The sequence below is a fragment of the Mangifera indica genome, chromosome 13 (assembly GCF_011075055.1).
Source record: "Mangifera indica cultivar Alphonso chromosome 13, CATAS_Mindica_2.1, whole genome shotgun sequence".
NCBI lineage: Eukaryota > Viridiplantae > Streptophyta > Magnoliopsida > Sapindales > Anacardiaceae > Mangifera > Mangifera indica.
This window is the reverse complement of record NC_058149.1, coordinates 9,947,948-10,019,036: the sequence shown is the minus strand read 5'-3', so window position 1 is coordinate 10,019,036 and position 71,089 is coordinate 9,947,948. Positions and strand designations below refer to the sequence as shown.

At 31.4% G+C, this 71,089-nt stretch overlaps 9 protein-coding genes and 1 long non-coding RNA gene across 14 annotated transcripts in view; 6 read left to right on the top strand and 4 right to left on the bottom strand.

Annotated features, from left to right (window-relative positions):
• LOC123195142 (3-oxoacyl-[acyl-carrier-protein] synthase II, chloroplastic-like) overlaps window positions 1-811 on the top strand; it is a 7,182-nt gene extending 6,371 nt beyond the window's left edge. Inside the window, exons 13-14 of one of the 3 annotated variants that reach the window (XM_044608761.1) lie at window positions 10-173; window positions 326-811. In XM_044608761.1, coding sequence (XP_044464696.1) covers window positions 10-126 — 117 coding nt within the window. In that variant the 3' untranslated portion in view covers window positions 127-173; window positions 326-811. Of the gene's footprint in view, window positions 1-9; window positions 174-310 lie in introns of all 3 variants that reach the window. The other 2 variants (XM_044608762.1, XM_044608760.1) reach the window with 2 other exon arrangements.
• Window positions 812-1,443: 632 nt separating this feature from the next.
• On the bottom strand, window positions 1,444-10,841 carry LOC123195141 (RRP12-like protein). Of its 2 annotated transcripts, none has more exons than XM_044608758.1 (18): window positions 10,256-10,841; window positions 9,657-10,176; window positions 9,321-9,578; window positions 8,983-9,074; window positions 7,823-8,032; window positions 7,348-7,752; window positions 6,732-6,910; window positions 6,547-6,640; window positions 6,388-6,444; window positions 5,278-5,412; window positions 5,084-5,155; window positions 4,676-4,789; window positions 4,305-4,466; window positions 4,049-4,177; window positions 3,472-3,573; window positions 3,302-3,381; window positions 2,606-2,755; window positions 1,444-2,282 (listed from the first exon to the last, which is right to left on the bottom strand). In XM_044608758.1, exons 1-18 carry the CDS (start codon window positions 10,760-10,762, stop codon window positions 1,709-1,711), a joined length of 3,840 nt encoding a protein of 1,279 aa, XP_044464693.1. In that variant the 5' UTR covers window positions 10,763-10,841; the 3' UTR covers window positions 1,444-1,708. The 2 variants fall into 2 exon arrangements, with proteins under 2 accessions (XP_044464693.1, XP_044464694.1); XM_044608759.1 differs by having other exon boundaries at window positions 5,356-5,412.
• Window positions 10,842-15,918: 5,077 nt separating this feature from the next.
• On the bottom strand, window positions 15,919-16,756 carry LOC123195140. The gene has a single exon (XM_044608756.1). The coding sequence runs from the start codon at window positions 16,595-16,597 to the stop codon at window positions 16,055-16,057; it is 543 nt and encodes a 180-aa protein (XP_044464691.1). The 5' UTR covers window positions 16,598-16,756; the 3' UTR covers window positions 15,919-16,054.
• Window positions 16,757-30,136: 13,380 nt separating this feature from the next.
• On the top strand, window positions 30,137-34,438 carry LOC123194170 (probable flavin-containing monooxygenase 1). The gene is made up of 5 exons (XM_044607330.1): window positions 30,137-30,586; window positions 31,167-31,407; window positions 33,177-33,355; window positions 33,459-33,808; window positions 34,096-34,438. The coding sequence occupies exons 1-5, from the start codon at window positions 30,137-30,139 to the stop codon at window positions 34,436-34,438; spliced, it is 1,563 nt and encodes a 520-aa protein (XP_044463265.1).
• Window positions 34,439-42,608: 8,170 nt separating this feature from the next.
• Window positions 42,609-46,036, top strand: LOC123195289 (probable flavin-containing monooxygenase 1). The gene is made up of 5 exons (XM_044608957.1): window positions 42,609-43,093; window positions 43,657-43,897; window positions 44,812-44,990; window positions 45,080-45,429; window positions 45,533-46,036. Exons 1-5 carry the CDS (start codon window positions 42,644-42,646, stop codon window positions 45,873-45,875), a joined length of 1,563 nt encoding a protein of 520 aa, XP_044464892.1. The 5' UTR covers window positions 42,609-42,643; the 3' UTR covers window positions 45,876-46,036.
• An 8,711-nt stretch (window positions 46,037-54,747) lies between these two features.
• On the top strand, window positions 54,748-57,865 carry LOC123194169 (probable flavin-containing monooxygenase 1). Its single transcript, XM_044607329.1, has 5 exons — window positions 54,748-55,197; window positions 55,757-55,997; window positions 56,778-56,842; window positions 57,059-57,408; window positions 57,512-57,865. Exons 1-5 carry the CDS (start codon window positions 54,748-54,750, stop codon window positions 57,852-57,854), a joined length of 1,449 nt encoding a protein of 482 aa, XP_044463264.1. The 3' UTR covers window positions 57,855-57,865.
• Window positions 57,866-58,045: 180 nt separating this feature from the next.
• Window positions 58,046-60,551, bottom strand: LOC123194261 (peroxiredoxin Q, chloroplastic-like). Of its 2 annotated transcripts, XM_044607417.1 has the most exons (4): window positions 60,177-60,543; window positions 59,947-60,084; window positions 59,349-59,438; window positions 58,046-58,464 (listed from the first exon to the last, which is right to left on the bottom strand). In XM_044607417.1, the coding sequence occupies exons 1-4, from the start codon at window positions 60,369-60,371 to the stop codon at window positions 58,246-58,248; spliced, it is 642 nt and encodes a 213-aa protein (XP_044463352.1). In that variant the 5' UTR covers window positions 60,372-60,543; the 3' UTR covers window positions 58,046-58,245. The 2 variants fall into 2 exon arrangements, with proteins under 2 accessions (XP_044463352.1, XP_044463353.1); XM_044607418.1 differs by lacking the exon at window positions 59,349-59,438 and having other exon boundaries at window positions 60,177-60,551.
• A 5,568-nt stretch (window positions 60,552-66,119) lies between these two features.
• On the top strand, window positions 66,120-68,204 carry LOC123194009. Its single transcript, XM_044607115.1, has 2 exons — window positions 66,120-66,450; window positions 67,720-68,204. Exons 1-2 carry the CDS (start codon window positions 66,281-66,283, stop codon window positions 67,853-67,855), a joined length of 306 nt encoding a protein of 101 aa, XP_044463050.1. The 5' UTR covers window positions 66,120-66,280; the 3' UTR covers window positions 67,856-68,204.
• Window positions 68,205-68,925: 721 nt separating this feature from the next.
• The window catches only part of LOC123194010 (respiratory burst oxidase homolog protein E), a 5,689-nt gene continuing 3,525 nt past the window's right edge, over window positions 68,926-71,089 (bottom strand). The window contains exons 6-14 of the mRNA XM_044607116.1: window positions 70,987-71,089; window positions 70,786-70,881; window positions 70,585-70,700; window positions 70,341-70,511; window positions 69,935-70,088; window positions 69,643-69,837; window positions 69,437-69,565; window positions 69,272-69,350; window positions 68,926-69,202 (exon numbers count right to left, since the gene is read on the bottom strand). The exon at window positions 70,987-71,089 is cut by the window's right edge and continues 281 nt beyond it. Of these exons, the coding sequence (XP_044463051.1) occupies window positions 69,093-69,202; window positions 69,272-69,350; window positions 69,437-69,565; window positions 69,643-69,837; window positions 69,935-70,088; window positions 70,341-70,511; window positions 70,585-70,700; window positions 70,786-70,881; window positions 70,987-71,089 (1,153 nt within the window). The 3' untranslated portion in view covers window positions 68,926-69,092. The remainder of the gene's footprint in view (window positions 69,203-69,271; window positions 69,351-69,436; window positions 69,566-69,642; window positions 69,838-69,934; window positions 70,089-70,340; window positions 70,512-70,584; window positions 70,701-70,785; window positions 70,882-70,986) is intronic.
• Window positions 69,402-70,191, top strand: LOC123194011. Its single transcript, XR_006497189.1, has 3 exons — window positions 69,402-69,541; window positions 69,702-69,858; window positions 69,965-70,191. It is a non-coding gene; the product is annotated as an uncharacterized LOC123194011 (long non-coding RNA).

Here is a 71,089-nt window from a genome sequence, read left to right as displayed (position 1 = left end):
CCAATCCAGGATATGAGAGTGCTAGTTGGCCCGATGAAAGAGAGATTAGAGGTTAAGGCAGCATTGTCTAACTCATTTGGATTTGGTGGCCACAACTCATCTATCATTTTTGTGCCCTACAAGTGAATTAAATCTTGTGTTGCTACTCCAACTGTAGCTGTATCATGACAAAGGTATGTCATTGCTTCCCTTAGAAATGGGCATTGCGTAGAAAAAAAAAAAATTGTAATATCACATATTCTTAAATCTTTTTTGCACATTTTGTTATTCTTCTATTTCATCATATTTAGGCCACTCACGAGATATACAGCTTAATTTGCATCAGGGAAAGAAGCACAACTTAGATGTAGAGAAATAGAATGGTGCACTTTATGGTTTAGTGTTCTTGTTCAGATGGATACTGATGATAGGGCTTGACTACATGTTGCAGAGTACCCAGGAAGAAATGTGGGTATATGTTTTAGTCAAGCGCATGTGGACTTAAAAACTTATTGCTTGGACAGTGCAGTAGCTTCACAGAAAGACGGATGAATATCTCAAAGATTAAGGACAATGCTCCAAGATCAGGAAGAGGTTATGTGGAATTAGCTTATACTGTTTTCTTTTTCTCATAAATTGCCAAAGTGGGGCCTTTTTTAGTTAATGTGAGCCACTGAACCAAAAAAAACCACTACATGCAGTCAATTTCTTGTTTTTGTGTAGAAGTAGGTGGCTGATCAAATTGTCTTGATACACAGTTGTAACGAATTTTAAGTTAGCAGTTTCTAGGCTAACCGCTCTATTGCATGCCAGCCAGTTTGTTTCTCGTTCACTCGTGTATTTGAAACTGATAATTGAGAGGAAATATATCCCAGTCTCAGCCTACAAATGAGAATGAATCTTTCCTGTCTTCGTTTTATAAAACAATAAATCTACTTTCACATATGATATTTATATTATAATAATCATTAAAAACCGAATTTATAATATTATATATAATATTATACATTACTTTTTTGAAAAACAAAATAATTAAATATTAATAAAATAATAAAAAATTGATTAATAATTCATCATTTAAAAAAAAAAAAACTCTTAAAAATTTTAAAAATTCTAATATACACACTATAATCTCATTTTCTTTAAAAATATATATCTATACATATTAATAATATACATAATATTATATAATACATATCAAATCTTATAATATATTTATTATATTATCTTAATTTATTATATCTTATAATATGCATTAGTTTTTATATATATCATATCATATCATAAAATGATATATATTATATTGTAAAATTTGTACAACCACACTTTATATATAATAATGAAATGACGAACAAGCAAAATGACAATAGCTGCCAAATTTAAAAGAAAAGGCAATTCTCCTAATGCTATGTATTAACTTGGCCCATTTTGACCGCCTAATCTGATGTGTTTGCCAAACAGACATCACCACGATCTTTAACGCTTTATTACATAAACCAGAACATACCATTCCTAGATATTCAAATGAGATCAATTGAACATTAAAACAGCAAAATTTTTTTCAAGAATAGCTTTGCCTCACTTTTTAATTATGTACACAACATCGTACTACCTGATGCATGAACTTAAAAAAGAACCCAACGCCTATAACTTTATATGATTCTTTAACAAAAATTTTCACGGCCGGGATCACTCGTCTCCCAAACAATTCATCAGTGTTTGCAGCCTTCTACCTGCTTTTTTTCTTGCTGCCTTTCTTTCTTGTGGGCTTGGATGAAAGTGCACTTGACACACTCTTCCCTTCAAGTTTTTTGGCCATATTTACAACACTAACCATACCTTTCCTAGCAGCTGCGCGATGCTCTGGTCTACGGCTCATCATTTTGCGATCAAGAGGCCAATAAGCATACGGTTCAAGCTTTCCCTTCCTCTTCACATCCCCGGTTGCCTTTTTGCTAGCATACTCACTCCCAGTGTACGCCCATCCAGACTCAGATGTTTTCCTACGCTTTTGGTTTTTCCTTGTGGAATTCATGGACATAATACTGGCTGTTTCACTCCTTCCATCTGCATCGGGGTCTGAATGCAATACCTTCTTTGGTTTTTCTCCCTCATGAATTACCAGGCGGCCCTCAGAGTCTATCTCCACCTCATCATCTGATTCTGCCTTCCTCTTGGAATGCTCAGATGATCTAAGAGCTGACCTTATTTTCTGCCGATCAAGCAAGTCAAGTGGCTCATCTTCTAACTGGTTAAACAAATCTTCTGGTAAGCTCTTGTCTGCTTTACGTTTTTTATGGACCCTGGATGAATTAAATATAATTGCATATCAGCCACAGTTAATTGGATGAAAATATAAATGCATAGGTACTATGAAGTCAAGCTATACTCTTGATAAAATTGAGTGCACAGAACCCTCAGTTTGGCCAGGACACATAAATGCTCCTATTAAATTTGCTACTCTCTCAACATTAAGCACCATAAAATTACACATCCACCCTTTTTTCTTTTGAACTTTTTGGCCCTTACTAACTGATTTAACTGAACAAATCATGTAGTGGCATTTATGAAGTGCATGCATTCCACCCAATCATGAATACATAAATGAATATGTTAGTTAACTGACCGTAATGATGATGCTTTGGATTTTAGCTGTGAGAAAGCCCTGCTCCGTTGACCACAAACTGTCTCTGTATCCATGTATTCTCCATCACTATTCTCAGAGTCTTCATCACCAAAATCAGAAAATATTTTTGTATGATTCCATCGGCTGAGCCTGATTTCAATCAAACAATAAAAACCGAGAACAATGTGCAGATTATAATAATCTTCACAAAAAAATAAGGTATGTCAACAGGCTTGCATATGAATTTCAATGACATGGGCTCTTGCATAGTGACATCAATAACTAATCACATTTAAAGAACAATTAGTTCAAATAAGTTGCACAGCAGAGAGAGGGCAGTTTCCCACCTTTTATTTTTTTATGATACAAGGCTCAAGCTTTTTAGCTGGCAAATTAACGATCACAAAACCAAGAGAAGAGGTCACTTTTTCTAACACACAGATTACTTGTCATAGCTAAAAAGCATATACCTCCTGGGAACAAACATATTGCTCAAAGCACCATAGTACAGTGGCTGTGCCAGGCACATGACACTATCAAATAAAACTAAAAGCCTAATGCAGTTGGGAATGGCTCTTAGATAGTGATACAACATGAAATTAATATAAGAACTAAAGGCAAATAAAAACACAAATGTATAATTTACAAAGAATTTCTACATGCATATTCCAAAATCCTAATGAGAGAAACTCAAACCTTGAAGTAGTTGCTTTAGAAAAGTGAGATCTGGTTTCCTCAGTGTTAACTGCATTTTTTCTCTCTTTCCGCTCTTTCATCTGTGGCAACAAAATTGAATGACATATATACATAAGAACTGAGGCCATATCAAATTGCATCCTAAAGAAGCACATTTTAATTTGACAAACCTTTCTTATATTAGTAAGGAGTCTCATATGTTCTTCTGGCATTACAGCCTTAACAGCATCAACCCCACATTTCTTCACAAGCATTTCCAGAAGAAGCTTAACCTGGAAACAATTCAATAGTTAGTGACAGATAAGAAAAATAAATTTGGTTCTACTTCAGACAGAGACAGCTATTCAGTAACAAATGTCACAATGTCAGTGAAACACGTGCGTGCTATTCAGTATAAGCTGTATTAAACATCATACTCCAACTATAATTTCCAACAGAAAAAGAGACCCTCATATGCAATTCTACTTAATATGGGTACTGAGACACAATAAACATCCCAGCCGGTGTAATGTCTGCAGTGATGTATCTATACAGATAAAGCCAAAAGCAACTTTGAGGAAACAATATATCACATACATGGCAAAATAGCACTGGTAACAAGAATTTAGCAAGTTGATGAAAGCACATGATCAGATTCAATTGTTAAGTAAATTCAGCACAACATCATATAGAATGCTTCTATGATATGGACTAAACTTTGACACCAAAATCCATGGGTTAAGAAGCAGAAAGAAAGGAGAAACAAACCTTGGCCTTGAAGTGATTTTTGGTGTCATTTTGCCACTTGAGCAAGCCCTCCACCATGCTTCTCAAGTGTATTTGCAGCCCTTCAGCGGGTGATTTAGCCACCAATACTTTCAGAAAACCTAAATTGGCCTGCATTAATAAGTAGCTGACTACAGATAAGAATACTGAAAGAGATAAGAGTAAACATGCATTATGCAGTTCACCCCCAAAAAAAAAAATGAAGACAGTCAACATCTTCAAAGAAGAAGGAACAAACTTTAATGATTTCTCTGTTCTTCCTTTGGAGAAGGAGAAACGTGCTAGGAAGTAACTTATATGCATTAGAAACAAGATCAGAAAACTCATAAGATAAGCGAGCTAAGCCTTTCACGGCGGCACTGATCATGTAAGGAGTTTCTCCGGCCAGCCCCCCAGCTACCTGCAACAATAAATAAACATAAGCTCTGAAATATTAATGATGATAATAAAACATTACCCACATGAAACAAATTCAAAATGACTGGTGGCATTTCGGGCAAGGAAAAAAACAAACACAATTCCCCTCATGACCTGAAGAATTTTGCTAAAATTTACAATTTACAATAGCTAAAGCATAGAGCTTCAAATAAAATATTTTAGACCCATTACCATGTTAAAAAATTGATACAAGTTTTCCTTCCCTCCACCATTCTCTTCATCCCCAAAAGCATGACCAATTTGGACAAGTACATCATAAGCTCTATTTCTTGTTTTCTTATTAGCCTGCAAGAAAATGAATCAAAATGATATATTAGCACAGTGCTTTTGTCCAGTTCATAACGGACAGATACACATAAAAATGAAAGAAAATAAAGTGTGTATTATATTTGTCCCCATCTTTGTTTTCAGTATGATAACCAAAAAGTAAAGCAAGTATAAATCAATTAAATTAACAAGTAACCAAATTAACATAACGATCAATCACAGACCACCAAATAATAAACACATACACAAAAAAAAAAAAAAAAAAAAAATAATACTTGTCTAACCAAGTATTCCAGTAGTTAAGCTTTGTACCTCCTTTAGAGCAAGTATTATTTCAGTCAGAAAAGAACCAAGGATGTCACGTCTCCTCTGCTCAAAATTGTCCTGTAGAGAGAAATTTAAGCTATTCAAGATTTGAAGGTCTGCTCATCAAATAGGAAAATTGACTTCAACCCTTGACCATCATAAGCTTAAAGAAAAAGGAAAAAAGCTTTATCTCAAATGACCTTGGTCACATGAACTATGATATGGTACAAACAGTCAAGTCTCTGTCGCTTGGCAGAAAAATGGCAAGAAGGCAACACCTCAATCATATGTCCAAGCAATTCCTCAAGCTTTGACGAAAGAAAACCATCACATTTCTAGCCACACAAATACCAAAAAAAACACCAATCAGAGCAATGAACAAAAAATAAAGGTACAGTCTCACAATGAGATGCCAAGCAACCATACTCAATTTCTCTTCCATAAAATCAATATGTATTACGAATGGTAACAAGTAGGAATGGACAGATTTTCTTCCCATTCCCCCAGGGGAAAATACTCACCCAACCCGCCACATACCCATATTGGCTAAAAATACATAAACCCATCCCCTGCCCAACACCCCCCAACCAAAAATCCTGCCAAAACCTTTCTGTTCTAGTGGTGAATTCATCAATATCATAGAGATGATACTGAAGATGAGGATGAACTACAATGTACCAGATCACACAGCTGCAGGATTCAACAGTGATAAGCAGGTTACTACAGACAGCATAGGTATCATCAAAGGAGACAATACAATCAGCAATTACATCATGATTATCAAACTGTTGTCTGTGACCTTGATTTTGGTGATTTCTGTGTTTGGTGTCCAAGGAAGCAAGGGGACATAATGGAGAAATGACTAGAATAAAAATCTTAGATATCAAATATGATGGTGGCAGTTTGGAGCTTCCTAGGGCAAGAGTGTTTGTGCCTGTGTCCAGATGTTTTCAAAATAATAACAAAATTTTAGTTAATTTCTGAAGTATTGACCAAGGTCAGGTCAAGGATCCTATAGAACAACTAACACATTGTACCCATGCATTTTCCCAGCACCCACCTTTCCCCTTGAAAATTCCTAATTATCCACCATGTTGCCTACCCTTTCTCTTGAGTGTGTATGTGATAAGACCCACTATCATATCATAATGAATCAACTACTAAAATATTGATATCACATACAGAAAAAAAAGCATGTATTATATAATTTATATTAGTCACCATATATGGACATAAATACACATAATTACGAAGCACTGACATAATTGAAAGATATAATTCATAAACTTCCACAATGATAGAAGATATACCCTAAGAATGACTGAAAGCACTTTGTATGCCTTCTTTTGGATCAAACCTTCATCATCCTGCAGTTCAAGAAGAAGCTCTCTGTAAGTAATAGTCACACATCTACAATGTAAAACAAATATTGGATGTTTTCCAATATGCAACAATGTTGAATCACTGACCTCTAGCGCAGCTTTCACAGCAATGAATAGAACATCAATCTCTTTAGCATTCAGGCCAGGCAAAAGTGAAACTGCCAGGTCAAATAGTCGGGCCCTGCAGTTAAGATCAGGAGTAATGACAGTCAAATGCTGCACAATCCATATATATATACATATATATTGGTTCCAAGGAACCATTATATTACCTCGCATGAGATGGCGAGCTTTTATTTGATGAATCATCAATCTGCATAGAATTAGAATTTCTAGAACTTTTTGCTTTCCCAACCTCTTGGGTGGCCTCCAAAAGCCCCTGCATTGTCCTTTTAAATAACCTTGCAACTACTTGTTTATCTGCTATGGAGGCAAATTCGCCAATCGTGGACTGTTAATGGCATAAAAATCATTATGAACTCATTAGAGCTCACACAAACACAATTGAAACTATTACAGATTTGAATCAGTTGATGACTTTGTTCAGTGTAGATTACTTGAATTATAGTTTGAGTTTTGATGCCCAATCAGCATCTTCAGTACTAATTCTGAGCCTAAGATATAATAACTAATGTGTAGCAGTTTTCAAGGTTCTGGCAAATAGTGGTTTAAAAATATCAAAGAACAATGATAAAGAAGAACATCAGCTCATATAAATCGTAGGTTCACATCCAGTAACTGACTTATGGTTCTAAGATTTTAAGATGTGGATAGTCAACTTCTAAAGAACATTCCCAACAAAAACTTCTCCCAAAATAGAAAAGTAAAGTTATACAAGAAGTATTAAAAAGAATACTAAAAATGGAATCCACTGAGAAAGCAAAGTACCTGCAGACAACCTCCCTCATCTTTTTCAGTTTCCAAAAAGATACGTGACAGAACAGACAACAATTCACGAGCACACAACTTCAGCACATCCAAGTTATCAGCAGCAATCTGGGGGGTATAATGGGCCACTGCTCGCTGTCTGGCATTATTTATTTCAACACCAACAAAATCATTTTTTCCTTTAAGGACGTTCTTATTTTGCTGAACTAGATATTGCAAACTGGAGCATATTATTCCACGAACACCATGTTCATCACGAAGGGCCGTGCATAAAGTTTCCAGCAATTCCTTAAAAGTTTCAGCAGTATCCTGAGGATAGTTGCAAAATGAAGGCAACAAGGACCACACGGAATAGAAAAGAGCATCAGTGCTCCTTGCTGCAAGAACCCGCCCTTCTAATTCAAGCTGCCAAAAGCTACACGTAAGCAAATGCCAGAAACAAGAAGGCAACAAGGACCGCAAGGAATATTCATACCTTTTTCGATTTCTGCCTCATCAATCCAGCCATACGCAACATGTTCTCTTTAAAGTATTTCAAACGAGCACCAATCATATACTGCTTCAATATGGGAAACAGCCAAACATTTACCTCTGAAAGGTCGTTAGCCTCTAACTTGAGAGGAAGAAGGCCTAAAAATGTTTCAGGTCCCATTGCACCAACAGCTGATCCAACACATTCATGCAGCTGAAATTGGGAAATAAATCTACACTTTAGTTAAAAAAATGGAAATGTTGAGAAGATACCAATGAAATACATAATATGCTTTCACATTATAATGAATGTCAACCATACTACAGTACAGGGCACTATTAATACTGTCATGCATAAATGCTGACAATTAGCTCATTCTTATCATAGGATGTACAACCTTATCTAATAGTCTATAAGGACCTAGTATCAATAGAGGGGTTACAGAGTATTTCCCTTTAATGTAGAAACAGTACAAACTCTAAAAAGATAAGTACTTCTAAATAATGGTCAATGCCGAACACAATTGTCAACCACCAACATTGAGAACATATCAATTATGGAAAACAACCAAGTATTAACATTCAACCAACCACACACATATCAACTACTGAGTAACAGTACCAATACACAACAGCAGCATATGTCAATCATACAAATTGTCACCATGTGCCCAATACATCATATGCAAAATAGGTATTGGCTAGAAAATTTCGGCTGGGTGCTTTTCTTTTTTCAAAAGATTTGTTTTCTGTTTAATCACTTTTTATTACTCAATTAATGTATAAAGTAATATACTTTCTTAAGTTTATTTTTTTCCAATTTTCTCCCCCTCAACTCTTGAATATTTGGTATTTAACACTACTACAATTTTTTTAAGGGCAAATCATTCAAACTGAATCCTAGGTCCTATTAAAGTCTTGTTATTGAGGTTTCAATGTTTTAAGGTTTCTTGCATGGAAAAATAATTCTATTCCAAACGATCAGTCGCCAGCCACACCCAAATACCATCAAAATTGAGAACATATATAGGCATAATGATAATGCAACTTATGGTTTGAGGCCACTAATAAGTTGGGGAATAAAATAATTTGACAAAACATCAAATGCCCATAGGCACCATGAAGATTTATATTGAACAATTTTACATACAAGCACATCCATACCTGTTTTCTGTAAGGGAAATCTTCATCTGGCAAATTGTGCATGTCCGACAAGTTCTTAAGGGTTCCCCTCATAAAATAAGAAGAATTGTTGCCTGAACATTAGAAATTCAGTTAACTTCCACAATCAAACTTGAACAAAGCCAAAGACCACTTTACCCAGAAATCATTAAATAAAAACATACTGCAATTTGTCAGTTTTCTACTTTCAATAAAAAAAGACAGTGAAGTCAACATAACTTCTTGAGCATTCTATAATCTTAGTTCCTTGTTCACCAAGCAGAGTAGGAATAAAAACATACAGTGAGAAGAGAAAAAGCATGAATGAGCAAAAACAATACCTAATTTATCAAACATCGTTGAAACTATTTGAAAAGACATGTCCCAGACTGCACTATAGGGATAATCAAGTAGGCTCTCGATAGTTGAACACAATTTCTCAATTATAGTTGGTCCAGATTTCCTCATATCCAAGTTTGCATTCATTATCTGATCTAATCCCTGGTTGACCAAGCTATCATCAATACAAGCATTTATTAGACTTTTAAATGCCTCCGTGGCTGCAAATATAGCCTCCTCATGCTCAGATGCTAAAATATCTGCCAAAAACTTTGAGTTAGCCACATCTTCGTATTTTTAACAAAAACACATAGAAACTCAATTAGACTCATTAAAACCTTTGAGGGCATTGAACACAATGGGAAGTTTAGTCACGCATATTTGCCTATTAAGAGAATAGATCTTTATCATTCCAACATTCAGTAAACGAGCAGTGAATGTCATTCCATCCGCATTCATCTCATTTGTGGTAACAGATATAGCCAATGAACATAACAGCTCCAGAAGAGCTTCAGCCGAAATTTCCAGAGTTGGGTGGATACAAATTACATTAAGATTATCAGTTATACGCCTGGTAACCAGTGGCTGGCGAAGTTCAAGGAGAGTTTTCAAGTACTTGAGGATTGCGGTCATATATTTCATCGACATTAGAGGAAGAAACTCTTTGAAAGCGTCCAGCATAGAAAGAACCTCCTGGGCTCCTTTCGGCTTTTCATTAGCACTTGTGCTTGATCCACCAGCCAGCAGAAGAAACTTCTCAAACATGTTTGTTATCGCTTCACTCGCCGGTGACAATACAGGAGTCCCTTGAAAACTTGCTAGGATTTCCCGGATGGACAGTTGCGACTGCCTTCTCACCTGTTAAAAACACGATTAACATTCGTTGCAGTCGCAACTTTTTAACATAACAGACTAAACTATTATAGCAAAATCTCACCTTAGGGCGTGGATCAGTGATGAAACCCAAAAGAATGCCGTACATCTGGGACACATCAGACCAATTGACCCTCTCTGTACTGATTAACAAACGCGACAAAATTTTCAATCCAGAAGCGGTGGCAACAGGCGTGACAGAGTTCAACCGAATAACCCGGACCACGAGGTCGATTAAGTAATGTCCCTTCTTTTTGATAATTGGCAATGGAAGCTTAGTAACGGCAATAGAGAGAAGGGTGGTGAGAGAGGCGATGCTGTGGGCGGAGGAGTCGGGGTCGGAAGAGGAAAGGATAAGGTCGAGGGAGGAGCAGATGGCACCAAAGTAGGCGACGGGAGTTAAAGGGAGGTTATGGTCCTTGAGTTCTTGGGATATGGCGCCAATTGTGGTGCAGAGATGCTGGTGGTCGTGTTGAGTGGAGCTTGATAAACGGGAGAGGATTGAATCACACAAGTCCTCTTCTTCTGAAAAGAATGTGGAGCCATCTTCTATTTCGAAGGTGTCGTCCATGGCGATTAACTGCCTTGTTGCAGAAAACCCTAGCTTGGGAAGAAGCTTTAGGTAGGGTTTAAACAGAGTATGATTTTGTTGATGTTGATCTGTCTTCTTAACTTTTAAGGGCCCTTAATGATTGAAATTCTGTTTGAGCCAGCCCATAATTATTTAGGGCCGAGCGATTACCTTGGTTGGGCTAGTTTGCATCAACCAAAGGTTTTCAAGCTTTATTTTTTTAATTAAATATTAACTTAAATAAAAGGACAAGTTGAAAGGTTTTTCTTGTGCGGTCGTCAACTTTGTCACTGAAACTCAACACAAACTTCAAACAAAGGCAACAATGGAAGCTATAACAACATTGACAATCCTTGTGTCAATAGGGTCGGATTGGCCCATGACATGACCTAAGCTCCATTTTTTTGACAGAAGCTGTGATAACACAACCCACATAGTTACTGGTCATGTCGGACTTGTAAATCATATAATTTAATAGATATGTCCTAATAAATATCCATTTGTCCGAGAGTAGACAACCCATATGTCTATTTACCTCTCTTTTTCATTGAACAATGAGCAAGAATTGGGTAGGGAAAACTATCCATTTGGCCCCAAGTAGGCATCGGACTCATTTTTGCCCCTTGATTTAATTGAACCCTAAACATTTGTTGGGCTTGTGATGAGTATTAATTTGCCCTTAATAGGTGCCTCACCTATCAGTTATCCCCCCCAATTTTTATAAACAACAATTGGATATGATAAATATTAAGTAGGCACGATCGTGGCCCTAGTTTCATGCCCGATGATAAGAAATTTGTTTAAACACATCATTTCACTTAACAAATGAAACAATAAATTAACCAAAAACATTTTTTCATCATCTAATAATTAATTTAAATTAAAAAGAACTTTTAATATAATAATCAAAATTCAAAAAATTAACCCTAGATTGAAAATTTCTTACCGACGAAAAATTTATCATTTTTCGACAAAATAAACCATTTCTATACACAAATTACACTATAATTTGACTAATCCATTTATAATTAAACAATTTCGGTAAAATACATTTTCTTGGATATATCTATATATCCATATAATGTTGATTAATATCATTTAAATATAATAAAAATAGGTTGCTTTAATTATTTTTTTAATTAAAAATTCAAATAAATTATTAAGGAAAATTTTGTCTATTTTTTAATGTTATTTTCTAAAATTGAATGGATTTTACTAGCAAAACCTGGAAGAAGGTTAGAAAGTCTCATTTGAAAAAAAGGGTTGGAAAATAGGATCCTTTTTCAAAAGGCTAAAGGACTTTTTCCCACCCAATGTTTTCTCTTGTCTCAAATTTTTTCCCTTATCTTTTAAAAATTCAAATATATAACTATTTATTAAATTTTACTGTTTCATAAATTCATTATTTTAAAATTTTATTTAAAAAAATAATTTATTTTTATTTCTTATTTTAATTTTAAAAATTAATAGTTTTTCTCTTTACTTAATTTTAAATAGTTATTCTTTCATTTCCACCATATAAGCTTTGTAGAGTTTTTATATTTTAAAATTAACAGTAACTCTCTTTAAAGTTTAAAATATTATATTTATATCTCCAAAAATTCATTCTTTTTTTTTTTGAAAATTCACTCTAACGTATTATCAACTCTATAGCTGACACCTTCTCTCTCTTTACGATGGTTTACAAATATAAAAATCATCAAAAATAACCGGAGTGAGCGAAAGAGGAAACCTCGGGTGGGAATAAGTCCTTTGGCCTTTTCAAAAGATAAATCACAGTGTGACTCTGAAACTTGGAGTATACTCTCCGAGTCGGAGGCAGCTGGGTTTAAGTTGTTGATTGCCACTTCAGATGTAACCAAGTGGATGTCCGTTTTATTTAATATTTAGGGCTAAAGCCAAGACTTAAGAGTCAATACTTGTCTGCAATTGCAATCTCAAAGTGAGATAAAATGAAAGACAATGCAGTTTGGTTGCTTTTTTCAATTTTCAAACTTAATTCAGCTGCCATTCACTGTATAAATCAACAATTTTACATTACCACTATGACATTCTCATTATTAAAATAATAATAATAATAATAATAATAAAATTACACATTCGATATGAAATTTGGTAGGGTTGTTGTGTATGCCTTAATATATTTATTTTCTAATTGGTAGCTTTCAGAAATGTCACTAATCAGCCCATGATTATGAGGGCTCTCACTTAGCTTATTAATTAGTTGCTTGTGGAAGTTGTTTACAACTCTTTTCATGTATTATGCCAAAATTAATTTCTAATCCTATATTACCATATACCAATCATGTAATTGCTAACTTTGGATATTATTGTAGTGATTTCCGAAACAATAAATTACAAAACTATATGTACATATTTTAAATATATAAATAAATATTTTATATATGTATAAGTGTATATTTCAAATAAGTACGTATACTATTATTTATTCTAAAATCCCATATAATAGTTTTCAATACATATCCACCCTTAGGCCTTATCAATATTAAAATATAAAAATCTATAATCAAATAATCTCAAGTGGGAGAGATTATGTGTATAGAGACAACCTAACATTTGTGGGAGAGATAGTATGTCCAAAGGTAAAGATACTAAGTAAGATCATTGATAACGTCGAGAGGAGATGGCTAGAAAGAAGAGACATGATATAAAGTGAGAGATATCGTCAAAAAACTAAAACCCTAACAACGGTGAAGATGTAGTTTTTCAAAGTTTAATTATGAAAAAAAAAGGTTAATTTTTAAGATTTAAAAAGAAAAATAGAATAATTTTTTTAATGCACTAATTAAATAATAATTTTTATCTTTAAAATTAATAAATTTTATTAATTTTACTAATTTATTGATAAATATTCAAGTTCTTTATATTTAATTAATAAAAATCTGAGAGGGTTCCACCTTTTTTAAGTGATTATCATCAATCGATTTACGAATCGAGGAAAGAGAGTTTCTTTTGTGAGTAACAGCAAACCATAGACGTGTGTGCACATGAGGATTATTCTGGACTTAATTTATATATTAATTACCATTAATTTAAATCAATATTAAATTAATAGTATAATCATCAGAAAAGTAACACCATAGGGCATATTTATTTCAATATATTATATTTTTAATACTGCATAGATTATAGAATGATGTAATGCAAAATAATTTAAAAATTAATACAATGTTTAATTTGTTGGCTAAAAAGATGCAAGTCTAACAAATGCAAATTTCAAATCCCTTTTGTCCAGATTGGGTGTCCCTCACCTCACAATATTAGCCAAAAAATCATGGGATTTGTCTTTTGGGTGTTTTATATAAGTTATCATCAGTCATCTCCAAGCTCTGGATTGTACTCTAGAACAACCCCAGATATGTTTTTTTTGGGTCATAAATAGAGCCACAAGCTTTACTCATTAATCACCATATATGCTATGACATTGGCTCTTCCAATACAAATTATTATCCAACCATATAGTTCAAGGTTTATATGTGAACTGCATTTAGCCCTTCCAACCTTTTTTTTTTTTGGAAAGAGAAATCTCACACGAATCAAACCGTTTATTTGGGTTGAACCAACTGCACTTAACGTTAGATTTAAATTGAGCTTATTTAAACTCGATTTGAACAAGTTTGAAATGAACTTAATTCAAGCGGGCTCAAGCCTGAGAGTTTAGTATTTTTAAACTCAAGTTTGAGCTTTAGAATTGTTTCGATAATAAAGATCGTAAGTATGACAAATTTAATATAAATAAACTAAAACGATATTATTTTGACTAATACATATCAAAACAATATCATTTTTGCATCAATTCAAACTCGAACACCTTTGAAACAAACTCGACGAGCTTGAATACAACCTTAACCACACCAAATAAGTAAAACATTGGGTCCAATAATCAACTCCACATTCATTGTTTCAAGTAAGTCAATAGTTTGAATATAAACTCTTGTCTTTTTATGTATAAACCTCTTTATTGTCACTCAAATTATCTGTGAAGACTTCCAACCATATTTAACATTTACAAAGTTAATTAACCAGCAACTTAAAAGCATTGTAAATATAAGGGCCCAAAGATTATTCCCACCTAAGGTTTGGTGTAAATAAATTTTCACCTGCAAACTTTTGAAAACTAAAATACCCACTATTTTGTTAAAATTTTCAGTTAGAGTCAAAGATAAAATCGTTATTTATTAAAAAATTTAACAAACTAAAATTTTATCACATTTTCACCCCTTAGTTTTAAAAAAATAATGTTTCCTCCAAAACCTAAGTTTTGAAAAGTTACCATTTCCCCCATGAAACCTTAAACTAAAAAACCAACCCATTTTACGTTGACAAAATCCACTTCGGCCAAGTGCTAGTTGATTGACAACCTTTCTCTGGTGTTCTATGTCACTCCTGATAGCAGAGGAACCCTTCGAATCTCAACATATCTACCTCTTGAATTGGCTCTAGATTTCGTCTTCCATCAACTTCTCCTTTGTGAATCGACTTTAGATTTCGGAGATTCTGACATAGGATTGAACAAAATGGATTCTCTCATTGTTGATCTTCAATCAGACGAAGACGAATCATGTTCATCCAACCTGAGGAGACAAAGACAACAATCATCTTCGTCGAATGAAGATGATTCGTTTTTGTCTGATGAAAGAGATTGTCGATCTTCATGTGTTTGCCGAGAAGAAGAAGATGGTAGGGTTTACGATATGAGTGGATTTTGTCCTTGGAAAATGGGTTGGTTTTTAAGTTTAAGATTTCAAGAGAGAAACAGTAACTTTTCAAACCTTATATTTTGAGAGAAACTACTATTTTTTAAAATTAAAGAGTGAAAATGAAATAAAATTTTAGTTTGTAAAATATTTTTTGGTAAATAACAGATTTTACTGTTAAATTTAATTGAGAATTTTAATAGAAAGGTGGATATTTGGGTTTTTGAAAGTTAGTGGGTGGGAGTTGTGGTTTACACCAAACCTTGGGTGGGACTAAGTCTTTTGGCCTAAATATAAGTTATAGTTCAGAATTTTGTTTTGGCAAAACATTTCCGGTGTGAACACCCACTGATAAACTCTACAAAATTTTGGCTGAAGTCTGACAACGAGAATCATCACTCATCTCATTCAACACATAATAAATACAATTCTGCAATATAGAGGACAACTGTTGCATATTCATTAGAGAAAGCTGAATATGTATTACAATGGTTGCTCTGTTCTACCCAACAACAAAATAGAATATACAATTAACAACTTTAATTTAAACCCTAATTTCGTTGAATTCAAGCAACTACCGAACAACACAGCGTGAGTTGGAGAACTTACACTCATCCCATATCCTCACAACGTTGCCGTTAACCACCGTCAAATCCTGGTAACCATACCATCCCATCTCACTTCTTCTCACTCTCATCATTCTCTCCCACCACTCACCGCCGTTAAAATTATCCTCCCACACTGTAACTCCCTTTGTTTCACTCTCAACTTCATTCTCTTCCTCATAATAATACAAAGTAAATTTACCTTTCGTCACCCCCTCCACATCTTTAACCTTGCAAACTGAGGGACTGGCGGGACTGGCTCTACCTGAATCTGCTGGCTCAACGCCTGACCGCGACTCATCCGGTAAGATTTCAGCAACCGCTTGAGACGCACTTATGTTTCGATCATTACGAGGTTGCGCGGCCGGTTTCACTTGCGTTTTGATCCTCCAGAAGCTGACGGCCGCGGTTATGACGGCAATCCACGTCCAGAGATTGTTCACTACCGTGAACAACCCAAAGCTGACGTAATTAAAGGCTAAAGCTTCAAGAGGGGATTCCAACATGTTCATGATTTTATTGTTTGTGGATATCAGGTATATGAAGTTATGGCGAATGAAAGGAGAAATTTATATGGAGAAACGAGGGAGAATATGGGGCGTTGGATGCAGCAAGTGGAAGTAGGATCTGATTGGAGATGCCGAGAATCGAAAGGTAAGATGCCTTTCGTTAAGGTAGATCCAAAATTTATACCCAAATGATGATTTGCATTGACACGTGTAAGGCCAAGAATGGATCTTCTAATCATCCCGAATCCTGCTTTGATACCGGCCACTATAGGGTATGAATAGAGAGATAAAAATGTAAGAACGTGAGTGTTGGATGACAGTGTTACACGTGGGAACACGTAAATGGTCTGTCAAGAATCTGACTGCGTTACGTTTACCTTGCTTTATCTTAATAATTTGTACAGACAAAGGTCAAAAGGATTCATGGGCGAACCGTTGGATGAAGTCAAAGTATGATAATCATGTGGTATATGATAGGTGAAGTGTTAGGTGGGTAAGTTTTGGTATAGTTGAAGCAAAACGGGGTTTGATTATTTGAAAATGACATTTGAGTAATAATTGATAGAATTTATGGTGTTAGGTAAGGTAGAAGACTTGATTGGTTCTTTCGTAAAATTACACGCTTTGAAGGCCCACGTGATTTCATATGTAGCTTTTGATCCCCACGTTTCTGATAGTAGCCTCATAGACTGAGGTCACAGCCAATGCCAATACACTAGGCCTTCCTAAAAGGCATTTTTTACGTGCGTTAAATTATGTTCTCCGTCCACGGAACATCCATTTAATAATGTTCAAGTCATCCTAAAGACTCAAAATAGCACTAGTTTGAAAACCGGATCGAACCCAAAATTGGTTTCAAATCCGGTCCGATCTTATTATCTTTGGAAAATTTATACTCCTCTGTCCCGCAGCAGAGTAATATTATGGTTCTCTTTTTATTATATTTAGGTCTTAACATGAAAATTGGTGCCAATACTACAATTATTGAAAAAAGAAAGTTAAAGACAAAAATATAAAAGAGAGAGGAGTTAATCTACTTTTTATCAAAGCGAGTGTTTGATTCAAGTTAAATTGATTTTTAGTGTGTCATAGTTTGAGTTTAGCTTGAATAAGAACATTTAGTTTGAGATTGAGTTCAGTGTTGCTTGATTGATGAACTGTATAACAAAAACATAAAAAAATCATTGAAAAAAAAATATTGTTTGAATTAAAAAAATTGATGATGAAGAAGAATGATTATCTAAAATAAGAAAAAATAATTGTTAACGAGGAGTCAACTTCGAGCTGAAATTTCTTCACCTCAAAATCGATTTGATCGAATCAAAAAGCGATTTGAGCCAACATTCAACTTGGATTGCTCCACCACTAAGTGAATGACAACGGAAAAGGCAATGGCCCATAACAGCTAGTGGCCCAATAGGTTAATGTTTGAAAAAAAAAAAAATTGAAGCCAAAATCAAAACTATCAACTTTAATGCCCAATAACAATATTTTCTAGCATAAATAAATAGGTAATTAAGAAATGTAATATTTAACATCACTGCCTTCTAAATTAAATCCAATATAAGGCTCCAATACACCTATTTGATACTTAAATTAAAAATAAAATTATGTGTGCTAATAAATTATATAAACTTATTTGTACAAACTGAGATAACAACTTGTGATTGGGTAATGCGATTATTTACTTTTTCTTTTATTTTAAAATTACTTAATCAGATAATCTCACATTAAGTTGTATGAATAAATTTGTATAATTTGTTTATATATATAATATTAACGTATATAAGAGCTTATTAACCAGCTCTGACAGCTAGACACACATCAGCTGCTGACTCATCATCCACATCAGAGCTTGTTTCTGTTTTTAGGTAAGAGTTTATTACTAAATCCAAAAGACACAATCTAAGCTCATCACCCACATGAGAGCTTGTTTCACTAACAGGGAGGGCAATTAAAATCAGAATGCCAAAGTTGTGCAAGTTTATAAATTTTTTTAAAGCACAACTGGGATTATATATTTCTTTCTTCTATTTCTCAGTTAGTATTTTCCCCTGGTGTTAAATTTAGAAGTATGAGTTGCCTATTAGCCAAAGCGAAACGTGGGCGGTCATTTTTAATCTTCTTTAGTTGTTTATGTTGGTGGGGAATTAGTGATACAAAATGTGTCTTAAAGTGGCTTTATAACTTATTCTTTATGTGGTAAGGATGAAGAATCACAACATAGTTTTGTTGGCACGAGTATATATATTTTTTATATACAGATAATATATCATCAGATGATTAGATATTATTTTATTATTAATTTAAAATTATCTAATCACATGATGATATATGATTTATGTATTAAAAATATGTATACATAATTTTATTGTGTTAGACACATGTTTAGGTGTGTCAAGTGGGTTGTGTAAGCCCAACAACCGATTGTTTAAACCCAATACTCAATTGTTCAGTTTTAAAAAAATCAATTTCAAACCGAATAACATTTGGCCTTTAGGCGAGCATAAACAAAAAAAAAATGTCCATCAAAATTTTGGCTTAAACAGAGGTTGTTCAAACCCGATACCTAATAAACCCAAAAATTTATTATAGGCAAAGTGTATTTCTCAAGTTTTTAAATCTATAAAAGATTATAAATATATTTTTACAAATTTTTAAAGTTATCAGGTTATAGTTAAAGTACTTTCAAAATAGATTTAAACCCAAAAAAATTTTTAATAAACCAAACCTAAAGAACAAATATGAGGCCCAAAGCTTGGACTTGAAGAAGCCGAACCCCTTTAGTAGGCTCGATTTGCAAGTCTACACGGACCAGTGTCATATTCAAAAGTATGTGTTTTTACTTTAGTTGATTTTAATTATTCAGAATCAACAAAAGAGATTATCCAATAGTATAATTTTAGAGAACAGTTTGGATGAATTGAATTAACCTTTTTTGGGGATTTATACCATTTTATTTTGAGTAGTTTTATATACATAATTTTTTTTTTATAATTTTATATACAAACAATAATATATAATTATGTGATTAGACAGTTAAAAATTAAAAATAAAATAATATTTAATCACATAGTGATACAAAATCATTTATGTACAAAGTTGTACATAAAAATTGTGAAAATAGTATTATTAATTTAATTTTTGGTCAATATTCTAGGGATTATACGAATATAATCATAAAAATAGGGTTGAACGATTTTACATCTATAGAATCATCTAATGCCAATCTTCGACTAGATGAAGACGAATTATCTTTGTTTGATCGAAGAGATGCAGACAATTCGTCTTTATTTGATGAAAATGAGATGGTGGGAAGGTCGACTAATTGTGGGAATGAATTCTGGTTGTTAGAGAAAAAAGAAAAAACCCTAAGAAGAAAAATGAACTTTTCAAACTTTTAAGTAGAATAAAATTATTAGTTTTTATATTAAGGAGGAGAAATGAGATAAAATTTTAGTTTTTTTAAATTTTTTATTAGATAAGTATTTTACCTTTGCTCTAATATAGAATTTTAATAGAAAAAACATGTATTTGAGTTTTTAAAATCTTACGAGAAAAGTTTGAGAATACACTAAACTTTGGATGGAAATAGTCTTTTGGCCATCGGGTAGGTGTTAATTTGATCATTATTCTTTCAAACCTAGATCGGTCGTGTTATAATTAAGAGGTCCTCATAAAATTTAAATGAACGTATCCACTATATATATATGTGTGTTATTATATGATTGGATATTACTTTATTTTAATTTAAAATTATTTAATTATTTTATAACATATATCAAATGTATATTTTTTTAAATATTTAAAATAAATATATATAATTTTATTAAATTTAAACTTAGGTTAACATTCATTTAGCCTATTATTGTATAAGCAATAAATCACTAGAAAAGTTTTTTTTTTTAAATTTTTTCATTGAAACTCATTAGAATCCTATTGTCTTCTTAAGATCTAATAAACTATTTTAAATAAGTAAAATTTTAAATTAAGTAATTAATATCATAATTATTATAATTTAATATTAAAATGTTATAAGAATTGATCTCCCAAGAAAACTCTATTTAACGTTGAAGCTGCTGCCAACCGCACAGGTGTACAATATTTCATTTCATTTTCTCTATTCTTTCATGAACAATATTTCAGTTGGAATAAATTAATTTGGTATTTATTTTGAGCTGAAATATTACCCGAGCAAATCAACAGCATAATTTTGATATCTTTTATCTGAAAATCGATTTTATAATTATTCATTAAATTAATTAAAAATATAATTTTGATAAACCAATGATCAAAATTAACCCAAACTCTGATTCTCGACATCATACTCTTTTGCCACCCGCTGGGGTAGCCCAGGGATATTAATATATTGACTTTAGTTGAGAGGGAGAGAGGATATTTTATATAAAAGCGTTGTATTTAATACGAGGTCGTTTTCAGATTTGGAGCTCTGTTGAATTGAATAATGACATTGTCAACTCACAAAGTTGTTAAAATTTATTGTAATCTGACTGGGTCGGTGTCCATTCTTTCTCTGCCGTGGTAGGAGGGGTTGGTGGGTTCAAATTCTAAGTTACGTAGAAAAAATTCATCAATATTTAATTTGCTAATTTAGGCCCGACGATTCACATTGCAAAAAAGGGAAAATTATCAAAAGTGTTTGGATCAACTTAATTATTTAGAATCTTTACCAGAAAAAAAATGAAAATTAAACTTCCACTGAAAAAGAAAATTCCTCGATTCGGCTAATTTTTTTCAATTAAGTAGTAGTTCTTAAAATCAAATTCATCGTTTCTAATTAAATTTTTTATTTCTAAAATCAAAATTTGTCATAACCTTTAATAAAGATTATTCATTACTTTTTATTTTTGTATTATTCTAATATATAGTCAATTAGATTCTTAATTTTTAGATTTTTATAATTAAGATTTATCTAAAATCAAAATTGTAAGATAGATATTGTTATATCTAATGCAAAAGGAGTGATAGTTCGTATTTTTTACAATTTGTTTTATCTTTTAATTTCACTATAGTATCCGAGTCTATTTTCTTGAAACTATGAAAGCTTGTTCTTTTTTTTTTTTCCAATCTCTCATACCACTTATTTCTCAATCACATACCTCATGTGATGTTTGGTAGGTTCTTGCCAACACCTTTGATAGGCCTTCTCATGGGCACATTAAGAAAATCAAAGAATAACTAAAACAAGCCACCAAAGGCAGCTAAACAATTTTGATTATATGCAATTCATTAAAACCTGCACTAACGAATTTGCAGCCATAACCATACCTATGGATTATGAAGATCTCATTCAAAAAATTCTCGATGGTCTTGAGGATGATTTCAAGCCTATCATTGATGTTGTTAAAGGTTGTGACACACCAATTTCATTTGATGAACTTGATGTGGTGTTGATGACAACTACATTCAACACTCACCATGGATGTTCACCTACCTTTCTACCATCAACGAATGTTCCTATATTTGGTTATATCAAACCATAACATATGATAGTCATCCTTCACCTTAACCTTACATAGATCGTAATTAGTGGTGTTATACTTAAGGTCATGTTGTTACACAGTGACCATCAACCACCTTAAACCTCGTGTTCAACTCCAAAATGGTAATCTCATCCAACAACACCATGACAACCATGAGCTAATCTTGCCATTGCCAACACATCTACTAATTCTAGTTGACTTTTTGATAGTGTCACTTCGCACCACATTGCCATTGACCGGAGTTATCTCTCTTTTCATACTACTTATGATGTTTTTGATGACATTGTGATTGGTGATGACATAAGTCTTTCTATCACCCACATCGGTTCTAAGTCCCTTTACACTCTCTTACATACTTTTTATTTGAATAATATTTTTTGTGTTCTTACCACGAAAAAAAATCTTATTTCTGTTTTTCAATTTTGTCAATCTAATAATACCTCAATTGAATTCTTTTCTACTTCTTTTATTGTGAAGGATCTTCGCATATGGGGCACTTTTTTTGTAGGGTCGAACTAAAGATAGTGTGTATGAGTAGCCGTCTTTTTAAAAAAAGTCTTTTTCATTGGTAGCTTTCTCTACTGTCAAGACCACTTCGTCTATGTGACATTGCAGATTAGGGCATCCATCTTCTTCTATCTATAGGCATGTTGTTTAAAATTTTTACCTCAAAATGTCAAATCCCTTAAATTTGAATCTTAATTATAATTTGTGTAAATGCAATTGAAGCCACAAGTTACCTTTCTCAATCTCTTCTCTTGTCACTTCCTCTCTTTTGAAAATTATATTTTCTAATGTATGAACCTCGCTTATCCTGTATTAATGGATTCAAGTACTATGTTATTTTTGTTGACCACTTTATAAAATACATTTGATTATATTCATTTAAACAAAAATCACATGTTCATAATATTTTGGTTTGATTTAAATCACTTGTTGAAAACTTTTCCACAAGAAAATTATCACATTTTATTTTGACGATGAGGGAATATCAAGCTCTCTTCACTTGTCTTGCTACCAATGGCATCTCTTATCTCACTTTTTCTCCTCACACACTGGAATACAATGGATATTCTAGATGTCATGATTATCACATTGTTGAGATGAGTCTCTCTTTTCTCTCACATGCATTTATGCATATATCCTATTGGTCTTATGCATTCGCCACTATTGCTTATCTCATCAATTGTTTACCCACCCCAATGTTTAATCTCCTCTCCTCGTATGTCAAACTTTTTGGAACTCTTGCAAGGTACTTTAAACTTCATAGTTTTGGATTTCTCTATTATTCATGGCTTTGACCTTACTCGTCCTATAAACTTGCCTCAATTCCTCTCATTGTGTCTTTATTGGTTACTTGTCTACCCAAAGTGCATACCTTTGCCTTGAACCTATCTCACCTCATATCTACATGCCAAATCATGTCAAATTTGTCAAGTTTATTTTCCCATGTACTTCACTTCAGTCTTACTTGGAATGCCCCTTTTATGAAACACACTTTTGTTAGTGTCTCTCTGTGTCTTTCCTCCTGATCACTGACATACCATTTATGACATCAACATCAACCCCTTTGCAAATCCAATTCCTAATATATCTTCCCTTATTTCTGTTTTTACCTCTACCATTGAAATATTACTCCCCTCTCTCTCATTTGTCGACTTTCCTCTTCAAGTTATTGTCACTAGATCCAAAAATAACATTCACAAGTCAATCACTAAATTAAACCTCATTGCCCAACTTGTTACCTCTAATGACCTTGAACCTACCTCTATCACTCAGGCCATTAAAGATCCCGAGTAGTGTTTAGCTATGTTTGACAGCTATAATGCTCTTGTTCTGAATGAGACATAGGAACTTGTTCCACCTAATCCAACACATAATCTAATTCGTTACAAGTGAATCTTTGTACTAAGTATTTATTTGATGGTTTTATTGATAGGTACAAGGCTCGCTTAGTTCTAAAAGGGTTTCATCAATGCCTTAGAGTTGATTATCATGACACTTTTAGTCTAATAGTCAAGCTCACCACTGTTTGATTCATTCTTAGTCTTGCTATCAATCATGGATGGTCTTTTGACAATTTGATATCAGCAATGCATTTTTTTAGGGTATTTTCTCTAAGAATGTATATATGACTCCATCATTAGACTTTATTGATCATGATCATCCTCATCATGTTTGCAAACTTTACAAACTATTTATGGTTTTAAACAAGCTCCTTAAACCTGGTATCATGAGTTGTGCCAGTTTTTTGTCATCTCTGGCTTTACCAACTCTCATACAGACACTTCTTTGTTTGTTTTCAACAATAGTGGAACAATGATTTATCTTTTGGTTTATATCGATAACATTATTATTAGAGGTAATAATGATGAAACTATGCAAAATTTTATCCAACTCCTTGCCCATCGATTCTCCCTCAAGGATTTTGGACCATTAATGTTCTCGGAGTTGAAGTGGTTCCCTATTCTCAAGACATGTTTTTGTCTTAACGCAAATACATAAAGGACCTCTTTGCTTGAACATGCATGATCAATGTTAAGCCTATTGCTACACCCTTTGCTACTGCTTATACACTTACACTTCACTCTAGCACGATGCTCTATGATCTTTCTAAGTATCGTACCATTGTTGGTAGCCTCCAATATTTGTCCCTTAAACACTCTGATATTGCTTACAGGGTAAACAAACTTTCTCAATTTATGCATCAACTCACCCATGACCACTAGATAGTTGTTAAGCTCATGTTACGTTATATTTGTGGGACTTTGGATCATAAGGTTGTTCTCTATCGCCATTCATCCTTAACTCTCCATACATTCTTAGATATAGATTAGGTAAGTAACAAAGGTGATTTCACCTCCACTACTATCTATCTTGTCTACCTTAGTTGCAATCCTATTTCTTGGATCTTTAAAAAGTAGCTAACCATGGGTTATTCCTCTTCTGAGGTTGAATATCGATAAGTTATAACTACTATAGTTGACCTTAATTGGATTTGTTCTCTTCTAAGTGAACTTGGTGTTTCTCTTCCACAACCCTTGGTGATCTATTGTGATAATGTTGGTGCTATGAATCTATGTGGTAATTCAATCTTTCATTCTCATATAAAACGTATGACTTTGGATTATTATTTCATTCATGAACAAGTTCAAAATGGTACTCTTCGAATAACACATGTCTTTTTTATAGATCAATTAGCAGATGTTCTCACCAAACCGTTTCCGTGTGCACAATTTTAGTTTATTACATACTAGATTGGCTTCATCTTACGGGGGCAGGATAAAAAAAATTCCTAAAATCGAACTCATCTCCCTCAATTAAACAATTCCTAAAATCAAACTCATTTGCTTCAATTAAACAATTCCTCAAATTTAAGTCCATCTCCTTCAATTAAACAATTCCTTCAATCAAGATCATCTCCTTCAATTAAGCTTGCAATTCCTAAAATTAAACTTTGTCATTACCTTTAATTAAAGATTACTCATTACCTTTTATTATTGTATTATCTTAATGTATAGTCAATTAGGTTCCTAATTTTTAGATTTTTATTATTAAAATTTGACTGGGATAAAAAATGTATATTATATATATATATATATATATATATATATATATATATATATATATATATATATATATATATATATTTATAGCCAATGTGAAAGGAGTAATAATTCTTACCTTCTACTATTCTTTTTTTAATTTTTAATATCTTTACCAACATCGAAAATGGTCACTGCACGTAGCTGAATTAGTAATAGTTAAGTGTAAAAATGGAGACTTTGATTTCACAAGAAACAAGTACATCTCAATCTTCAAATACTACGTTCAAATGGCATAACCTTTGTCAAGAAGCTTATTAGTAATATTTTACATCAATGTCAACCATTTTGATGCATGCCAGTTGGTATTATTTCCTTTCCACCCAAGCTAGCTCTCACAAATAGATTTGATGTCAGTAATGCGTTTTTCTAGGGTACTTTTTCTAAGGATGTATATATGACTCCATCATCAAACTTTATTGATCATGATCATCCTCATTATGTTTGCAAACTTTACAAAGCTACTTGTGGTTTTAAACAGGCTCTTTAAACTTGGTATCATGAGTTGTGCCAGTTTTTTGTCATCTCTGGCTTTACCAACTCTTATACAAACACTTTTTTGTTTGTTTTTAACAATAGTGAAACTATGATTTATCTTTTGGTTTATATCGATAACATTATTATTATAGGTAATAATGATGAGACTATGCAAAATTTTATCCAACTTCTTGCCCATCGATTCTCCCTTAAGGATCTTGGACCATTAATGTTCTCGGAGTTGAAGTGGTTCCCCATTCTCAAGACATGTTTTTGTCTTAACGCAAATACATAAAAGACCTCCTTGCTTGAACATGCATGATCAATGTCAAGCCTATTGCTACACCCTTTGCTACTGCTTATACACTTACACTTCACTCTAGCACGATGCTCTCCGATCTTTCTAGGTATCGTACTATTGTTGGTAACATGTAATATTTGTCTTTTAAACACCCTGATATTGCTTACAGGGTAAACAAGCTTTCTCAATTTATGCATCAACCCACCCATGACCACTAGATAGTTGTTAAGCCCATGTTACGTTATATTTATAGGACTTTGGATCATAAGGTTGTTCTCTATTGCCGCTCATCCTTAACTCTCCATACATTCTTAGATGTAGATTGGGTAGGTAACAAAGGTGATTTCACCTCCACTATTGTCTAGCTTGTCTACCTTGGTTGCAATCCTATTTCTTGGATCTCTAAAAAGTAGCTAATCATGGGTCATTCCTCTTTTGAGGCTGAATATCGATAAGTTGTAACTACTATGGTTGAGCTTAATTGGATTTGTTCTCTTCTAAGTGAACTTGGTGTTTCTCTTCCACAACCCTTGGTGATCTATTGTGATAATATTGGTGCTATGAATCTGTGTGCTAATTCAGTCTTTCATTCTCATATAAAATGTATGGCTTTGGATTATTATTTCAATCATGAACAAGTTCAAAATGGTACTCTTCAAATAACACGTCTCTTTTATAGATTAATTAGCAGATGTTCTCACCAAACAACTTTCGTGTGCACAATTTTAGTTTATTACATACTAGATTGGCTCCATCTTGTGGGGACACGATAAAAAAAATTTCTAAAATCAAACTCATCTCCTTCAATTAAGAAATTCCTAAAATCAAACTCATCTCCTTCAATAAAACAATTCCTCAAATCTAAGTCCATCTCCTTCAATTAAATAATTCCTACAATCAAGATCATCTCCTTCAATTACGCTTGCAATTCCTAAAATCAAACTTTGTCATTACCTTTAATTAAAGATTACTTATTACCTTTTATTATTGCATTATCTTAATGTATAGTCAATTAGGTTCCTAATTTTCAAATTTTTATTATTAAAATTTGACTAGGATCAAAGTTGTATATTTTATATATATATATATATATATATATAGCCAATGTGAAAGGAGTAATAATTCTTACCTTCTACTATTCTTTTTTGAATTTTTAATATCTTTACCAACATCGAAAATGGTCACTGCATGCAGCTGAATTAGCAGTAGTTAAGTGTAAAAATGGAGACTTTGATTTCACAAGAAACAAGTACATCTCAGTCTTCAAATTCTACGTTCAAATGGCATAACCTTTGTCAAGAAGCTTATTAGTAATATTTTACCTCAATGTCAGCCAGTTTGATGCATGCCAGTTGGTATTATTTCCTTTCCACCCAAGCTAGCTCTCTCTTCTCTCTCTCTTCAAATATGTATACAATACAACATGTCTACCGACATTTACTAATGAGATAAGCTAGCCTAAATTAAAAAATAAATGCTCAATGCAAAATAATTCTCAATTTTTTATGGCGTTTTCTTAATTACAAATATATTTCCTTCATTCAAAACTAGAGAGAAATACAATTTAAGTATACAAATAATATGTCATTATATAATTAAGTAATTTTAAATTAAAGATAAAGTAACACCCAATTATATAGTGACACATAATTTGTTTACTTAAATTATGTATCAAAAGAGTACACATAGCATTATTCACAATTTATCTTTAACAAATGATATTAAAGTAACATTTTTCCAAAACACTCGAATCAATTCGTATCGTATCGAATTAATTTCGTGTAACTTTAACACTATCTAATTTAATTTTGAGTCATATCAAATTGATCTGAAGTTAATTTTGTGTTAGAAAAAACCCTAACCTGATTTATTTGGTGTTATATTGTGTCGAGTTAACGAGTCGTGTTAAAAATTACCAACTCTAGCATCATCAATCTCTTTGTAATATAGTTAAAACAATCCACCCAAGAAAAATTGTACTTTGAATGGAAAGGTTAAGAAAAAATCTTGTTCTTCCACTTTAACTTGACAATCATGTTAAAGGAAATCAATGGAAACTTAAGCAGATAAATTCTGCTTCAGTCAAACTTAAAGGCACAATGACTTCTCAAAACAAGTTTGGCCCTAGTAAGATACTCAAATCAAAACAATTTCAGCACCTTTATAATATTACATGAAATAAAAAGCCAATTAGTTTTGAATTACAAGTGTTTTATATATAACCCTGAAATCACTTTCCATTGTTTTAGTTGAAAATTAATATTACTAAAATTAGGGCAAAAAATTAATCACAATAATACTAAATACTATAATTCAAAAAACTCATTAGATATATTAACGTAAAAATACAAAATATTCTCTCTAAATTTTAATATGTATTAAGCGAATGTAAAACATTAAATATGTATAAACATTTTTTTTAAATTCTATTAACTTTAAATTTGTCCAAATTCTATTATTAAAAAATTACAACTAACAATTATCACAAATTAATTTAATTTAGACATACCTGAGTATTCGCGTGATTGTTGAAGAACAAACTTGGTTTTTCTCCCTTTCTCGCATAACCTTTCTTGCATAAATTAATGTTTGAAAATAATTTAATCTCATTTAAAAAGACCAACTTTATATAATTATTAGGAAAACGTTAATTACACCCCTATCAAAGTGTATTATACTGCATAATTTCTCTTAGATTGATTAATAATACTTTAACCATGGAGTGGATTGATCCAACTGGTTTTGTGGACGAAAGGATCAAGAAAATTAAAGCATAATTTGTAGAATTAATAATCAAATCTCTTGAGAGATCAGAGCAATTTCCCCCTAACATAAACCTTAATTACATGATTATATTTATACATATAATATAAGATTAAGAGGGAATCAGCAATCTGATTAAGTTATTCTTATAGTAGTCAAATAGCGTATCAAGTTATGTATCAAAAATTTAATTTTCGGGATTGTGTATGAAATATCGTATTGTATTATATGATATAGTTTTTAAAAAATAAAATAATACAAAATTCTAATTGACATATTATCATTTTAAAAGATATTACAAATATTCTTAAAATTTTGAAATTTCTTATATACACCCTTATTACATTATTATTTTTTTAAAAAAAAGTTTATTGATCCATATTTGTAATAAGTATTGTATTGTAGGATACGTATCGTATTAATTTAATACACCTCACGATACTTATTGTTTATCATTTATATGGTATTATATCATAGGATACGTATCGTATATTATAAGATATTACTAACTATTATTCCTGCTTTTCCTTGGAAGAAAAATAACATGGCAGGGCAGCTATAGCAAGTTGATATATTGTATGCATACATTCATTATCTTAGTGTTTCGAAGATTCAAAGAAGATCAACATTTGTCATTTATACGAAAGTTCCACCCAATAAGGAAACAATTTCTCTTTAATAAAATAAAAATAATAATAATAATTGAAAATGGTCACCCATGGCCTCTTTTCCTCTTTTCCTCTCTTTCTCCTTCAATCTTTCAATTCCATTCACCTGCTTTTAGAAACACCCCATCTAATGCATTATAAATACACCTCAAAGTTGCTAGCCATTTCACAAACCAAGTACTTCTTCATCCATTCAAAAAACCCTCATATTGTTCCAAGCAAGCATGGCCATCAACATCCAAAGTCATCTTGTAGTCTCCAAAATAGCCATTATTGGAGCTGGTGTAAGTGGCCTAGCTGCGGCTAAACAGCTACGTCACCATGATCCGATAGTGTTTGAGGCCACGGACTCCATTGGAGGAGTCTGGAAAAACTGTTGTTACCACTCTACTAAGCTTCAGTCGGCTCGTGTTGGTTACGAGTTCGCTGATTTTCCTTGGCCTAACAGAAGTAATCCCGATATTCCTTGTTATATTGAGGTACTGGATTACCTGGAATCTTACGCAAAACACTTTGATTTGTTAAAGTGTGTGAGGTTCAATTCAAAAGTGGTGGCTACCCGCTTCATCGCCGCCTCACAAACCGCTGATTTTGGTGGAGAATATGACACCCCTTTGCCGGGTCATCCTGTTTGGGAGGTTGCTGTGCAAACTAACAATTCAGATTCCGTTCAGGTCGTTATTACTTTCTCTAAATATATTCATAATACACTTTCAAAGCCTTTTAACAGTATTTAAATTTATGTATGTGTGGCTTCATCGATGGGTACGTATGTATTGAAATTTATGTATGTGTAGCTTGATAGATGGGTGTGCATGTGCATGCACAGATATTATATCGATAAAACCATATGTACATTTTTGAGTATACAATTAAATATATAAATAATGTATCATCATGTGATTAAATAATTTTGAATAAAAGATAAATAGTACTCAATCATATGAGAGTATACCCTACTAAAAACCATGAGAGTTGGCTTCGTATTAGCTTTTTACTAGTCATGGACGAACATTGCAATATTAGCATCACCATCCCCGTTATACAATTGCAACTAGGAGATATAATGATGACTTTAATACTAAATAATATGAATATTTGAGAGAACTATACTTAAAAAAACAGTTATTGAGATTAAATAGCACAAAGTCATACAAACCACAAACTAGAAGCCCATATTTTCTAATTTGAGATTCAAGTTTCATACTTTATATTTAGGATTTTAACAAATTAATGTGAAGTTTGGCTTTTCAGTGGTATGGATTCGAGTTTGTGGTTTTATGTACGGGGAAGTATGGTGACATACCAAGAGTTCCAACATTCCCAGGAAACAAAGGGCCTGAGAAATTTGAGGGGAAGGTGTTGCATTGCCTTGATTACTGTCAGCTGGACGAGGAAGCTGCTACTCAGCTGCTCAAGGGCAAAAGGGTTGTTGTAGTTGGCTACAAGAAATCGGCCATTGATTTAGCTTTGGAATGTGCTGAGGCAAATCAAGGTAATTTCCACGCATGCATGTCATATCATTTAACATTTTACCAATAGTATATACCATTTTATGCTAGATTCGAATCATTATTTTTAAAACCGGATCAAACCAACTAGTTTGACCGATTAAATCCTGAATCAGTTCATACCCTGGTTCAATTTCACAATCTAATTCGGTTTATATATAAATATTGACTAATTTGAAATTTAGTTAAATGTGGTAAACCTATTTGGTTTTTTTTTTTTTTAATTTATCAATGTAAGGAGTGTCAATTGTTTAGTCAACATATTTAAAATGAGTAGTGCTATGTGCATAATTTTGTAAACAAACAACAACATATTATTATGTGATTAGATTGCTGAAAATTAAAAATAAAACAACACCGAATTATATATTAACATATAATTATTTATACATAAAGTTATGCACATAGTTTTATTAATTTAAAAATATGTTTTATATATTTTATATTTAAAAAATATAATAAATATTTAATATTATTTAAGAAATACATAATAATTTAGGAATAAATTAAATCAATTAATTATCTGGTTAAACTGATTGAACTAAAAATCAATAAGACACTTATTTCAGCTACCTGCCGGATTTTAAAAACATTAATTCAGATTAATTCAAATTATCTCCTTTTATCTCATATTTTATGTTCTGGATTTCAACTTCATGTTCCCATCAAACACTTATTAATTTCGGAATAAAATAGCTGATTAATGAAAGAGCCAAAAAACATTTTCCCACCTAAGGTTTAGACCATTTCTAAACATATGCTGGTAGAGTTGAAAAAATTTAAATACTCAACTATGAGGAAACTTAATTGTAACAGTTAGTTATAAAGGATAAAATTGTTATTTTATGATTAAACCCTAAAAGTTTATATCATTTTCCTCCTTTCATTTATAAAACTAATAATTTTCTCTCCGCTAAAAAGTTTGAAAAATTCACTTATCCCTTTAGGGTTTTTTCTTCTTTCTTCAACAACTAAAATCCATTCTTGCCATTGGCTTACCTCCCTACCATCTTCTTCTCCCTCCATCGGCCTTCCCATTGTAATAGATTCATCGTTCGTCTTTGTTTGATAAAGACGTGATTTGTCTCTTCAGTCGAACAAAGATGAATCGTCTTTGTTCGACTACAGAAACAAAGACAATAAATCATTTTTCTCTCTTCATCAGACAAAAACAATTTGTCTTCGTTTAATGAATTTGTTATAGTAAAAACACGGATAACGGAAGAAAAAGATGGTGGGAAGACCAACTGTAGTGAGAACTGATTCCGATCGTCAAAGAAAGAAGAAAAAACCTTATAGAGAAAAGTGAATTTTTCAAAACTTAATCATGAGAAAATAATTAGCTTTTTAAATCAATGGGAGAAAATGATATAAACTTTTAGGATTTAGTGATAAAATAACGATTTTATCCCTTATAACTAATAATTTTGGTTAAGTTTAATCTTTTATAAATAAGTATTTAAGTTTTTTAAACTTTATCAATATATGTTTGAAAATGGGTAAACCTTGGATGAGAATAAGTCTTTTGGCCTAATGAAAGGGAAGAATTATGAGGACTCATCTTTTTTTAATATTAGACAAAGTATGGCTTACGCCAAAAATAAATAAATAAAGTAGAGTGAAGTCCAACCATTTTATGAAGGATAAGACAATGAGTGGCAACAAATTGCTCAAAATAACAGTTAGTGATCCGATAATACGAATATTTATTTTTTCTCGCTTTAAAATTAAATTACTAAATTCGATGTTGTAGGAGCGGAAGGAAAACCATGCACTGTGTTGGTAAGGACAGCACACTGGACAGTCCCCCATTTCAGAGTTTGGGGTTTGCCCTTCTTTCTGTTCTATTCCACAAGATTTTCTCAGTTTTTTCACAGAGCACCCAACCAAACTTTTCTCAGGACTCTACTTTGCCTCCTTTTATCTCCAATTGTAAGCTCGTGGTATTCCTTAAATTACACTGTATTTTCTCCTTTTTTTTTGTTGTTGTAAATGCTAAACATATTAGCATATCATTATACATGATTCTTGACAGAGGCGCGGAGTTTCAAAGTTTACTGAGTCCTACTTGCTTTGGAAGCTTCCTTTGCTCAAATATGGACTTAAACCGGACCACCCATTTGAGGAAGACTATGCTTCTTGCCAGTTAGCTGTCACGCCAGAGAATTTCTTCTCTGAGGCTGATAAGGGAAAAATTGTGTTCAAAAGGACATCAAAATGGTGGTTCTGGGAGGGTGGCATTGAGTTTGATGACAATACTAAATTGGAGGCCGATGTTGTGATTTTTGCCGCTGGTTACGATGGAAAGAAAAAGCTCAAAGCTATTTTACCAGAGCCCTTTTGTAGCTTATTAGAATATCCATTTGGTACTATACCCCTGTACAGGTAATTCACATATTCTGCATAGACTTCTACTTTCTAAACTATTGTTTGAACAATATTATATATATTTACTTTGAGTAAATAAATGAGTATACATTTATGTATGTTATCTTATGATTGAGTATTCTTTTATTTTTAATTCAAAATCATATAATCACATAAATGACGTATATTAAACATATATTCATTTGTATACTTAAAGTAATTACGTATAGTTTTATTAATATTGTTAATGTAGCTAAATCTAAAACTAGAAAGTGATTAACATGAGCTCAATCTTCTGTTGGTAGGGGCACTATCCATCCATTGATACCGAACATGGGTTTTGTGGGTTACGTTGAAAGCGTGTCAAACCTTCACACTGCTGAGCTAAGGAGCATATGGCTGGCTCGATTGATCGACAGCAAATTTAAGCTCCCCAATGTGGAGAAGATGCTTGAACAAATATCTAAAGAGATGGAAGTCTCAAAGCAGTCCACCAGGTTCTACAAGAGGCACTGTATCTCCACTTTCAGCATCAATCACAGTGATGAAATCTGTCAAGAAATGGGGTGGAACGCTTGGAGGAAAAAGAATTGGTTGTTAGAAGCATTTAGCCCTTATGGCAGTCAGGACTATGTGCTGGAAAAATAGAGCTCTAACGATAAAATTAATTTAGTTAATCAACATATTTAAGGAAAGGGAGATATACTTAAAAATGTTTCAAGTTCATTACTTTTTTATTAGCAAATACAGATCGATTATGTGCAAATTTTTATACAAATATGTGGCCATATCACACACACACACACACACAGGAATTTAGGACAATAAAATTACACACAAATCTCTTATTGAATTTTTGTTTGGGGACTCTGTAACCAGAAAGCTGGCCCCTCTTGACCCTCGATTGCAGGGATGTGCCCCCACGATGGCCCTTCGTCAACCTTGGGAAGAAGTTTTTTTTTAATACATGAGTAGACTCTATCCTCCAACAAAAATGTCCATAGCCCTCCATATAAAAAAGGTAAGATGTCAATATATGAACACGTCATCGACATTAAACATGACATATTGGATTAAATTACTCAGTTACAAATCAGGGATAAAAAATCAAATAAAGGACTAGTTAAATGCGTCATGCTTCGATTATGCATTACGTATTATCAATCACTGATGTTTTCAAAAATGGGAAACCAAATCCTGTTACAATATAAATTTGAATAAATTTCGAAACCAGATTCTAAATCAGTTTGTACTATTAATTTAACAACATTGCCTTATTTCGTAGTACAACAATTTGAATAAATTGTTATATGGTTTTGTGGTTTATTTTATATATATACAATTTAGGGTTTGGTGTTTATACTTCATGGTTCAAGGTTTAGCATTTATGATTTACAATTTTGGGGGGTAGGATTCACAACATGAGGTTTATAATTTATGGTTTATAGTTTAAGGTTAACTATACCCAGTTTAGGGTTTACAATTTAAAGTTTTGATTCACGGTTTAAGATTTAGATATTCAATTTAAGGTTTATGGTTCATTGTTTATAATTTCTATTTTAGCGTTTATAATTTAGGATTTATGATTTAAAGTTTAAAGTTTACAATATAGGATTTGATTAGAGGATATATTGTCTTTCTCCCGTTCTACCATAGTTATGGTTGCTTGACAACCAGATATTCCATCACATAATATGTTGTCTTTTTTAGAGATAACCCTATTTCTTGGAAGTCAAGGAAACATCAAACAATTTTTAGATCTTTAACTGAGACAGAATACAAAGTTATAGCTAATACTACTAGTGAATTGTTATGAATTTGTTTTTTGCTAGGTGACTTGCAAGTAACTTTGTCCAAACTAATGACTCTTTACTACGACAATCAGGTGGCTCTCCAGATCACTGTTAACCCAGTCTTTTATGAATGCACTAAACACATTGAAATTAATTGTCATTTTGTGCGTGACCGGATCTTTTGCAATGATTTGCGCACATCTCATATTCGCTCAATTGCCCAAGTAGCGAACTTGTTCACTAAAGCTTTTAACAATGCTTCTTTTCAACACTTACTTGGCAAGTTAAGCATTTGCAATATCCATGCTCCAACTTGAGATGGTGTGTTAGAATATTTAGAATATCTTAAATTTATTTTGTTAGAATATTTTGCATTTATTTGAAAATATTTTGTATTTATTCTTTAAGGTAGAATATCATTAGTAAAATATCTTGTATGTCTTTGACCTATCTTTAACATCCTATTAGGCTTAATTTTAATCAGATTTCATAGTTATATCATTGATTATTTGAGAAGACGTCTTTATATATATTCTGTACAATTCTTATATAATGAGATATTGGAAGCTTTGTTCGACATGAAATTCTTTTGAGTTGAATTACACCTACCCTATGAAACTTTCATCTTTTCTAAATTTAAAAAATTTCTACTTGAATCTTTTAAATCGATTATACTAACAACAAAATAACCAATAATCAATCTTTGTATGAGGATTTATACAAAATTTTTGCTTGATTTTGTGGTGTTTGACGAATTCATATGGTGAACAATAATATAATTTTCAATTTTTTATAAAGTTAGGAATAATTGTAATTTTGACATTATTTGAAATGTTTTAGCTACATTCATATAATTCATTGTAAGTAGCTTAAAATCATAAAAACTCTCAAAATAGTTAATTAAATTTATTATTTTCCAATAAAAATGCTTAAAAGAATTGATATGGATGCTATTTATGAGCATCACATTATGGGATCTAGATTATGGAATGAGTGATGTTATATACACTCATAATGAATACCAATTTGTGTATTTTTTAACGATATGTTACTATATGATTAAATATTATTTTATTTTTAATTTAAATTCACTTAATTATATGGTTATATATTATTTTTGATACTTAAATTAGAACTTATTATAAGTATACAGAGTCTTATTATTACAAAAAAATCAAAATACTATTGCTATTTTCAAGGGTTAAGGATTGATTCTTCCATAAATGAAGCGGAATGTTAGAGTGTTTCCAACTATAAATGTATGACCAATATAAAATATCTGAAAGATTAATATATAAATTAAAAGTAATGGTTGTTAGGCATGCATGTGGGATTGAATTAATGAATTGTTTGATGAAAAGGGTAGGTGATAATTTTAGGCCAAAACACTTCTTCCCACCCAAGGTTTGGTGTATTTTCAAATTCTCACTTGTAAGATTTCAAAAATCCAAAAACTTAAATACATAGCCTTTTATTAAAATTTTTGGTTAAAATTAAATATAAAATTATGATTTAATACAAAATATTTAAAAAGCTAAAATTTTATTTTATTTTCTCTTCATAGTTTAAAAAACTAATAATTTTTTTCACCCATAATTTGAAAAGTTATCTTTTCTTCCTTAGAGTTTTTTCCTCTTTCTCTAGTGACCATCTTTGTTTCAATCAACAACCAACCTTCACTAACTTTTTTCTCCCATCATATGCTAATACCCACAACCATTTTCATCGAACAAAGATGTTGAATTGACTTTATTCGACGAAGATGATTTGATTTCATCTAGCCACAAAGATGATCAATCTTTGATCATCTGATGCCAATAGACGAAGAGCATCGACTTTGTCTTTGTTTGGGGGAAGAGCAATTGAACGTCATTTGATTTGATCAATCTCAATGGAATGAAACCAAAGAGAGAGAAAGACTTGACATAAAGTCGACTAGTTGGTTCTAGTCATCAGAGAAAGAAGAAAAAAAACCTATAAGGTAAAAAGTTAATTTTTTAAAATTTTGGGTGAGAGAATTATTAGTTTTATAATCTAATGAGATGAAATTTTAGTGTTTTTTTAAATTTTTTTGGTTAAATTATAATTTTACCTTTAATTATAATAGTGAATTTTAACAAAAAGGTGTATATTTAAATTTTTAAAACCTTGTGGGTGAGAGTTTGAGCTGCACGAAACCTTGGGTGGGAAAAATGCTTTGGCCCTAATTTTCCCATTATTCTTTCAAACCCAGGCTGGCTTGTTGTATGCACGATGTCCTCATAAAAGTTAAGACTTAGACAGTTGGATTCATCTTGTCTGCCAATGTATGCGCAATAAATCACTAGAAAAGTCGATGTCACAAGAGAACCGTCTTTAACGTTGAAGCCGCCGCCGGCTGCATCCCAAAGCCAAACAAAATAATAGTAATACTTTCAGTCACACGTGTACTTACACATGCCCACGTTATATTTTCTAATGCTCTTCTCCTTTCATTATCTTTCATGAACAATATTTCAATTGGAATCTATTAATTTCGTTTTCATTCGTTGCCTAATTAGACTAATCTCACACTTACATTCTTATTTCAATTTATTTGTGAGATTAACTTGATAATTTACCCTTTATTATTAATATTATTTTGTTTAATTTGTTAGATAATAAAATATTTTAATATCAATAATAATACAATAAATAATATAATAAATAATTTTATGACCACTTTAATCTTAGTTAATAAAAAATTATTAACAAAATTTTAATTTTATTATAATTTTAATCCTACTTATTGATTTTTTAGAATATTTTAGAATAATTATACTCAATAATCTTTAAAATATTTATGTAAGATAATAATTTAGAATTTTTATTATATACTAAATATAAAAATTATTTATACTTACAAATTTTTATTAAATATGGTAAGAATATATTCTCGGTATTTTTTTAATAATTTATGTTTATGGTAATTTTTATTTTTTTTTTACCAAACACACCAAAAAATTTACATGAACAAAATTGCAGGATTTTTGGATGAAAGTTGCTTTACATTTTTCTTATTATTTTTTTTAACTTTAAGTACCTATTTATTTTGAGCTCCCTTTATTCATAGAAATATTTAACAAGTAAAAGTTACAAGTGTGGATGCGATTATTTTCACACAATACCATTGACCCCAGAGTGAATCAACAGTAAAAGTAAAAATCAACAATGAATATGATAAACGGTCAATGATGTTGACATGTTAGCCCATCGATTTTGGCTCATCGGTCTCTAGTTTTAGTCCAAGTTCTAAAGTAAATTGCTTTGAATATTATCATTAATATTGACGTTACTTATCATTGTGTCACTGCTAAAGAGATGGCGATTATTTTATATAAAAACTTTGTATTTATTTTTAATTCGATCTGATTTTGATTTAATTTGATTTGATTCTAATTTAATGTATATTATTTTTATATTTTGTAAGATTAAAATTATATTTTAAAATATATTATAATACTATAAATTATATAATATTTTATTAATTTATAATTTTTTGATATTTAAATGAGCTCAAATTCAAATTTGAAGTTTTGCAATTAAACTAGAAAATTCTAGATCGGTTTGAATTGAAGCATGAAATTGTCAACCCATAATGGTCTTGAAATCTACCGTAATCTGACTAGCTCTGTCTCCATTCTTGCTCTGCAAGTAATATTAAATTTCATAGTCTCCACTATGCCGTGGTAAAAGGGGTTGTTAGGTTCAAATTCTAAGTTTTGTGAAAAAAAAAAAGGTTCTCCAATACTATGTGTACCCATTTTGGATACACAAATGTATACACACTCATATGTGTCATCATATGATTGGTTATTGTTTTATTCTTAATTCAAAATCATCCAATCACATGATGACACATATAAATGTGTACATATTTGTGTACCCAAAATGGGTACACATAGTTTTATTGAAAAAAAAAAGGTTCTCCAATATCTAATCTGTTAATTTAGGCCAACGATTCACATTGCAAGGACGAAAAATTATTTTAAATGTTTGAATAAAGTTAATTTGAATTTTTACCGAGAAAAAGAAAATAATAAAATTATATATACTCACTTAAATATATAAATATATAAATATTTAATATGTGTCATTTATGATTAGATAATTTTGAATTAAATATAAAATAATATTTAATTACGTGATGATATGTATAAGTATATACTTATTTATATATTCAAAATAGATATATATAATATTTCCTTAAATAAAAATTAAGCTTGAACGATGAAATTGGTCACTGCATGCGGTTGAAGAATTAGTAGTTAAGTGTAAAATGGGACTTTGATTTCACAAGAGACGTGCGCTTCTCATTCTTCAAATTCTACGTTCAAATGGATTAAGCTTTGTCAAGAAGCATGTATATTTCCTACAAGCTTCTTATTGTTTTCTTGGATATTTCATAAGTGGTTTTCCTTCTAAATATTGTTGACTCAATTTTGTTACAAAATATTTGGGTAATAGGTAGGGTTAGATTCGAATTGAGTTGAGTTAAGCTCTAACTCACTTAAACGCGAGTTCAGTTCGGTTTGTATATAGTAAAATTCGAGTTCAGTTCGATTTGTATATAGTAAAGCTCAAGTTCGAGTTCAAACTCGTCAAGCTTATGGAAGTCTAGTTTGAACTCGATTCGACTCATTTCGAGCTCGAGTTTTTAATTATTTCATTATCAAAACGATATCGTTTTAATACATATTAGTCAAAACGACGTCATTTTGTATCAAAATTTTTAATTAAAATTTTTGACTAATAGCTCGAGCTCGACTGAGCCTATATAGGATTGACTCGTTTTAAGTTCGTTCGAGCTAAGCTCAAACTCAAACTCAAACAGATTCGGTTTAAATCTAGCCCTAGATATAGGCAAATATTAACCATGTTTCAATTTAATAAAAACAAAGGTAAATATATAGTCCAACAAGTCTTTTTATCGGTATAATATGCTCATTTCGAAATCACAATATACACTACAAAAAAATATTAACTTTAGCAAGAGAAACCATGATGAGGGGGCATATTTTATCATTATAAGTAATTTTTTTCATAATTTTAACTATCAATTATTTATATTATTAATAAAACTAAAAAAATTTATGATTTTAATAATAAAAAAATAGGCATTGAAAAATTTTAATGGTGAAAAAAATTTGATTGTCGACCGTTATTATAACTTTCGTTGTGAAAATTTTGGTTGATAATTAAAGTTCAATGCACAAATAATTCTAAATTTTTGAAAAAATTAAAAAAATTTATAATTTTAATAATAAAGAAATAATCGTTAAAAATATTTTTTTTGTCATTAAAAAATTTTAACGAGGAGAAAATTTGATTGTCGGCTGTTGTTATAGCATTTGTTGTTAAAAATTTGGTTGAGAATTAATTCTCAATGCAAAAATAATTTTGAATTCTTGACGGGTTTTTATTAATTGCAAATTATATCCTTATATTCTTATATTCTTATATTTTTTCATTCAAAACGAGAGAGAAATTATTAAGAAATTAGATGTAAAATAGCATCATTAATCTTCTTATAATTCAGTTAAAACAATTCACCCAAGGAAAATTTTACTTTGAATAGATCGAAGGTTAAGGCAAAATCTTGATCTTGCACTTTGATTTCATGTTGAAGGAAAATGGAGACCGATTCCATTAAGTAGACGTACGTGTCTACAAAAAACACGTGTAATAATACACATTAACACATTTTGAATTTGACGAAAGTGATGGCCAAATTGTCCATTCTGCTTCAGTCAAACTGCCATCAGAAGGCGTCATCACTCCTAAAAAATTTTAAGACCAAACGGTTATATTCCATCCAAGTTTTAACTTATTCTAAAAAGGCCCAAAGACCAAACGATTATATTCAATCAATTGTTTGAAACGAAGGCACATCGATTTTATCTTTAACATTAATTAAAGTTTTTAATTAAAAATTAATTATAAATAAGTATTTGACTTTTTGAAAGTTAATTAATAAAAATTTAAAATTTTATTATATCTTAAATGAAGATAAGTTTTTTGACCTTCTAAAAAATATATTTATAATATTTCAAAAACTCACATTCATTAACCTAAGATGACCATCGATTTTCTCGTAGGATCATCAACCGATCTTTTTTGATAAAAAATAATAACTTTGAATGAAACATCTAAATTATCTAGATTTGAACAATGAAGAAGTCATACAAATTATAAATTTGATTGAAGTGATGCCAAATTATAAATTCTACTTCAGTCAAACTGCCATCAGAAGGAGTCATCACTCACAAAAAGGTGAAGGGCATCTCCCAAGTTTGGCCCCAGCAAGATCCTGGCGGACTACTTGAAAGAACCAAAGCCATTTCAGTACCTTTATAATATTACATGAAATAAAAAGCCAATTACTTTCAAATTACAAGTGTTTTAGATATATAACCCCAAAATCACTTTCTATTGTTTTTGTTAAATTCTATACTTATGCATTAAGGATTAATCGTGCAGTGGATCCAACTGGTTTTGTGGACGAAAGGGTTAAGAAAATTCAACCAAAATTTTTAGAATTAGTAACCAAATCTCATGAGAGATCAGTGAAAATTTCCCCTAACATTATCCTTAATTATTATATTTATATATAATATAAGATTAAGAGGTAATCAATCTAATTAAGCTTCCTGATTTTCCTGGAAGAAATATAGCAAAGCATGGCTGCCATGGCAACTTCATAGATACACATACGATATATTTATATGTACCTAATTAAACTGAACTATTTATATGTAAACAATTTTAAGTATCACTAGATACACATACGATATATTATTATTATAGTTAGTAGGAGAGTTCCACCCAAAAACGAAGCAATTTCACTCTAATAAACATATAAATAATCCAGGGAAGAATGGTCATCCTTTCCTCTCTTTCTTCATCAATCTTTCCAAGTCCATTCACGTGCTTTTAGGAAAACCCCATCTAATGCAATATAAATACACCTCAAAGTTCTTGGCCATTTCACAAAGAACCTCTTCATTCAATCAAAAAAACCCTCATCTTGTTCCAAGCAAGCATGGCGATCAACACCCAAAGTCATCTTGTGGTCTCCAAAATAGCCATTATTGGAGCTGGTGTAAGTGGTTTAGCTGCGGCTAAACAGCTACGTCACCATGATCCAATAGTGTTTGAAGCCTCGGACTCCATTGGAGGAGTCTGGAAAGGCTGTTCTTACCACTCCACCAAGCTTCAGTCGGCTCGTTCTGATTACGAGTTCACTGATTTTCCTTGGCCTAACAGAAGTAGTCCCGATTTTCCTTCTCATATAGAGGTGCTGGATTACCTCGAATCTTACGCAAAACACTTTGATTTGTTAAAGTGTGTGAGGTTCAATTCAAAAGTGGTGGCTATCCGCTTCATCGCTGCCTCACGAACCGCTGATTTTGATGGAGAATATGACACCCCTTTGCCGGGTCATCCTGTTTGGGAGGTTGCTGTGCAAACTAACAATTCAGATTCCATTCAGGTCGTTATTACTTCTTCTAAATATACTTATAATACTCTTTCAAAGCCTTTTAACATCTTCTTCTGAGTATTATCCTCCAAAAGTTGACGAACATATAATTAAATTTATGTATGTGTAGCTTCATAGATGGGTCTGTATGTATGTGCATGCATGGATATTATATATCTTTGTTTTTAAAGAATAGAGGGGTAAGTAGTGATTGTGATATGAACATAAGGAGAATCATACTTAAAAAATTAGTTATTAAAATTGGAGAATTCAAAACTATATAAATCTTATACTAGAAATCCATAGCCTACAAAAATTGGTTGTGTGAGGCTAATAATGTAATACTGGTGTAACTACTCGCGTTGCACGATTACAACTGAAATACATGGTGATGACTCTAATACTAAATTATATGAATTTTAGGAGAATCATATATCAAAAACTAACTATTGAAATTAAAAGAAAGTTCAAAATCATATAAATCTTATGTTAGAAACTCATATTTTTAAATTTGTCATTCAAGTCTCATATCTTCTTGGGATCTGAATAGACTGATGTGAAGTTTGATTTTTCAGTGGTATGGATTCGAGTTTGTGGTTGTTTGTACGGGGAAGTATGGCGACATACCAAGAATTCCAACTTTCCCAGCGAACAAGGGGCCTGAGAAGTTTGGGGGGGAGGTGTTGCATTGCCTTGATTACTGTAAGCTGGACAAGGAAGCTGCTACTCGGCTGCTTAGGGGCAGAAGGGTTGTTGTTGTTGGCTACAAGAAATCGGGTATTGATTTAGCTTTGGAATGTGCTGAGGCAAACCAAGGTAATTTTCTACATATATCATCAATATTAATTGCATCAAGATCCATGTATGAGTGGTTGTTTTTCCATACATACCATATTATTGTGTTATTGGTTGATGCATGAAAGATACATAAAATAGAAGAAAGGCTGGTAATTTGTGGATGATAGTCAATAACTTCTCCGTTGTCTTCATCAAACACTTAATTATTTGTCTCGAAATAAAATAGTTGATTGATGAAAGAGTCCAGTTCTAATGACTCATCATTTTTTAATATTGTTATATAACATGATACGATAGTATCTAATTGAATAATTTTAAAGAAAAATAAAAAGTAAACAATCATATTATCTAATCAGATGTTATTATCTCAATTTATATAGATAAATTTATATAACTTATTCGTGTATATATATATATATACTTAGTGTGAAGTCTCGCTGTTTTATAAATGATAAACTTAAAGCCACACAAAAAGCAATAAAAATTAACTAGGCAGGCATTGAATTGAATTAATAGCGTGGTCAAGCGTGAAACTAGCAACAATCTGGTACTGTTTTGACTTGTTGACTGCACATGCTCATTTTCAACATTCTGAATTACACAAATTGGAATTCCAAAATTAATGTTTTGACTTTTATACATTGAATGAAGCATGCCTGATTCAATTTCATCATTTATGGAAACGTTTGAAAATCTATTTGCTAGCTTCCTTACTTAGCAAATCGGGCAAAATTGAACCTTCACCTTTATGGAAACGCCTAGAAATCATGAAAATTCAATTCATCTCTTGCAGCTAGAAGCTATGCCTAAAAACTTGAGATTAGGTGATACGTAGTTAATTTTTTCTCTTATTTTAAAATTACTTAATAAGATACTATTATTTCATTTTGGATAAATAAATTTGTAGACTGACTAAGTTGCATATGTTTTAGGAGCGGAAGGACAACCATGCACATTGTTGGTAAGGACAATACACTGGACAGTCCCCCATTACAAAGTTTGGGGTTTGCCCTTCTTTCTCTTCTATTCCACAAGATTTTCTCAGTTTTTCCACACAGCACCCAACCAAACTTTTCTCAGGGCTCTCCTTTGCCTCCTTTTATCTCCAATTGTAAGCTCATGGCATACCTGTAATTATAGTGTATTTTCTCCTTTTTCTTTTGGTTGTGAAATGTTAAACATGTACATGATTCTTGACAGAGGCGTGGAATTTCAAAGTTTATTGAGTCCTACTTGCTTTGGAAGCTTCCTTTGCTCAAATATGGCCTTAAACCGAAGCACCCATTTGAGGAAGACTATGCATCTTGCCAGATGGCTATTATGCCAGAGAATTTCTTCTCCGAGGCCGATAAGGGAAAGATTGTGTTCAAAAGGGCATCAAAATGGTGGTTCTGGGAGGGTGGCATTGAGTTTGAAGACAATACTAAATTGGAGGCCGATGTGGTGATTTTTGCCACCGGTTATGATGGAAAGAAAAAGCTGAAAGCTATTTTACCAGAGCCCTTTTGTAGCTTATTAGAATATCCTTCTGGTATTATGCCCTTATACAGGTAATTCATACTGCATAGACATCTACTTTCTAAACTATTGTTAATGTAGCTAAATCTCTCCAACAAGATAGTAATTAATATGAGCTCAATCTTCTATTGATAGGGGCACCATCCATCCATTGATACCGAACATGGGTTTTGTGGGTTACATTGAAAGTGTGTCAAATCTTCACACTGCTGAGCTAAGGAGCATATGGCTGGCTCGATTGATTGACAGCAAATTCAAGCTCCCTAGTGTGGAGAAGATGCTCGAACAAATATCTAAAGAGATAGAAGTCACAAAGCAGTCCACCAGGTTCTACAAGAGGCATTGTATCTCCACTTTCAGCATCAATCACAGTGATGAAATCTGTCAAGAAATGGGGTGGAATTCTTGGAGGAAAAAGAATTGGTTGCTAGAAGCATTTAGCCCTTATGGCAGTCAGGACTATGCGCTGGAAAAATAGAGCTCTAACAAAATTACTTGTTTAGCAAATCAAAATATTTAAGACAAGGGAGATATACTTAAAAAACCTTTGATAGTTGTCATTTGCCCCGTAGCTGTCTATTGGGCAAATCACACCACCTACGAGTTTTTTTTTTTTTTAATGAAAAGGAATTAAATAAATATTTCATAAGTTTTTGGTGGCTTAATGAAATTATGGTAGGCAAAATGACGCCAAAAGGAATATGTTAGTTGTTATTGTACCAGGGGCTAACGCTTAATGATGGTTATTTGACAGGCCAAAAGACCTACTCTTGTATAAAATATAGTAAAATCCTAAACTTATACTCTTTAATTTTTTAAAATTTAAATACTTATTTATCACCTAATTTCGGTTAAAATTTTATGTTAGAGTCAGAGTAAAACTATTATTTTATCAGTAATATTAAAAAATTAATAATTTTATCTCATTTCTCTCCTCAAGTTTTAAAAATTAATAACTTCACTTTTATCTAAATATTTCCAGTTTTGAAAAATGACTATTCCCCCTCCCCCCACACCTACGTTTTTTTCTTCTCTCCTCTCTTACCACCACTCCGTCATTGACAACTTTCTCTTCTCACCTTCACTATCAGAATCATTCTGCTAGTCGCCTTAGAAGCTTGTGCATCTTTTCATCGAGGAAAAGATGACAAAGAGACTTTCCATCATCTCTTTGTCTCGAAAGATATGGAGACAAATTGTTTCTGTCTTTTTCGAGATAAAGAGATTGACGAAGAGACACCATCCCTTTGTCGTCTCTTCATTGGATGGCCTTCCACTATGACCGATTAATATTAATAGTTCATGGTTCACGATTTAAAGTTTAGAGTTTATGATTTATGGTTTACGATTTTGAGTTTATGATTTACGGTTTAAAGTTCACAATTTATTATTTTGGGGTTATGGTTGTAAGTTTTATGATTCATAGTTTAGGGTTTAAGGATCAAATTTTATGGTTTATGGATTAGGTTTATTGTTTAAGGTTTATGATTTAAGGTTTACAATTTACAATTGACGGCAATACCATCACATCTTCTATTTTGTTTAATCATGCAACATTAAATAAATGAAATATTAAAATTACTTATGGATATACAAAGAAATACTTTAAAAAAAAAAAATCCTTATTAGATAACTTCATTTAACCCCTTCATATATAAAATATTTAAAGCCCTATACAAATAAAATATCCTTTAATCCCATATTAAGTGAAATATCATTTACTCCTTTACAAAGGAAAATTGTATTTCAGTCTAGTTGGCTTAATATTGCCTACTAAGTTGAATCATACTTACCTTATGAAATGTTCAATAGGACTAAATCAACCCAATTTGACTTTTCTTTGACTAAGAACATCCGTTCATGGACGATGAATGCCCGTTTATTGTGAGTTTACGGATAAAGTTTTATCCAAATTCGCCCCTAAGAATCTAGATAAATCATGGATCATATGGATAAGGATCAAGGATGAATGACCATCCTATTACATGAGCAGTTGTTCATCATGTTTTTTATATATAAGAACACGTTTCATAGTTTCAAAAGCTTTTAAAAACCCTAGTCGATGAACTCTCGTTCACTCACACAGATAACTTATTCATATAGCCCTTACAGCCTCTAGTGAACAATTTTAGCCTCTTCGTCATACATGCTTCGTGTAGATACCAAGGGCCAGAAGAGTGTTTATATTGTCACATAAAGACCGAAGGAGTCATCTAATGCATGTTTAAAATTCTCAAACACCCTATAAGTGTTGTTTTCATATTTCATGACAATATAATGTTAAATGTGATCCTCAGTGGGGTTTTTGTGGTTTGGTTGAATTTTTAATTGTTTATTTTGCTACCTCATAGAACTTCAGCAACCCAAAAATCCCAATGCCATTGGCCCTCACTAAAGGTATTGCAATAACCCTCATCACGAAGCTTACTGGTCAAAATCATATTCAAACAGATTTCGGGTACATGTCATATATCCATAAGTATCAACTGTGTTCCAATTCTAGCTTCCAAGCAAACATCTCCTATATCAACAACATGTTTAGGACATCATTACCCATGCTCAACATGTCAAAGTCATCAGAAATATAAAATGTGAATAACTGCTTCCAAAATGTAACATGAAGAGAAACATCATTGTCTCTCACCCAAGTAGTCTCATAGGAAGCAACATTGATCACATTCTCATCATAAACAACAATGAGATCATTAGACCCAATAGTAACAATGTGGTCATTATTCTCTGCATTCTTCTTTTCTTGCCTATCATTACCTTTTTTGCTTTTGTTCTCTCTTTTCCTCTAGTAGCAAAATTACTTGATATGACCTTTTTTGCCACAATGATGACGCTTAAGATTCTTATATTTTGATCTTAACTAAGATTCTTATATTTTGATCTTAACTCTAGAAGTCTTATCTCTCTGTTTATTTCTACTTTTGTTTTTAGAAATCAAAATATTTGACTATAATGATAAACTTTGAGACTTTCTTTTCACCTCCTCATTTAAAATAGCACCCTTGACAAGTTCCATAGAAACAACCCTATTTGGAGTTGAATTAGTAAGCGAGACACAAAAAGCATCTCAAGTATCCAATAGAGCCATAAGTAGCCACAACCCAAGAACTTCATTATCAAACTTAAAATTCATGTCAAACAATTGATCAACAATCCCTTAAAACTCATCTAAGTAATATGTCATAGAGGTTTCTTCACTATATTTCAATTGCATCATTTTCTTAAGTAAGAACAATTTGTTGTTACCCAATTGAGGCATGCAACGATTCAAGTTTACTTCACAAAGAGTGAACATGTGTCTCATTGCAAATATGGTTATAAACATTATCATCAACAAATTGCCTAATGAAATTACACACTTGTTGATCTTCGAATGCCCACTCTTCATCACTTTTAGACTTAGGCTTCTCATAAGCAAATACCGAAAGATGCAATATTTTCACAAACAAAATATCATTCATTTTATTCTTTCATATATGATAAATGGTGTCATTCAAACAAATTATCTTGTTTAAGTTCAACTTCATCATTCAATTAAATTAATCAATCACAATAACAACTAAAACTTTGATACCACTTGTTAGAGAGACCAAGCAAACTAGCAAGACCAAAACCAAACTCTCCCCCTCTTGATTGATCTATGTGCTAACAAACAATCAACTAAAATATGATTTTTTTATATCAAACAATCAAAATAAGTATGATAGAAAAGAACACCACAATTTAATGTGAAAACCTCTTTGATGTGATGAGTAAAATCACAAGGCATCACCTCTAAAAAACCAATCCACTATATACAAAATAATGACACACAATTTTTAGCCTACAGTTGGGTATACATCCTCCAAAGCAATAAAACACAACAATAACATAACTGCAAAATATAAAGAATATCATAATAAAATTCGCAACCCTATATCTTATATTATGAGCATCAAAAACACATCTCCACCATCCACAATATAACACCAAATGTGACTAAAATTTTATCAAAGTTTGAAAGTAATCGAATAGTAGACAAAGGAGAAAAAAATGTTTTTCTAAGAGTTGTATAAATAGAACTGCAACATACAATCAGTTGCATTTCAACACTAATAGCAGATTACTTGAGAAACAAAATAAGATTTCTACTATACAGAATAAAGAATAATGAGTTTTCTACTAGCAGTCCAAAAATTAGAGTGACTAACTGTGAAATTGAGAAAACACGAAAATCTCTCACAAATGTTCACAGATAATCTAAGCACAACGTTTTTTCTTTTAATATTTTCTTTTGTGTTCTGACTTCTTGTGTGTTTTATATATGTTATTTTGCTATACTAAACTTTATTTTGCCCTAACTAATAAAGATAATGAGTTAGACTTTTCACATAAAACAAATTTGGATTTCTCTACAGAGGAAGAGACCCAAAAGCCTAACAAAGCATGGATGCTAGATTCAATTGGTAAATTGTTTGATCAATAAGGTAGGTGTTAATTTAATCATTATTCTCTCGTATCCAAACTAGTTGTATTGTAAGTATAAGGTCCTGTTAAATTTTAGACTTAAATTTATATTCATTTACCCTACCAGTGTAAGGGTGTACACAATCTGATTTAGTATGGTTTAAGGATTTTTTCAAACCAAATTAAAAAAATGGTTTGGAGCCTTTTTAGGTTTCAAATCAAATCAAACGAAAAAAATACGGTTTGGGTTATAATTTTAACCTATTAAAAATTATCTATTTCTAAATATTTCCCACTTAATAAATAATATTAAATTATAGTTATTTAAGATATGAAATAAACATGTAAAATGGATATAAAATACATATACAATAAACATGTAAAAAAAATAACAAGATAAATACAAATAATAAGTTATGGAAACGCTTAATTTGTTGCATTATATTTAATTCTTTTTAAGTGTAATTATTGTTTTTTTTAACTATTGAAAGACATATTAAAACTTCAAAAATTTCAAGAACACCCTTAAACGTTTTTTTTTTTTTGAATTTTCAAAAACCCCTTGAAAAGAATCATGGACCCCCCCTAAATTTTTTTATAATTACCAAAACACCTCTAAATATGCGATTATACATAATTGATACCTCCATATATATTCGTACTTGTAAATTTTTTATATATTTTTTATTAAAATTAATTTAAATTCCGAACACAAAAAATTATTTAATAAAATTTTAGGAACAAAGTGTTTATTAATTTAATAGTTTTTTTTTTGTCTTTTCCTCAATTTTTTAATAAATTTAAATATGAGTAAGAAAATGTTTTTTTTCAAACATAAAATATGAGAATATACCGTTGCATTAAATCTTGGTTGAGAATAGTTATTTGGCCTATATATATTATTAAAAATATAGTTTACGATTTGATTTGATTTAAAAACCATTCAAACCCTAACCCAAATCATGAACTATTTTTTCAAAATTTATAAATCTAAAACAAACTATTTTGTAAACCAAATCAAATCAAATTATAATTTTTAAATAATTTAATCTAATTTTATGATTTAAACATACTCTTATTCCACTTTCTAAGCAATAAATCACTAGAAAAGTTGATGTCCCCCGGGCTGTCACAGGCCAAACCAAACTAAACAAAATAATACTAGTAAATTCACTCACACATGTACTCAAATATGGACTACGTAACCTACCCACCTTAATGCTCTTTTCATTTCATTTTCATGAAAAACATTTCAAGTGGAATGAATCACTTTCGTTTTCATTCGTTGCCTAATTAGGCTAACCCCCACTCATAATTTCTCAATTTATTAGGCAGACCAGCGACACCATTCCTTTTACCTAATTTAAACAAAATTACAGGTGGTCCTATTTATTTTGAGCTCCCTTTTCTCAAAGGAATATTCTACAACCGAAAGTTACACGTATAGTTATCAATATAATTTAGGTATAAAATGATACATACCATAAAATTTATTAAATTAATATGATATAATAAACATATCATAGAATAAATATTATGATTCAATACATTTTTTAAATAAAATAATAATATAGTAAAAGTATATATAAAATTTTTTAAAGATATTTATGATATTTTTTAGAATAATAATAAATTAATTAGGTTACTTTATTATTTTTTTAAATTATATTATAAAATATTTGATATATAACAAATAAAATTAGATTTGCAAGATCATTTTCACGCAATACCATTCCTACCAGGGTGAGTCAACAGTAAAGTAAAAAATCAACAATAAATGTGACAAATTGTCAATGATATTGACATGTTAGCCAGTGGATTTTTTATAAAAACTTTGTATTTGTTAAATAACATATATTAAATTATGAATTTAATTCGTGAATTCATAATTTTTTAATATTTAATATAAGGTAAATTCATGGGTTGGTTTGAATTGAATAATGAAATTGTCAACTCATACTGTTGTTAAAATCTCCTATAGTCTGACTAGTCCTCTCTCCATTATTCTTTCTCTGCAATTAATATTCAATTTCATAGTCTCGACAAGGCAGTGGTAGAAGGGGTTGTTGGGTTCAAATTCTAACTTGAGTAAAAAAGTTCATCAATATTTAATATTTAATCTGTTGATTTAATGAGGCCCAACGATTCACATTGCAAGAAAGAAAAATTATCAAAAGTGTTAATGTGAATCAACTTATTCAGAAAATTAAGCTTCAGCAACGAAAATGGTCGCTGCATGGAGCTGAATTGGTAGCAGTTAAGTGTAAAAATGGAGACTTTGATTTCACAAGAAACGTGTAATTCTCAATCTTCAAATTCCACGTTCAAATGGTGTAAACTTTGTCATGAAGCATGTGTATTGTGTATTTCCCATGACCTTCTTAATGTTTTCTTGGATATTTCATAACTCTTTTTTTCTTCTACATATTCTTTACTCAATTTTTTTTTTTTTTAAATTTTTTGAATATGAGGAATATTAATCATGGTTCAGTTTAATAAAACCCGAATAAAAATATAACTTAACAAGTATTTTTTTTTTCCTATATGTGTTTATTTTAAATATATAAATATATATATACTTATATATATTATCACATTATCAATTAATTTTGAATTAAAAATAAAATAATATTTAATTATGTGACATGTAATATAATTGAATATTACATGTAACATGTAATATAGCCAGCCCTCTCTCCTTCTTTATCTTCAAATACGTATAAAATATTACATGTAACATATATGAACATTATCTTAAGAGGTAGTTTGAGTGACAAAAGAAAAATTTTTATATATAAAATAATATAAGGTTAAGTTTTATCTGACGATATATCAAGATTAAACTCTTAATTTATTTGATTCTGTGATTATGAGATTGATTATTGGATTTAAAATTTATCTTATTTAATGTGATTGATTCCCATTATTAATTCTCAATGCAAAATAATTCTGAATTCTTCATTTAAAACTAGAGAGAAATCATTAAAGCCTCTTCTGCCATAGAAGGTGAGAGCAAAACGGATGGCACCAAAATGGAGATGGAGACTGAATCCATTAAATAGACGTACGTGTCCACAATATACACGTGTGATAATATACATTAACACATTTTGAATATGACGAAAGTGATGCCAAATTATAAATTCTGCTTCAGTCAAACTGCCATCGGAAGGCGTCATCACTCATAAAAAAGTCAATGACCTCTCTCAAGTTTGGCCCTAGCAAGATCCTGGTGGACTACTTCAAAGAACCAAAACCATGTCAGCACCTTTACAGTAGGCCAGAAGACTTGTTCACACCCATGTTTTGATATAACCCTAAACTCTTACACTTCCATTTTCAAAAATTTAAATATTCACTTATAAGGTAATTTTTATTAAAAATATTAATTAGAGTTAAGAGTAAAATCATTATTTAATAAAAAAATTTATAAAATTAAAGTTTTATCACATTTTCCCTCTTAAATTTAAAAACTATTATTCCCCCCCCCCCCCCCCCCCCCTTCCACTTAAGGTTTGAAAAATAAACAATTTTCTCTTAGGGTTTGTTGTTTTGCCTCGTTGCTACTCCTTCGATGACTGGAGCAGGCCAACCACTATATCGACACTCCTTCTATTCTGTTTCTTCTTCGAGCTGATAAATAGTCGACCCATATCTAATTGACCGACGATTCATCATCATCTGAAAGAGGGAGGAGTGCCAATATGGTAGTTGGCTAGCTCCGATCAATGGAGGACCAGTAGCAAGACAAAACAACAAACCCTCAGGTGGAAATGTTTATTTTTCAACCTTAGGTGGGGGAAATGATAGTTTTTCAACCTAGGAGGAAAAATAAATAAAACTTTAATTTTATAAAATTTTTTATTAATTAATGATTTTATCTTTAACTCTAACTGATATTTTTAATATAAATTGACTTATGGGTGAGTGTTTAGGTTTTTAAAAATTGTAGAGTGGGACTTGGATTACATCAAACCTTGGGTGGAAACAAGTCTTTTGGCCTTTATAATATTACATGAAATAAAAAGCCATTTACTTTCAAATTACACATGTTTTAGACATGAAACCCCGAAATTACTTTCTATTGCTTTTGTTAAATTTAACCTTTAATTAAGGCTTGATCATGCAGTGGATTGATCCAACTGGTTTTGCGGAGGAAATGATCAAGAAAATTCAAGCATAATTGTTAGAATTAATAACCAAATCTCATGAAAGATAAGTGAAAATTTCCTGTAGCATTGACTTCAAATATTATATTTATATATAATATAAGATTAAGAGGTAATCAGTCTAATTAAGCTGCCTGCTTTTCCTGGAAGAAATATAACATGGCATGGCGGCCATGGTAACTTCATAGATCGTATGCATACAGTTTCCAAGATACAAAGAAAGTTAATATTTCTCATTACAGCATTAATATATATATATATATATATATATATATATATATATATATATATATATATATATATATATATATATATATATATATATATATATATATATTTAAGTATATAATTAAATATATAATAATGTATCATTATATAATAAGATATATTATAATGTATTATTAATTTATAATTATTTAATGTAAAAATAATATATTATCTGTATATTATATACTTAAAATTGTTTATATATAACTTTATTATTATAGTTAATAAGAAAGTTCTACCCAAAAACGAAGCAATTTCACTCTAATAAACATATAAATAATCAAGGGAAGAATGGTCATCCTTTCCTCTCTTTCTCCATCAATCTTTCCAAGTCCATTCACGTGCTTTTAGGAAAACCCCATCTAATGCATTATTAATACACCTCAAAGTTGCTGGCCATTTCACAAAGAACCTCTTCATTTAAACAAACAAAACCCTATCTTATTCCAAGCAAGCATGGCGATCAACACCCAAAGTAATCTTGTGGTCTCCAAAATAGCCATTATTGGCGCTGGTGTAAGTGGTTTAGCTGCGGCTAAACAGCTACGTCACCATGATCCGATAGTGTTTGAAGCCACGGACTCCATTGGAGGAGTCTGGAAAGGCTGTTCTTACCACTCCACCAAGCTTCAGTCGGCTCGTTCTGATTACGAGTTCACTGATTTTCCTTGGCCTAACAGAAGTAGTCCTGATTTTCCTTCTCATATAGAGGTGCTGGATTACCTCGAATCTTACGCAAAACACTTTGATTTGTTAAAGTGTGTGAGGTTCAATTCAAAAGTGGTGGCTATCCGCTTCATCGCTGCCTCACGAACCGCTGATTTTGATGGAGAATATGACACCCCTTTGCCGGATCATCCTGTTTGGGAGGTTGCTGTGCAAACTAACAATTCAGATTCCATTCAGGTCGTTATTACTTCTTCTAAATATACTTATAATACTCTTTCAAAGCCTTTTAACATCTTCTGATGAGTATTATCCTCCAAAAGTTGACGAGCATATAATTAAATTTATTTATGTGTAGCTTCATAGATGGGTCTGTATATATGTGCATGCATCGATGTTATATATCTTTGTTTTTAAAGAATAGAAGGGTAGTGATTGTGATTTGAATATAAATAGAGTCACACTTCAAAACCTAACTATTAAAATTGGAGAATTCAAAACTATATAAATCTTATTCTAAAAATCCATAACCCACAGGGATTGGTTGTGTGAGGCTAATAATGCAATATTAGTGTTACCACTCATGTTGCACGATTGCAAATGAAATACATGGTAATGACTCTAATACTAAATTATATGAATTTTAGGAGAATCATATATCAAAAATTAACTATTGAGATTAAAAGAAAGTTCAAAATCATATAAATCTTATACTAGAAACTCATATTTTTTAATTTGTCATTCAAGTCTCATACCTTCTTGGGATCCTAATAGACTGATGTGAAGTTTGATTTTTCAGTGGTACGGATTCGAGTTTGTGGTTGTTTGTCCGGGGAAGTATGGCGACATACCAAGAATTCCAACTTTCCCAGAGAACATAGGGCCTGAGAAATTTGAGGGGGAGGTGTTGCATTGCCTTGATTACTGTAAGCTGGACAAGGAAGCTGCTACTCAGCTGCTCAGGGGCAGAAGGGTTGTTGTTGTTGGCTACAAGAAATCGGCTATAGATTTAGCTTTGGAATGTGCTGAGGCAAATCAAGGTAATTTTCTACATATATCTATCATATATCATCAATTTTAATTCCATCAAGGCCCATGTATGAGTGGTTGTTTTTCCATATATACATATTATGGTGTTATTGGTTTATGCATGACAGATATATAAATAGAATTGTGAGAAAGGTTGGTAATTTATGGATGATAGTCAATAACTTCTCCAATTAATTATAGAATCTCTTCTTGCTCCTTTTATCTCTTAATTTATATTTTGCATTTCAACTTCATTTCTTCAACAAACACTTTGTAATTTGCCTCGGAATAAAGTAGTTGATTGATGAAAAGGTCGAATTCTAATGGCTTATCTTTTTTCTAATACTAGACCAAGTGTAGCTTATGGCAAAAAGTAATACTATGTTTATAAATATATTATATAGACTTATTTATATCATATAACGTGATATTAAATAATTTTAAAATAAAAAAATAAATAATTATATCACTCAATTAAAATTTATCATCTTAGTTTATCTAGATAAATTTATATAATTTATTTATATGCATATATTTATGCTATAGAAAAAAAATTAGATAAACTAGTGTGAAGTCTAAATGTTTTATAAATTATAAAGTTTCATGTTGTAAGATAGGAATTTTCAATTCAATCTTGAGCACCTACAAACTATGTGTATAACTTTTGATTTGATGAAGTGATTATTTTTTTATTTCAAAATTATTTAATCAGTTATTATTATACCATTTTGTATAAATAATTTTATATATATTACATGAAACATAAACCGATTAAGTTGCACATGTTTTAGGAGCGGACGGACAACCATGCACGGTGTTGGTAAGGACAATACACTGGACAGTCCCCCATTACATGGTTTGGAGTTTGCCCTTCTTTCTCTTCTATTCCACGAGATTTTCTCAGTTTTTCCACAGAGCACCCAACCAAACTTTTCTCAGGACTCTACTTTGCCTCCTTTTATCTCCAATTGTAAGCTCATGGCATTCCTTAAATTACACTGTATTTTCTCCTTTTTTTGGTTGTGAAATGCTAAACATATTAGCGTATCATTATACATGATTCTTGACACAGAGGCGTGGAGTTTCAAAGTTTATTGAGTCCTACTTGCTTTGGAAGCTTCCTTTGCTCAAATATGGACTTAAACCGGATCACCCATTTGAGGAAGACTATGCTTCTTGCCAGATGGCTATCATGCCTGAAAATTTCTTCTCTGAGGCTGATAAGGGAAAAATTGTGTTCAAAAGGACATCAAAATGGTGGTTTTGGGAGGGTGGCATTGAGTTTGAAGACAATACTAAATTGGAGGCCGATGTGGTGATTTTTGCCACTGGTTATGATGGAAAGAAAAAGCTGAAAGCTATTTTACCAGAGCCCTTTTGTAGCTTATTAGAATATCCTTCTGGTATTATACCCTTATACAGGTAATTCATACTGCATAAACATCTACTTTCTAAACTATTGTTGATGTCGCTAAATCTCTCAAACAAGAAAGTTATTAATATGAGCTCAATCTTCTATTAATAGGGGCACCATCCATCCATTGATACCGAACATGGGTTTTGTGGGTTACATTGAAAGTGTGTCAAATCTTCACACTGCTGAACTAAGGAGCATATGGCTGGCTCGATTGATTGACAGCAAATTCAAGCTCCCCAGTGTGGAGAAGATGTTTGAACAAATATCTAAAGAGATGGAAGTCACAAAGCAGTCCACCAGGTTCTACAAGAGGCACTGTATCTCCACTTTCAGCATCAATCACAGTGATGAAATCTGTCAAGAAATGGGGTGGAATCCTTGGAGGAAGAAGAATTGGTTTTCAGAAGCATTTAGCCCTTATGGCAGTCAGGACTATGTGCTGGAAAAATAGAGCTCTAACAAAATTATTCATTTAGCACATCAAAATATTTAAGGAAAGGGAGAAAATTCTACGCATATCTGGATATAATCTGGATATAAAGTTTATGCATCTCTGTTCTTATTCTAATTTTGTCCAAACCAGCTCAGTCAAAACTTTAGTTAGCATTTACTTTGAGAAATTCATAAACTGAAGTAGCCATGTGCAGCAAATGTTGATTTTCTTCACCAAAAACAAAACATTTTAATTTCTCATAAATGTCGGGGAAATTGACTTCCTCGAGAAATTGAGGGTTCGGACCCATTTCTTTACAGCTAAGGTAATTACAGATACTTATCTAACTCCAAGAGAAAAATATATAAGGGATAACAAGAAGAAAAACAAGAGTTCCGAATTTAGAATTTCAAAGGCTTTGAAGAAGCTTCAAGGTCTCATCAATGTGCTTTTCAGGTTGGAACTGGTTGTTGTAGATGAGTTGAACCACCCCATTCTTGTCTAGAACGTAAGTCTGTCTCCCAGGCAATGCTCCAAACAGATCTGCAGGCACTCCCCAGTCTTTTCTCACCTTGTTGCCCTCGTCGCTCAGCAAGGTAAAAGGAAGTCTGTATTTCTTTGCAAATTCCTACATCCAAGCAACTACTGGTCAGCTTCAAGCATGATTGAAAATACAAACTATAAACGATTGTGAAACAAATTTGATCATGGATGAATATGTCAGAGGTCCAAGATTCATTCCTCTTGTTTTCTGTTCCTATTACATTTTTTGGCAAATGGGAACACGAAAGAAAAGAATTTGTGAGAGATGTACATATATAGCTAGAATGCCAGTAAAATTTCAGAATACAACAAGCTAGTATTGTCGAACTTCAATATGACATTTTCAGATTTCCAAAATTTATTATATAAGGCAATCTGACCATGTATAGATGGCCAAATTTTGAGCCCCCCGTATAACTCTGATGTGACTAAGGATCTTTGAAAAACCTCCATTTATTATCTGCAATCGTTCTTAAAGATGGAAGTTTTATTCAAAATCTTTGTGAAAAAGGTTGGTTACATATCTTATCAGTGGAAAATAATAGTAAAAAAGAAACATGCTCCATTCAAAGCAAATGTTTCTAGTGTCAAACCCCGATTGCACTCCACCTAAGGATATTTAAAACAACTTGCCTAAATCCAAAAGTGTGATAAGGTTCAATGATTAAATTGGTTCACTTAATTAACTAAAGAGGAAAGGTTACATTAAATTACTGGATTATTAATTTGTATAGGTAATTTACCTATCATACTACAGGGATTTTAAGGATTTAGACCGTTTCACCCGAGAAATTTATTTGAAACTATCAAAAAAACTAGCTCACCTAGCAGGCCAATTGAAATGACTTTATATAGAAGTCATTCAAAATGGGAAGGATTTTTACACAAGCTGAAATTTTATAGTGTGGATGATAAAAAGATTGAACCCTTCAATCCTGAAGCTGTTTCATATAAAATTAACTTTGTTACCTTGTGTGATGACGGATCATCACCACTTATCCCAACAACCTGAGCTCCTGCTTTCTTAAATTTCTCATACGAATCCCTAAAAGCACATGCCTGCAAAAGGATCACATTGTTTTAGCTTCTGAACTCTTTCAAGATCTCACATGTGGTTGATGTTTTGATCATATGCATTTTTTCCACAACAATTTAATTGCTATATATGCCAAGAAATCAGACACTCTACTACTGCCTACAAACGCTGAGTAAAACTATTCTAAAAGTAGGGATGAATCTAAAGAGTTTTGCAGGTTTTCAAGCATAAAGAGGCAGCCATTTACAAGAAAACACTACTGAGTAAGTGATAAGAGCACAATTTAATAGGGCAAAAATATTTATCAGTGTTCTTCAGTAACGAAACTATATATATGCTGATAATTACTTGATATAAATTATAAACCCACAGTAAGCAGAGTGGCAGAATAAAGAATACATATTTTCAATTCTCTTCATAACACCCTATCTACATTGCCCATGAATAAAAACCCAGAAGCAGCATAAAAACATGTAAAGAATTTAACAGGTTAAATAATTTATTATTATTTATTATGATTATTTTCAAAACCTGTTTGGTGCAGCCGGGGGTCTCATCAGCAGGGTAAAAGTAGACAACCACAGGCTTCCCCTTAAATTTGGAAAGGCTCACATTCTTCCCATCCTGATCTTTCAATGTGAATGCAGGTGGCACCTGACCTTTGTTAACCTTTTGCAGAAAAATCCAATATTCACATTCAGAATACAAAAGCAAGACAGTAGACGACATTAGTAAAAGTGGTGGAGCAATCAGCAATGTACCTTAGCAGAAATGGAAGTCTTGAGTGAAGTGGAAGATGGGATTGACAAACTGGAAGAATAAGAGAGAGTGAGTCCATAGAATTGAGATTGTGATGACTTTGAGAGAATTGAGAAGCTTGAAGAAGATGGGGTTTTAATAGTTTGAATGGGAAGTGAAGATGGGAGAGAGAGGTTTTGAAAAGTGAGGGAAGCCATTAGAGAGAAAGAGAATTGGTTGAAGTGGGTTGAAATATGTTTGATGAGATTGAGTTAGAACTGAAAGTAGATTGGTTAGTTTAGTCTGAGGAAGATAAGGAAGAGAGGCGATGGTGCTCCTTCAAGAAAGGGATAGCCTGGCTTGTGCGTGGACAATTGCTGACCGCAGCATCTTCTCCTATATTACAAACGCAGCAAATTCCAATTGTAAGTAAGATTTCGAAAAACATAGGAATTACGATAAATTAAGAGTATTTATTTTAAATATATAAATATATATATTTACAAATATTTTTATATAATTAATTGATTTTAAATTATAAATAAAATAATATTTAATTATATAATAATATATATAAATATAAATATATTTATATATTTAAAATAGATATATATAATATTATTTTTTTAATATATTTTTGGATAAAAATGTATTGATAGTAAAGGAAACCTATTTACTCTCTTTTGACCAAGAATAATGCTATGTATATATAAATAAATATATATTTATATATACAATAAAATTATGTGATTTATTTTAAATATATAAATGGGTATATATTTGATACGTATTATTATATGATTAAATAATTATAAATTAAAAATAAAATAATATCTAATCATATAATGATATACATAAATATGTATTTATTTATATACTTAAATAAATACGTATAATATTATTTTTATGTATATCATTATATGAATATATATTATTTTATATGTATTTTAAAATTACTTAATTATATAATAATATATATAAATATATATTTATTTATATACTAAAAATAAACACGGATAATTTTATTAAATTTGTATTCGGTAGACTCCATTTTTGTTGCTCCATCTTCAATGAAAACTTTATCCAAACGACCCCATTTTTGTCCCTTAATCTTCACTGTATCTTCAAACCACAAATGACACGCATCAGTCTAATCTAATATAATCAAGCAGAATCAACCCTTCTTTCATCCATATTATCATGTTTTGACATTTAAGGTACCTAACATTCTTCTAATCATAATTTTATGAATCAATCTTTTAAATTCTGAGACTTTCTGTCGATATGTTTCAATTGAATTATCATATTTGTCACCAATATAATATATTATGTTATCCTTTTCACTCATTTATTATCCTTCATATCTAACTAAAATAACCAAATTCGACATTTTGACCAATCTTATGATTACAATGTATAATTTAGTAAGTGAATTAAAAAAAAAAAAAAAAACCTAATGACTCTGTCAATCCCATATGGTAAAATACCAATAAATCCCCTTATACCCACGTAGTAAAAATTTTCAATAAGACTCCTTATGCAATATACATAGTATGATATTAAAAAGTCTCCATGCACATTACACAATATAAAATTTCGTTGAAACCTAGTATGTATATTATATATAATTATCAATATTTTGTTATACATAATATATATCTTACGATATAATATGATATAAATAAAAAAGGATACACATTATGAGATGTATCTAAAAGATAATAGATGAAAAAAGATGCAAAGAATGTCATATACGTAGGTAGAACAAGAATCAAAACATGATTGAGATATATAAGAGAATGATAAAATTTTTACGTACTTTTTTGTATTCTATAAGGATATAGAATAATGGATTAAGCTCTTCACTTGAAGAATCTCCAAAGGAATGCATTTTCTAAGCCAAAACTTAGAAAGATGAGAGAGCTTTTAATTTGTTTTGTGAGAAAAAATAAAGTACAAGAATATTTATGTGTAATACCCAAGGGCATTTATGTCTTTTAGCCTTATTTTAGGACATTTTCAGTTTTAAATATATATGTTCAAATATATGTGTGTGTGTCTATATATATATATATATATATATATATATATATATATATATATATATATATATATATATAAAAAAATATGTATATATATAAAAAGAGAAAAGACAAAAAAGGAGAACTTTATGCGTTTTTTCATCATCTTCTCCTGTCTTTTCCAGAAGAAAGTAGCATTTTTCATTTTTTTTTTTTTTTTTGTTTTTAGAAGGAAAGTATATGATTTGAAATGTCTTGAAAGAAAAGTAAGGAAAAAAAAAGAAAAGAAAACACTTTGGAGGCCTTGGTGGTTTTGGTGATAAAATAATTAAGACAAAAAGGAGGGAGTCAAATTGACAAATATTAGCTTGAAATAAGGTAAGTGGAATCATTTTTTGTATGTTTCATGTTTTATGTTTTTTGTTTCTTTTGTTCTATGTTATAAATGATGATTTTGAAATTAAAAAATGTTATTTTGTCATTTGAGGTACCCATGTGTGTAATTTATTCATGGCAGATTATTGAAAAATATTTACAATTTTACCAATGATTTAATCTCACATTTTGGTTGTTTTATCTGATGAATCATGAGTGTTATTATAGCTTGTTGGAAAACTCTTTGAATCTTATTTTCAATGATATATAACTTGTATAAATTAGAGACCGTTTGTCCTATTAAATTGCATGAATAAAAAGACTATTTTACCTAATAAACAATAAATATAGTTTTTTGTCACTGATTTTATCTCATATTTTGACTGTCTTATCTGATAAATCATTAGTACTATTATAGCTTATTGGAAAGTTCTGTGAATCTTCAATTCAATGAAATATAGCTTATATGAATTAGAGACTGTTTGGAGTATTAAATTGCACGAACAAAAAAACTGTCTTACCAAATAAACAATAAATATAGTTTTTTGTCATTGATTTTGTCCCATATTTTGACTGTCTTATCTGATAAATCATGAGTGCTATTATAGCTTGTTGAAAAGTCCTTTAAATTCTATTTTCAATTATTTATATAGCTTGTATAAATTAGAGACCATTTGGACTATTAAATTGTATGAATAAAAAAATTGTTCTACTAAATAAACAGTCCAATGAATAATAATTTACAGTTTTTGAAAAGAAAAAAAGAGAGAAAAGGAGGAGAAAAAGAAAAGAAAGAAGAAAAGAAAAGAAAAGAAAAGAAAAGAAAAAGAAAAGCAAGAAAATGAATATGAGGTTCAAGATTCAAGGGTTATCTCAAGAGTATGTTCTGGTGGGTTATGAATAGTTTTAGATGGAAACAAGATTAGTAAGAGATAACGTATGCAAACATGCTACGAACTATGAAGGGGCACTTTATGTTACACTGCTCGTAGTAAGACTCCTTCGTAGTAAGACATAAACTCGCAGTAGAGTCTGCTCACAGTAAAACATGCTAGTAGTAAAACACAATTCAGATTTAGAAATGTTATAGTAAGATAAAGGAAGAGAGTTTAAGCTTAAAAAAATGTCAAATCTCTATAGTCAACTTTTAGAAAGTATCAAATGGACACCAAATAGGATAGAGTGTGATCCAAATAGTAAAGAATGAACTAGATTATCCCCTCGATTCCTTGAGAAGGTTATGATGTGAGATTGAGCCCCGAGGGTGATTTAAAACAGGAAATAAAATAATTTACTTAATTTTTTCCCATTATTAAGTGTTTTTATCTCTCACTTTATTTTATTTCATGATTGTAGGTACAGATGATCGAGGTAGCTGTGAGGTAGAGTTAGGTCAACGAAGATAGATCCAGGTTGAGGCAGGTTATCTACGATTTTTGTTATATGCATATGATATTGTTCACTTTTGTCATATTTAGATAGTTGTACAGTTATATCTAAGTGCATGTACATGATTACTCTATAATCTCAGATGTTTTCAAATGAGTTTTCATATAAGTTATATACATTTTTTGTTCGCTTATAGACTTTTAGTTTTTTTTAAATAATTTCAGAACACTCCAGATATTAATTCGTAATATTTTTTCTCCGAAAGACAGCAATTTTGGGGAGGGATGTTACATTATGTTAATTCAAAATAAACTAAAATGCATTTTATATAACGATGACCTATTTTGCAATTTTAAAATTCTTATTTGACTCAACAAATTAATAATTTGAAACCTTGTCATGCATGTATATCAAATATATACCTTAGTCATTCTAATTTCATCTCACTAATATCTTAACATTTAAAATGTTATTTTTGTACCTATATAACATTTTTATGATTTTCATTATCCTTCAAAAGGTATTAACCATCTTTAGATAATTAATTATTTTTATCGAAAGCTTAGTTTATTAGTGTGACTCTTTAGGTTCACCATAACGTAGCCGTAAGTACCTTTTTAGATGATTTAAAAGTGTATCCAAAAATACAATAACTATAGTAAACATCTAAAATGTGTCATAGTCTCTAAACCACAATGAAGAAATATTCCATTAAACTTAATATCTCCAATTATACATTTCGTGCAAGTAATATCTTTCCATTGTCCAATCTAGATTGATTTCGGATGGATCATCAAAATCCTAATTTCGATTCTTCATGAATTGTCGATTTAAGTATTTGGAACATGTTATTATAAACATCATTTGCATGATTTACATTATATTCTAGCTAGAGATTTTGATTTCTAATATTTATTGATATTCACTCTGAAACTCAGATCTAGATCGAATCAGTGGATATCTAGAATCTAATATTTTTCGAGTCAACATATCTTATCTTGATCTTCATTCGTCTTCCTACACAAATAACATATGATTAATATGGTTTTTCGTACAGAATGTGATTAACCTCGTATTCATACACCACATGAACCATGCGTATTCATATTGCATCTGATCATAACATCTTAGTTCAAAGGATCATATGATAAGTCATTGAGTACGATTTAATGATTATATGATTTATTGTTATTGGTCATGTTCGAAAAACGTTTTCTAACTATTGATTCATATTGATACCCTAATGACATGACCATCATCATTACCCGCACTAATGTCATCGCATGGCATTCAATAGAAGTATTCAATATGTCACGTCCGAGAGTATAAATTATATCAATGGAAGTATACTATGTGATATAATCGTCGAAATTATATCACATCCATAGAGAACAATTCGATAATTCAGTTTATATTAAGTGCGTCATTCAAATAGTTTATACACATACTTTATATTATTGCAAATAAAGAAAACAACTTATTTAAAAGATTATATACAAAATAAAATGTCTTGAAACCAACAATACGAATTATTCCTACAACATACACTAATAGTATTCAATTAATATATTACAGTAAACGTATCATATGATATAATACGTATTGTACGATATGATACATATTATCGATATCGATCGATACACTTTTTAAAGAAAATGATGATATAATAAAAGTGTATATAAGAAATCTTAAATTTTTAAAAGTATTTGTGATTTTTTTTAAATGATGATATATCAATTAAATTTTTTTTATTATTTTTATTATTGTTTTATTTTTTAAAAAACTGTATTAAATGCTATAATATAATATTTAATACACGATATAAAAAAATTAAGTCTTTAATATACGATGTAATACATAATTCAACTGCCATAATGTTACATACTAGATTTTAATCATACGTGCTTAAAAAAATTCAATCTAAACTTAGAAAATCAAATCAACATGCAGAATAATAATATAAAATCATCATATAATTATATTTTAAAGTTAATCATTATATAGATATTTAGATATAATAAAATTTTCCCTTTATTTCGGGTTTAATGTTGGAATATGGGTGGGAGCACAACTAGATCCAAGCCGAGTTTGTTTAAACTTGAGTTTTAGCCATTTAAGTTCATTTTTATTTTTATTGACAAAATTATGGTTTTATTTAAAAGGTACGGTGTGGAGGTATTTTCTTATCTAATTTTGAGTTTTAGCCTGTAAATGGTGAATACCCAAATATAATATTTAAGCCCTAACCCTAATCATATTTCAATTTTCTTCTCCTCTAATGGATTTTTGTTAAATAAGCCTGATTGGTTTCAAATTAAAACCCTAAAATTTTTGAAAAACAAATGGAAGGATTGCAGAACTTTGTCAGTAAAATTTCAAAAACCGCTAAATCAGCCGCTTCTTCATTATCGGACAGCCCGTATAATTCCAGTGGTATTGGGCGTCATGGAGAATTATCTACCGCTTTGTCATCTTCTGATCAGAATCGTCTTTTGGTCTCCAGAGCTCCCAGGTAATAACGTTCTTTTTCTTGTTAAGTTCTTGTTTCAGAGTGGATTATAAAGTCAGAGTTTCAGATACATTGCATGCTAGTTGAAAATTGATATAATTTTTTTTCTGTAATTTCACTTGATCGTATTGCCCTTTGTTGGCTAGCTTGTTTAACAGAATTTTCTATTGGTGTTGGTTTAATGGGAAATTCATGGTCATATTTCTATAACCAAATGCCCAGACTTTCTATTCGTTGGTTTACAGTATTATTAGGATCCACTTACCGGATGAGGGCATTTGATTATACAAGTTTTTTTCTTAAGAAAAATAATAATAAAGAAGCAATGCTCTTTATCTAGATTTCAAAATGTTCATATTCTACATGATACTTTCAAATTGGAAATTTTTCTTGACCAGAGGAGAAAGGTAAAAACGAATGTCCCATACTTACTGAAAAAAAATAATAAAAAACCGAATGTCCCTTATGTTATATTGATGTCGCTTCATAACTATTGGATTGTATGATAACTATTCAGGATCTCTAGATTTTTGAAATTTTATAAGGAAGACTTTTAAATTAGTGTCCACAGCCAAAGAGATTCTAAGTGTGATTTCCAGTTTTCCTATGTTCCCTTCATATATATATATATATATATATATATATATATATATATATATATATATATATATATGTATGTATGTATGTATGTTTATTGAGCAACACTGTACGTACCCATTTCGAGTATACAAATGGGTATAAGTACACACTTATGTGTATTATTAGATGATTAGGTGTTACTTTATCCTTAATTCAAAATCATTTAATTATATGATGACACACATCATGTGTACTCAAAGTGGGTACATATAGTTTTATTGATATTTATTTATTTTGTTCTTTAGCAATAGTGCTTCTTGTATTTAGGAAGGTATGAGTTAAACTATTGTTAGTTTGAGTGTTACATTTATGCTGATTGGGAAAAGGTGCTTGCTGCAAATAACTTCAGTTAGTTTGTCGAGTTTCTAGATATGGGTGATAAATTCAGGAACTGAACACCTTAAAGAACTCTAAAATTGTGATTAGCAGGAATGATGGCTCTGATTTTTTCAGTGGCATAAAATTGCTATATCTGTTTGCTCTGCTAATCTTTTTCTTTTATTAAATTTGTCATTTCTCTTGGGTGAAAGAGTTGGAAAAGAAAAAAAAAAAAAAAAAGTTGCTGTTACTTTATGTTTGCCTCTTCTTTTGTTCCTTTGTCCCTGTTCTCAATCATCTTATGTCCACTTGCAGACAAGTGGTGTCACTGTGGACTTGTTCAAAGCTCTGCACATTTTTCTTTGTTGCCGGAGTTGTTGTTGGTTACACACTGAAGCGACGTGTTCGACGCTGGGCTTCCAAAATTTTGAAGAGGTTGAAAGATGATTGATGCCTGCTAGACAGTTGCTGCTAGACAAGATGTTGAAATTTAGTGTTGCCTTTACCATTTTGACGTGTACTTGAAGAATTTTCCAGCAGGTAGCTTACTTCATTGATAAATTGTTGGTGTCTTGTGCTAATTTAAGTATTATCATTAGGCATTTCATCACTTTGTTGATAGAATTGCTGTTTGTGTGCTTTATAATGAAGAGACAGGACCAAATGTTGTTTCTATATAACATTTTGCACGATTTAAGAACTTTAAGGGTGATGGCATTTGTACCTTTGCACATCCTTAACTGCATTTTATTGTATGATTTCATTTCGTAATGCAGTAGACTCATCATGTTTGATGGTTAGTGATCCTTAATAGAAACATGCAAAAAATAAATATAAAAGGAAAAAGAAAAGATTGACCAACTGTCATATATGCATCTCAAAACAACCAACAGATTTAGCACTTGTAGATCTCTTGAAAGGGTTAAATATTTTGTTTGTCAACGTTCTTAGAACAATGACTTTGATTTTTTGCATGTTATTAGTGAATGAAACAATTAGAGCCACACCTGGGGCAATCTTCAGGTGATTGCACGGTTCTAGCCAGTGGAGACAAGAACAAGAATCTCCTTCTTTGGAATTTCTCAAATCCATATTTCAATGTTCAATATGAGAAGGGAACTTTCTGTTTGTTTACTATATTTTATTCTTTGATTAGGAAAATGAAATCAACCAGTATGGCTATATTAATAAATTGATAGATTTTCAGTATCAGAGCATGCTAATGAATGGCGATTCTCAAGCCTAATGAAGAGGACAAACTGTTGGCTAGCAATGTTTATTTTTGCAAGCTGAGTCTTCTGAAGCTAATTAAGTCAAACTAGACAGTGTGTGGCAAATGGTTTCATCTGAAATAAAAGATTAAACAACTTGCTGTCCCTGTCTAAATAAGCTCATGCTGTCTTGATTAGAATACTGCAACAACTGTTCACTTCAATAAATTAACTACTGGGTTAGGCTAAGTTAACAAAGTCAATAGTTGGCATTGTCTAGATACTACTGGTCCAACCAAACCAAACCAAAAAGCTGCAACTTCTTCTGTATTGTTTAATAAAAATGTTGTGTGTTGAACAACATTACCATATCAATTATGTGTAACTGGCTGACCTACATTCAGGAATATAAATATACATTTCTCATTTGATTAATTACACAAATTATAAAGGAAAAAATGAGAGTTTTAAATGGTCTCAGTAATACTCCTTGTGGAAGTCGAAGCGCGTGGATGTCTTACGACTCATCTCTTGCGATAGTTTCTTCAACTCCTTGGCCAACACTGGCATCCCACAGTAGAAAACCCCTGCAATTTAACGATTTAACAATTTAACTTCAATTTTCTTTCAGTTTTTTTTACTCAAATCATCTTTACCTATTGTAGCGCAGGGATGCTTTGAAGCTATTTTGGTGAACACTTCTCTCCAATTTGGCCTTGCAAAGTGTGTCCTTACCTGCAAGTGAAGGCTAAAAGAGTAAACAAATAAACTATGGCAACATATCAAGGGATGGGGAGTTTAGAGTCAATGACAGATCATACTCTAGTGCCAGATAAGATGTCAACACCATGCTTGGCATGGCTGAGAGCTTGAACCATGGTGATCAAGGTTGACCTTGCATCCCCTTCTTCATAAACACTTGTAAGGTAGTTGTGCAGCTCTATCTGACCCTGTTTCAAAGGAACAAGTTAGAACATCATCACTTGGATGCATTATTGATTACAAGGCTTTTTTTTTTTTAAATTACTTTGTGATCCATATCTGAAATTTGATCCATTACTCCTTTAAACCATTCAAACGATCCAGGTTCCCTGGTAACCCAATAGAAATGAGCACTTGTCCTTGGAGATTTCTTCTTTGTCAAACTTGAAGCTGTAGACATGGTTGACGAGGCAAAGCTGTTCCAACTGTCATCTGATCTGCTGGTGTCCCCATTTAAATCCTAGGCGCCATAAGAATGTTGGTGAGCAATCACTAGAACTCAGCTATTAATTAATTTCATAGAATTCTCGTATTCTAGACCAGAGTGTGAACTCTACCAATTGGTCTTCTTTTGTGTTGTTGAGAAGATCTCTAAGGATGCTTATAAAAGGAGTAGCTCCAATTCCCAGCCCCACAAGGAGCAAGACATCGTAATTTCTGTAGTCCTGTGCCGGAGCACCATATGGGCCATCAACAATCAGTTTTGGTTGCCTGCATGAGTGTATTCTGCCAGGTTAATATTTTCATACATATTTGTACAAGTTAATTACTATGGCAGTAACGGCTTCAATAAAATTATATGTATTTACTTTAAGTATTCAATTGGATACAATATGTGTCATTAAGTTATTGGTGATGTTAAATTAAAAATAAAATATCGCTCAATCACATTATAACACACATCAAATATATATCAATTTGTGTACTAAGTGGGTAAGCATAACATTGCTCCTAAGGGCTTACCCATGGTGATCCACGTGCCCAAGTTGACCAAATTTGGCTCGATTAATAACACAGGCTGAATCATTGCCGTCTGAGAAAACTTGCTGCAACTCTTGTGTCCAGTCTCCCACTATCCGGATATGAACACTGAGATGGTCATCTCCTGGTGCTGAGGTAATAGAAAATGGGTGCCTGGAGAGCATAAATGAGAGCCATTTCAGTGCATAGAAACATCAAGGTAAGTATCTCCAACAATTTCTCTCACCATTCAAATGAGGAGATAGATGGGCACTGGAGAAATATGTACTGCCCACTTTTGTACTTGAATCCATTTGGTTTGGACATGACTATGCTGAAGACATCTCCTGGTAGAAAAGAAACCTGCATAAGAAATTAAGTTGTGAATAGACCTTTTGATTGCATTAATAATTACATGCACAAAAGTTTAAGATATGAATCAAATTACATTGAGTATTTTTACTGAATAATAGCTTGATCTTCGCGTCCGCAGATGCCGCTCTGCTGTATAGAGCAACAAGGGAACAGAGATGTACATCCATGTCTGGAAAATTGATTACAAAGGGATCCAATGTAGCTTCCTGTTAGAACCTTATATTTGATTCCTCTGTCATATTCACAATTGTATTTTTGCTTTTACGGTTCTTACCGTTTTTTGATACCACCTGTGGGACAAGAATAAGAAGGTTCCATGGACATATAGCAAAATGTAGACCAAGCAAGTAAGGTGATGAGAATACCAAAATGCATTA

What these genes read in the sequence shown, in the direction of transcription:
- LOC123195141 (XM_044608758.1), bottom strand. Translation starts at nt 10,762, where the DNA reads ATGGACGACACCTTCGAAATAGAAGATGGCTCCACATTCTTTTCAGAA. An exon ending in TGTGTTCAATGCCCTCAAAG is followed by an intron (nt 9,579 to 9,656) that starts GTTTTAATGAGT and finishes AGTTTTTGGCAG; the next exon opens with ATATTTTAGCATCTGAGCAT. An exon ending in AGAACAGAGAAATCATTAAA is followed by an intron (nt 4,178 to 4,304) that starts GTTTGTTCCTTC and finishes TTATTAATGCAG; the next exon opens with GCCAATTTAGGTTTTCTGAA.
- LOC123195140 (XM_044608756.1), bottom strand. Translation starts at nt 16,597, where the DNA reads ATGAACATGTTGGAATCCCCTCTTGAAGCTTTAGCCTTTAATTACGTC.
- LOC123194009 (XM_044607115.1), top strand. Translation starts at nt 66,281, where the DNA reads ATGGAAGGATTGCAGAACTTTGTCAGTAAAATTTCAAAAACCGCTAAA. An exon ending in TTGGTCTCCAGAGCTCCCAG is followed by an intron (nt 66,451 to 67,719) that starts GTAATAACGTTC and finishes GTCCACTTGCAG; the next exon opens with ACAAGTGGTGTCACTGTGGA.
- LOC123194169 (XM_044607329.1), top strand. Translation starts at nt 54,748, where the DNA reads ATGGCGATCAACACCCAAAGTAATCTTGTGGTCTCCAAAATAGCCATT. An exon ending in ACAATTCAGATTCCATTCAG is followed by an intron (nt 55,198 to 55,756) that starts GTCGTTATTACT and finishes TTGATTTTTCAG; the next exon opens with TGGTACGGATTCGAGTTTGT. An exon ending in GGTATTATACCCTTATACAG is followed by an intron (nt 57,409 to 57,511) that starts GTAATTCATACT and finishes TTCTATTAATAG; the next exon opens with GGGCACCATCCATCCATTGA.
- LOC123195289 (XM_044608957.1), top strand. Translation starts at nt 42,644, where the DNA reads ATGGCGATCAACACCCAAAGTCATCTTGTGGTCTCCAAAATAGCCATT. An exon ending in ACAATTCAGATTCCATTCAG is followed by an intron (nt 43,094 to 43,656) that starts GTCGTTATTACT and finishes TTGATTTTTCAG; the next exon opens with TGGTATGGATTCGAGTTTGT. An exon ending in ATGTGCTGAGGCAAACCAAG is followed by an intron (nt 43,898 to 44,811) that starts GTAATTTTCTAC and finishes CATATGTTTTAG; the next exon opens with GAGCGGAAGGACAACCATGC.
- LOC123194261 (XM_044607417.1), bottom strand. Translation starts at nt 60,371, where the DNA reads ATGGCTTCCCTCACTTTTCAAAACCTCTCTCTCCCATCTTCACTTCCC. An exon ending in CCCCCGGCTGCACCAAACAG is followed by an intron (nt 59,439 to 59,946) that starts GTTTTGAAAATA and finishes ATCCTTTTGCAG; the next exon opens with GCATGTGCTTTTAGGGATTC. An exon ending in ATGATCCGTCATCACACAAG is followed by an intron (nt 58,465 to 59,348) that starts GTAACAAAGTTA and finishes GCTTGGATGTAG; the next exon opens with GAATTTGCAAAGAAATACAG.
- LOC123194170 (XM_044607330.1), top strand. Translation starts at nt 30,137, where the DNA reads ATGGCCATCAACATCCAAAGTCATCTTGTAGTCTCCAAAATAGCCATT. An exon ending in ATGTGCTGAGGCAAATCAAG is followed by an intron (nt 31,408 to 33,176) that starts GTAATTTCCACG and finishes TCGATGTTGTAG; the next exon opens with GAGCGGAAGGAAAACCATGC. An exon ending in GGTACTATACCCCTGTACAG is followed by an intron (nt 33,809 to 34,095) that starts GTAATTCACATA and finishes TTCTGTTGGTAG; the next exon opens with GGGCACTATCCATCCATTGA.